The sequence below is a fragment of the Primulina tabacum genome, chromosome 18, assembly GCF_025594145.1.
Source record: "Primulina tabacum isolate GXHZ01 chromosome 18, ASM2559414v2, whole genome shotgun sequence".
Lineage (NCBI taxonomy): Eukaryota > Viridiplantae > Streptophyta > Magnoliopsida > Lamiales > Gesneriaceae > Primulina > Primulina tabacum.
Window position 1 is genome coordinate 17,358,898 of NC_134567.1, and position 72,089 is coordinate 17,430,986.

Sequence of the window (72,089 nt, forward strand, 5' to 3'; positions counted from 1 at the left end):
AATAAATTGCCTCTCACAGTAAAAAAAAAATTATTATTTATCTTCAAATTGCTTGTCTACGCAGTATAAGTGGGTCGATCACAATTGTTCACAAGTTGAAACTTGATTGTTTGGTACACAACTACAAAGCTTGAGCACCTTGAGAGAACTCTCGAATTCGAGTGACATTACTTGAGTGCGAGTGAATTTCTTGGAGTGAACACTGTGTATTTGTTGTGAGCAAAAAAAAAAAAAATTGAGAGAGAAGACGAGTGAATTTATTTGGAGTGATCGTGAGCATTTGGGTGAGGATTATTTTGTTTCTACTAACGTTTTCTTGCAGGTACAAATTTTAAATTAAATGGAGAGGGAGGTAGGAGATAGTTCGAACCCGGGGTTGTCTAAGGTTCAAATGGAGGCGTTGTTTGGGCATTTTAGTAGGATGATGACGACCCAAATGTAGTCGTTACATGAAAGGTTGGATAAGCTTGAAGTTGGTACTAGTGGGGGTAAGGTTAAGTCTAAAGATTTGGGTAGAGGAGAAGAAGAGGAGGAATATGATTTGAGAGGAGACGAGGAGAGTCAAAATGAAAATTGGGGTAGGAATGGAAGAGGTAGAGGATTCGGTAGAGGTAGAAGAGAAGCCGTACGGGGTAGGTATGATGGGAGTAGGGAAGATGGTAACATGGGTAGCATTAAGATGAAAATTCCATCGTTCCATGGGAAGTCTGACCCGGAGGCGTACTTAGAGTGGGAAAAGAGGATAGAGTTTGTGTTTGAGTGTCACCACTACTCCGAACAAAAGAAGGTGAGGTTGGCGGTGGTGGAATTCTTGGATTATGCTCTCATTTGGTGGGATCAACTAGTGACCACTAGAAGGAGGTATAATGAGAGACCTATTGAATCTTGAGATGAGATGAAAAGGGTCATGAGGAAAAGGTTTGTGCCCAATCACTACTATAGGGAGATGTTTAAGAGGTTACAAACTTTGAGGGAAGGGTTGAAGAGTGTTGAGGACTACTATAAGGAGATGGAGGTAGTCATGATTAGGGCAAATATTGAGGAGGATAGTGAGGCGACCATGGCTCGTTTTCTTTGTGGTTTGAACAGGGAAATTCAAGATCAAGTGGAGCTTCGGCACTACTTGGATCTAGACGAGATGGTGCAAATGGCCATAAAGGTGGAGCAACAACTCAAAAGGCGTGGAGTTGGCCGCACCAATCAAACAGGGGGTTCATCATCTTCTTGGAGGTCAAATGTAGTGAAGCGTGAGGAGAGTAAAGTGGTGGCCAAGCCCAAATTTGAAACCAAACCAGAGGCGCCTAAACAAGGAGTGCAAGGTAAATCTGAAACTCCTCTTACTCGTTCTAGAGATACTAGATGTTTAGGTGTCAAGGGTTAGGACATATTGCTAGTGAGTGCCCTAATAAAAGAGTGATGATTTTGAATGAATATGGTGAGTATGAGTCTCAAAGTGAGGGGGAAGACGATGATGATGAGATGCCTGCGTTAGAGGATCCCGATGAGGGATATGAGGCGGTTGTAGGTGAAGCCACTAGTGACTAGGCGTTCATGGGTGCCCAAGTCAAGGAGGAGGAGATTAACCAAAGGGAAAACTTGTTCCATACTAGGTGTTTTGTAAATCAAAAGGTTTGCTATTAATCATAAATGGGGGGAGTTGTACCAATGTGGCTGGTAGTGAGATGGTGGAAAAATTGGGTTTACCTACATTAAAGCATCCCCAACCATATAGGCTTCAATGGTTGAACGATTTTGCGGAGGTGAAGGTGAACAAACAAGTGTTGGTGTCTTTTTCTATTGGAAAGTATGTGGATGAGGTTTTGTGTGATGTGGTACCCATGCATGCATGTCATATCTTGTTGGGTAGACCTTGGCAATATGATAGGCGGGTGACACATGATGGGTACAAGAATAGGTATTCATTTATGATGAAGAAAGATTCCATTGTTTTACTTCCATTGTCCCCAAAGCAAGTGTTGGAGGACCATTTGAAAAAAAAAAGAGAGATGAGGCCGAAAAAAAGAGTGAACTAAAAAGTGAGATGGCCTTTGAAAACAAAAATGAGATGGCTGAAGAAAAAGAGTGCTAAAAAGAGTGAGATAGCCATACAAAAGAAAAATGAGAGGGAAGAAAAAGAGAGGAAAGAGGCCAAAAAGAAATCATATATGGCCCAAAAAAGTGAGTTGAAACACTTGTTGCACACACATGAACCACTTGTGTTGATTCTTTATAAAGAGATCCTCTTTAACACAAGTGATATAGCCGGTTCCCTTCCGAGCATTGTTATTTCACTATTGCAGGAATTTGATGATATATTTCCGGAGGAGCTACCTCAAGGACTACCGCCTTTGAGGGGGATTGAACACCAAATTGATTTGGTGCCCGGGAGTGCATTGCCAAATCGTCCAGCTTATAGGAGCAATCCGGAGGAGACGAAGGAGCTTCAACGGCAGGTAAGTGAGTTGTTAGATAGGGGTTTTGTGCGTGAGTCCATGTCACCTTGTGCGGTACCTGTTTTATTAGTTCCTAAGAAAGATGGCTCATGGCGTATGTGTGTAGATTGTAGGGCAATCAATAACATAACCATTAAGTATAGGCATCCCATACCTAGGCTAGATGATATGTTAGATGAATTGCATGGTGCTTGTATCTTTAGAAAAATTGATTTGAAGAGTGGTTATCACCAAATTAGGATGAGAGAAGGTGATGAGTGGAAAACGGTTTTTAAAACCAAGTATGGGTTATATGAGTGGATGGTCATGCCTTTTGGCTTGACTAACGCTCCTAGCACTTTTATGAGGTTAATGAACCATGTCTTGCGTGCATACATAGGAAAATTTGTTGTTGTTTACTTTGATGATATCCTAGTATATAGCAAAGACTTGGATGAGCATGTTAATCACTTGAGACTTGTGTTAATCACACTAAGGGCTGAAAATCTATATGCTAACTTAAAGAAATGTGATTTTTGTACAAGCAAACTTGTCTTTCTTGATTTTGTGGTAAGCTCACAGGGGATACAAGTGGATGAAGACAAGGTAAGTGCTATTCGAGATTGGCCATCGCCTACTACTGTTGGTCAAGTCCAAAGTTTTCATAGACTTGCAAGCTTCTATAGGAGGTTTGTAAAGGATTTTAGCACACTTGACGGCGGTAATTAAGAAGACCGTTCCATTCTATTGGGGCGAGGAGCAAGAGAAGGTCTTTTAATCTTATTAAGCACAAATTGATTAATGCTCCTTTACTTGTTTTACCTGATTTTTCTAACACTTTTGAAATTGAATGTGATGCGTCAGGTGTAGGTATTGGCGGAGTTTTGATGCAAGGGGGACGGCCAGTGGCGTACTTTAGCGAGAAGCTCAATGGAGCAGCCTTGAACTACCCCACGTATGATAAGGAGTTCTACGCACTTGTGAGGACTCTAGAGACGTGGCAGCACTACTTGAGGCCTAAGGAGTTTATGATTCACACGGATCTTGAGTCTCTCTTAAGCACCTTAAGGGGCAGCAGAAGTTGAACAAGCGGCACGCCAAGTGGGTGGCATTCATTGAAACATTTCCCTACATCATCAAGTACAAGCAAGGTAAGGAAAATGTAGTGGCCGACGCACTATCACGGAGGTATGTACTAATCTCTACTTTGGAGTCTAAAGTTTTGGGATTTGAGCATGTGAAGGAATTATATGTGCTAGATGAGGATTTTAAGAATGAATTTGAAATATGTATGCAAGGTCCACATGACAAGTTTTATTTGCATCATGGTTTCTTGTTTAAGGAAGATAGGTTGTGCATCCCTAGATCATCCATTCGTGAATTACTTGTTAGGGAGGCACATGGGGGTGGCTTAATGGGGCATTTTGGTGTGGCTAAAACTTTAAGTGCATTGCATGAACATTTCTATTGGCCACACATGAAACGTGACGTTGAGCGTGTTTGTGATAAGTGTATTACTTGTAGGCAAGCTAAATCTAAAACACAACCACATGGCTTGTATACACCACTTCCCGTCCCTAGTGAACCTTGGGTTGATATTTCTATGGACTTTGTTTTGGGGTTGCCTAGGACAAAGAAGGGGAGAGATTCTATATTTGTTGTTGTGGATATGTTTTCTAAGATGGCACATTTTATTGCTTGTCACAAAACTGATGATGCATCTCACATTGCGGACCTATTCTTTAGAGAAGTCGTTAGGTTGCATGGCATGCCTAGGACTATTGTTTCTAATCGCGATGTTAAATTCTTGAGTTACTTTTGGAAGACGTTATGGGCTAAACTTGGCACAAAATTGTTGTTTTCTACTACATGTCATCCTCAAACGGATGGACAAACTGAAGTTGTCAATAGAACTTCAGGAACACTTTTGCGTGCTATTCTTAAAAAAAACTTAAAGAATTGGGAAGATTGTTTGCCATTTGTTGAGTTTGCGTATAATTGTTGCATGCATTCAACTACGAATTATTCGCCATTTGAGATTGTTTATGGTTTTAATCCTTGGACTTCCGTTGGATTTGATGTCTTTACCTGTGAGTGAAAGGTTAAACATGGATGACAAAAAGAAAGCTTAATTTGTTAGGGGTTTGCATGAAAAGGTCAAGGCCAATATTGAAAAGAAGAATGAGCAAAATGCCAAGCAAGCCAACAAGGAAAAAAAGAAAGTGATATTTGAGAAGGGAGATTGGGTGTGGTTACACATGAGGAAGGAGAGGTTCCCCGAGAAGAGACGTTCAAAGCTATTACCTAGGGGCGATGGACCATTTCAAGTCCTTGAGAGGATCAATGACAATGCCTACAAACTCGATCTACCAGGTGAGTATAACGTGAGTTCTACTTTTAATGTTAGTGATTTGTCGTTGTTTGATGTAGGTGACGAGCTGGATTTGAGGAGAAATCCTTTTCAAGAAAGGGAGGATGATGCGAGCACGGATGGTCAGGCGCCAAGGAAAGCATGGGACCCTTCGGAGTTGCCGGAGGGACCAATCACGAGGGGACGATTGAAGAAGTTCAAGGAAGCGTTGCACGGACTTATGAGCAATGAAGAAGGACTTACAAGCAAGGAGCAGAGTGCTGAAGGGTTTGTGGTGCATGGGGTTGAGTTCAGAAGGCATAGGAACACCATTCAAGTGATGAACGAAGAAAAGTGGCAGAATGCTTCGCGCCCGAGCGGTAAGAAACTACCGCACGAGCGCCAGATGGACTGTCCAAGACGTGTTTTCCAGAACACCCGGCGCCCGAGCGGCAACATTCTACCGCCCGAGTGCGAATAGTGCAGAGCCCTTGGTGCTCGAGCGGTAATATTCTACCGCCCGAGCGCGAACCAGTTCCGGAAAAATCCTAGTTTCCTAGTTAGAGTTTTGATTATTTTGGTAACTAGATTTGCAATCTTTTTCTAATATGTAGACATATTTGCACGAAATTTTAAACACTTTTCAGATTATCATTGATATTTTATCAAAGTTTAGAGTTTTCTCTCAAACTTTTCAAAGCTTCGCTTTGTTATTCAAAAATCAAACTTATCAAAGTTTTTAACTTTGTGGCGTTTGTCGATCGTGCTTGTGCGGATTGTCGTCGACTTGTTCTTCGAAGGTTCGTTTTAATTTCGGTTGTTTATTTCGTGATTATTGTTGCTAGACTTTTCATAGTTTAGAGGTGAAAATCACAACACACACACTTGATTCAAAAGATCAGGACAACAACGATTCTTTGTTCGTTATTGAATTGAGGGCGCGATTCGATTTTAATGGTGTTTGCTATTCGTCGTACAAAGATTCACATCAAGTTGAGTCTAGTTAGAGTCAGCTCGACCAGTTAGCCAGCACAGAGATCAAGTCCAAAGGCAAATTAGCTGATCTTCTGGAAAAAGAAACTCAAAATCTTTGCAACTTTCAAAGCATTCAAGGCGACTAGTTGTTAGTATATTTAGTTCTATTATGTGTAAATTAACTGATGTTTGATGTTTTTAAAAGTCTGCTAGTGAAGTAGCAATTTCCCTTACATTGGTTTTTATGCGAAGATGTACAATACAAGGGAAGCTTATTTGATTAAATAAACATCTTGTTCATTCGTTTAGCCTTTACATAACTGAACTGCTATTTTAAGATTTGTTGCCTAAAAGTGCTTGATTGATACCAAAACTTCATTAATAGCGTAAATGATGATATTTTTGAAGGAGAATTTTTCATTCAGTTTCTGAGGTGAGTTTTGTTTAGAAATATCCCTCGAACTGAAAAACTGTTTTCAAATTATTTCATTCAGTTGTTCAGGGGGAGGATTTCTTTTTGTTATTCCTCGAACTGAAAAACTTTTCTTTAAAAATACTTTTCTTTATTTCTTTGATTCTCTTTTGGGAGAACTTCTTTTAGCTTTAATTGCTCAACTTTTGTGATCATCAAAAAGGGAGAGAATGTTGGAACATTTCATGTTCGACATCTTAATTTTGATGTTAACAAAACTTGTTTGTTTGTTTTTAATAATCTATCTTAGTGCGCAGATAGCTGAAACTGAAATAATAAGTTACGAGCCAAAACTGAAGCTGTCGAAGACGCCAACTGAAAGCATCAACTGATCAATCAAACTGAATTAGTTCTACTGATGAGTCGTAAATGAGTTCAACTGAATGTTCAGTATGTTCAGTTGATAGGTAGATTCAGCAGGTGAAGCTGATGCGAATCCTCGTACGAATGAAAGGCAAGCACGAATATATAAATCGCACCCTCAATTCAATAACAAACAAGGAACGATTATTTTGTCCCGATCTTTTGAAACAAGTAACGATTTTGTGATATTCACCTCTAAGCGATTATAACTTAGCAACAAATATCAACGATAAAACAATTGAATTTCAAACGAACCTTCAATGAACTTGTTTTGCAATCCTGCGAATAACAATCGACAAACGCCACAAAGATGCAATCTTTGATAAGTTTGATTTTGATAAACACAAAGCACAAGCTTTGCAAATTGAGAGAAAACTCAAGAACTTGTATCTATCATTCATCATAATTCGTTCATGGTCTGATACACTGAATATATATTCAATAAAGTATGAAAAAGTAGTGTAAAAATGTTTAATTATGATAACAAGCAAATTTGACACGGAAGTTGACAAAAGACCGCGGGTGCGCTGCAGACTGGACCGCGGGTGCGGTGCCGCTTCGGCGAAGTCCGGATGCAAAGGACCGCGGGTGCGGTCCTTTTAGGAGCGCGGGTGCCCTCGCCTTCTGACCGCGGGTGCGGTATAGCTTCGGCAATATTATCTTAAATTTGATTATTATGGACCGCGGGTGTAGTCCCTGAACTGGCGCGTGTGCGCTGTACCTTCGGCAATTGCACTTGAATAACATTCCAAAAACCTCCAATATTATTCTCATGATTCTCAACCTCCTCTAATTTAGACATCCAACTTGTAGGACTTCCTTGATAGCTCATCATGAGTCCTTGAAGTGCATCTTTAAACTTCTTGCTTCGTCCCCTCGTTATAGGTCCTTCGGGCAACTCCAACGACTCTCATGCTTTCTTTGGTGCTTGATCAACCACATTTGCATCATTCTCCCTTTCTTGAAAAGGATTTGTCCTCAAATCTTGATCATCTCCTACATCAAACAACGAAAGATCACTAACATTAAAGTAGAGCTGACATTATACTCACCTGATAGGTCTAATTTGTAGGCATTGTCGTTGATCTTTTCAAGCACTTGAAATGATTCGTCACCCCTAGGTAAGAGTTTTGAACGTCGCTTTTCTGGAAATTTTTCCTTCCTTAAGTGCAACAACACCCAATTTCCCTTTTCAAAAACCATCTTTTTCCTTCCCTTGTTGGCTTGCTTCGTGTATTGTAAATTCTTCTTCTCGATGTTATCCTTGACCTTCTCATGCAAACTTCTAACGAATTCAGCTTTCTTCTTGCCATCCGTATTCAACCTTTCACTCACAGGTAAAGACCTCAAATCCAACGGAGTCAAAGGATTAAAACCATATACAATTTCAAATGGTGAATAATTCGTAGTAGAATGCATACTACGATTATAAGCAAACTCAACAAATGGTAAACAATCCTCCCAATTCTTTAAGTTGTTTTTAAGAATAGCAAGCAAAAGTGTTCCTAAAGTTCTATTGACAACTTCAGTTTGCCCATCCGTTTGAGGATGACATTTAGTAGAAAACAACAATTTTGTGCCAAATTAAGCCCATAACGTTTTCCAAAAATAACTCAAGAATTTAACATCACGATACGAAACAATAGTCCTAGGCATGTCATGCAAAAACCTAACGACTTCTCTAAAGAATAGATCCGCAATGTGAGATGCATCATCAGTTTTGTGACAAGCAATAAAATGAGCCATCTTAGAAAATCTATCCACAACAACAAATATAGAATCCCTCCCCTTCTTTGTCTTAGGCAACCCCAAAACAAAGTCCATAGAAATATCAACCCAAGGTTCATTAGGGGCGGGAAGTGGTGTATACAAGCCATGTTGTTGTGTTTTAGATTTAGCTTGTCTACAAGTAATGTACTTATCACAAACAGGCTCAACGTCACGTTTCATGTGTGGCCAATAGAAATGTTCATGCAATGCACTTAAAGTTTTAGCCACACCAAAATGCCCCATTAAGCCACCCCCATGTGCCTCCCTAACAAGTAATTCACGAATGGATGATCTAGGGACGCACAACCTATCTACTTTAAACAAGAAACCATGATGCAAATAAAATTTGTCATGTGGAGCATGCATACATTTTTCAAATACATTCTTAAAATCCTCATCTAGCACATATAATTCCTTCACATGCTCAAACCCCAAAACTTTAGACTCCAAAGTAGAGATTAGTACATACCTCCGTGATAATGCGTCAGCCACTACATTTTCCTTACCTTGTTTGTACTTGATGATGTAGGGAAATGTACCTATGAATGCAACCCACTTGGCATGCCGCTTGTTCAACTTCTGCTTGCCCCTTAAGGTGCTTAAGAGACTCATGATCCGTGTGAATCACAAACTCTTTAGGCCTCAAGTAGTGTTGCCACACCTCCAAAGTCCTCACAAGCGCGTACAACTCTTGTCATACGTTGGATAGTTCAGCGCTGCTCCATTGAGTTTCTCACTAAAATACGCCACTGGTCGTCCTCCTTGCATCAAAACACCACCAATACCTACACCTGAAGCATCACATTCAATTTCAAAAGTATTAGAAAAATCAGGCAAAACAAGTAATGGCGCATTAATTAACTTTTGTTTAATAATATAAAAGACTTCTCTTGTTCTTCTTAATCACCGCCGTCATCGATGCCGCCAGTGTGCTAAAATCTTTTACAAACCTCCTATAGAAGCTTGCAAGACCATGAAAGCTTCGAACTTGACCAAAAGAAGCAGGCGTTGGCCAATCTCGAATAGCACTTACCTTGTCCTCATCCACTTGTATCCCCTGCGAACTTACCACAAAACCAAGGAAGACAAGTTTGCTTGTACAAAAATCACATTTCTTTAAATTAGCATATAAATTTTCAGCCCTTAGTGTGATTAGCACAAGTCTCAAGTGATTAACATGCTCATCCAAGTCTTTGCTATATACTAGGATATCATCAAAGTAAACAACAACAAATTTTCCTATGTATGCACGCAAGACATGGTTCATTAACCTCATAAAAGTTCTAGGAGCGTTAGTTAAGCCAAAAGGCATGACCATCCACTCATATAACCCGTACTTGGTTTTAAAAGCCGTTTTCCACTCATCACCTTCCCTCATCCTAATTTGGTGATAACCACTTTTCAATTCAATCTTGCTAAAAATACAAGCACCATGCAATTCATCTAACATATCATCTAGTCTAGGTATGAGATGCCTATATTTGATGGTTATATTATTGATTGCCCTACAATCTACACACATACGCCATGAGCCATCTTTCTTAGGAACTAATAAAACTGGTACAGCACAAGGAGACATGGACTCACGCACGAAACCCCGATCTAATAATTCACTTACCTGCCGTTGAAGCTCCTTGGTCTCCTCCGGATTACTTATGTACGCTGGACGATTTGGTAATGCACTTCCGGGCACAAAATCAATTTGGTGCTCAATCCCCCTCAATGGTGGTATTCCTTAAGGTAGCTCCTCCGGAAATATATCATCAAACTCCTGCAAAAGGAAAACAACAATGCTCGGAAGATTTCCAGCTATATCACTTGTGTTAAAGAGAATCTCTTTGTAAAGAATCAACACAAGTGTATCATGTGTGTGCAACAATTGTTTCATGTCACTCTTTTGGACCATATATATTTTCTTTTTGGTTTCTTTCCTCTCATTTTCTTTTTCCTCATTTTTCTTTTGTATGGCTATCTCAATTTTTTTATCACTTTTGTTTTTAGCCATTTCATTTTTCTTTTCAAAGGCCATCTCACTTTTTAATTCACTCTTTCTTTCGGCCTCATCTCTCTTCTTTTTTTTCAGTTGGTCCTCCAACACTTGTTTTGGGGACAAAGGAAGTAAAACAATGGGTTCTTTCTAGAGTACAAAAGAATATTTATTTCTAAACCCATCATGTGTCACTTGCCTATAATATTGCCATGGTCTTCCTAACAAAATATGACAAGCATGCATTGGTACCACATCACACAATACCTCATCAACATACTTCCCAATCGAAAACGCAACCAAAACTTGTTTGTTCACCTTCACTTCAGCACAGTCGTTCAACCACTGTAGCCTATATGGTTGAGGCTAGTTTCAAAGTAGGCAAGTTCAATTTTTCAACCATCTCAAGACTAGCAACATTGATACAACTTCCTCCATCTATAATAACGTTGCAAACTTTTCCACTGACAAAACATCTAGTATGGAACAAGTTTTCCCGCCGATTCGTCTCCTCTTCTTTGACTTGGGCACTCATGATACGCCTAGTCACTAATGCCTCACCCACAACTGCATCATATCCCTCATCAGGATCCTATAATGTAGGCATCTCATCTTCATCCTCTCCATCATCTCCCTCACTATGAGATTCATACTCCCCATAATTATTCAACACCATCACCCTTTTATTGGGACATTGGCTAGCAATATGTCCAAATCCTTGACACCTAAAACATTTAATATCTCTAGAACGATTAATAGGAGTTTCAGGTTTACCTTGCATTCCCTGCTTAGGCGCCTCCTGTTTAATGTCAACTTTGGGCTTGACCACTACCTTGCTTTCTTCACGTTTAACAACGTTGGAACGTGATGCGATCATGGTAGCGTTGCAGGGACTTATGATCAATCAAGGAGGGCTCACGGGCAAGGAACAAAGTGCCGGCAGGTCCGTGTCCTATACACTTGAGGAAGAGAAATCCCGAGCCTACACGGACCCGAGTGCGGACCTGTACACGGGGTCCGTGTCCTTTGTTTGCTGGAGAATATTTTTGGCCGAGTGTACACGGACCCGTACCCGGAGGCCTACACGGGGTCCGTGTCCTATGATTAGCTGCGAATATTTGCGAAGATTTGGTGCAGATTTTGTTACCTAGTTATCTTTTTGTTATCTTTTGATTTGGTATCAATATATAGACGAATTTTATCATTGTAGAAAATACTTTTGAGTCATTAATTGAGTTTTATATAAAACTTCTTTGAGAATTCTCTCAAAAACAAGCTTAAGTTTCGTTATAACTTTTGCGTCGTATCAAATCAAACTTATCAAAAGATTTATCTTTTGTGGCGTTTGTCAATCGAATATCACGAGGGTTGCCAAGGACGGGTTCTTTGGAGGTTCTCTCGAACGAGATTGTTTCTATCGTTGATGAATTGTTGCTAGACCGCGTGATCTAGAGGCGATTGTCACATCTATCAATTACTTGTTTCAAAGATCGGGAAAAATCAAAGATCTCGTGGGCGGGATCGTATCATTTGGTATCAGAGCTCAAGGTTTTTGATTCAAGCAAGCGTATCCATTCAATTCTTCGTAGGATTTTCAATACCGATTTTCGTGTAGCGATTTCTACGGATTTGTTGAATTCAAAAAAAATAAAAATAAAAATCGCGAATTATTGTTCATTCGCCGGAGTTACTGTTCATCGGAAGTACTGTTCAATCGGAAATTACTGTTCATATCCAAAATTACAGTTCATCGCCAGATTTACTGTTCGCGGCACTCTTCATCCGCCGAGATACTGTTCATCGTCGCCGAAATTGTTCATCTGGCGGAGTTACTGTTCATCCGCCGAAATTATTCACGAAACTGTTCACGCCGGAATTACTGTTCATCCACCGGAGTTACTGTTCACTCGAAAAAAAAATTGGAATTTTAGCGCTTATATTTCAGCGTTAAGTTTGTCCTTGTCATTTAGTCACATTCTAGTCAATTTCCAGAGTTGCTTGATCTTGTGTGGTCTAAGTGAGTCGAATTTCAAGCGTCACAGGATTGATCTCATAAGTTTGATACGTGGAAGCCACGAGACTTAAGCGCCCCCTTGAGAATTCTCACTTGAGTGAACATATTTGAGTGGAGTGAATTTTCATTGGAGTGACTTGTGAGGTTTTGTGGTGAGGAAACTTTATTCTTTTATTGTTCTATACTAACCTTTTCTTGCAGGTATAATGGTTGACGATCTTCAATTTCAAAAAATGTTAAGGGGGATTGATAGAATATGTGAGAAGGAGCTTAAGCCTTTACATGAAATGTTGGATAGGCTTGAGGGTAGTGCTAATGAGAAGAGACGAGGTAGTAGATTTGGTGGGGATAGAGCATTGCATTTGGATCGTGATGATAGGAGGTGCAAATCGAGTGGTAGGCAGGGAATTGACTCGTGGAAGGAGTTCTTGACATCCGCACGAAGGTCGAGTGAAGAGTAAGAAGGTCAAGACTAGACCGAAGTTGGTTTTGAAGCATGGGTATCAAGGTACATCTAAAATTTCAAATGTTAGTACTTATGATATTCAATGTATTTGGTGTCTAGAGTTTGGACATGATATTATCCAATGTACAAAGGAGGAGGTGAATGTACTGGAGTCTAGAGTCAAATGTGAATCTAACGATGCAGTCGAATGTGGAGTTGAAGTGAGCATTGATGTTGAACCTAAAGTGGAGGTTGAGAGAATTGAGGAGGTTGGTACTCCACTGATTTCTGACTTGAGCATAGAGTGTTGTGCTATGGAGGGTGAATTCTTAGATGGTGGATTTGCTTCAAATGTGTGTGCTATGGAAGAGAAAGAAGAAAGTAGTAATAACTTGTTGCACGCATGTTAGGATTCATCATGTACCTTTATTGATCCATCTATTTCAGTTGTAATTACTGATGATCAACTGCAATTTAATTGTGAGAGTGAAAAAGAATTTAAAATGGCCGAAAGAATGAGTGATCAAAAGAGTGAGATGGCCATAGAAAGAAAAGAAAAAGAAAAAGAGGCCAAAGAAAAAGAAAAAGAAAAGAAAAATAATTTTAAGGCCCAAAAGAGTGAGCATGAGAGTGATTTAATTTTGTATAACTATTAACCCCTTGCTTTAAACTGACTTGATCAGTCCGAGTATCCATCAGTTCAGTTATCACCATAACTGAACTGAAACATGCGAGAACTGATCCACCTTATCTTCAGTTAATTAGTTACACAAGATTAAAAGCTTTAATCGATCAGTTTTCTTAACGAAGGATTATTTCGAGTGTTTTTCGCTTGGTTCTATACCTAACTCGATCTAATTCATCGATGTACACATTCTTACAACACGAGCTATTGCAGCACTTGGAGAATATTTTGTTTGAAGCACCTCAAGGTGCTCTACAAACGATCCTTCAATTGGTATCAGAGCTAGTTGTTCTAAGAAGCATATTTGAAAACTGATATTTTAAAACATAATTTAAAATGTTATCTAAAATGGATTTCAAAATCCTCTTAAATATTTTATTCGTTTTTCATGAGAAGAGAGAAGGTTCTTAGCTCTGTAACTAAAATCGTAGCTACTTCTCTCGACTCATTAACGTTGTTGTATTAAGTAGCTTGCAGGCCTTTGAGTTCAGTTGACAGCAGTTCAACTAAACTGCTCTTAAGAAAAAAAAATTTCAATTGCAAGCCTACCAGTTCAACTGATCAATAGATGAAACCCAACTACCAGCTGAAACTTATGAGTTAAGTGGAGCTTAATCATCAGTAGTGCCGCCGCTCAATTGCCATATCAGATCAAATATAGATGATCAATGCGGTTCAGCACCAGTTGTGATGCGAGCACGGATGGTCAGGCGCCAAGGAAAGCATGGGACCCTTTGGAGTTGCCGGAGGGACCAATCACGAGGGGACGATTGAAGAAGTTCAAGGAGGTGTTGCACGGACTTATGAGCAATGAAGAAGGACTTACAAGCAAGGAGAAGAGTGCTGAAGGGTTTGTGGTGCATGGGGTTGAGTTCGGAAGGCATAGGAACACCATTCAAGTGATGAACGAAGAAAAGTGGCAGAATGCTTCGCGCCCGAGAGGTAAAAAACTACCGACCGAGCGCCAGAGCGGTAAAAAACTACACCCGCCGCCCGAGCGGCAACATTCTACCGCCCGAGCGCGAATAGTGCAGAGCCCTTGGCGCTCGAGTGGTAATATTCTACCGCCCGAGCGCGAACCAGTTCCGGAAAAATCCTAGTTTCCTAGTTAGAGTTTTGATTATTTTGGTAACTAGATTTGCAATCTTTTTCTAATATGTAGACATATTTGCACGAAATTTTAAACACTTTTCAGATTATCATTGATATTTTATCAAAGTTTAGAGTTTTCTCTCAAACTTTTCAAAGCTTCGCTTTGTTATTCAAAAATCAAACTTATCAAAGTTTTTAACTTTATGGCGTTTGTCGATCGTGCTTGTGCGGATTGTCGTCGACTTGTTCTTCGAAGGTTCGTTATAATTTCGGTTGTTTATTTCGTGATTATTGTTGCTAGACTTTTCATAGTTTCGAGTGACATTACTTGAGTGCGAGTGAATTTCTTGGAGTGAACGGTGTGTATTTGTTGTGAGCAAAAAAAAAAAAAAAATTGAGAGAAAAGAGGAGTGAATTTCTTTGGAGTGATCGTGAGCATTTGGGTGAGGATTATTTTGTTTCTACTAAAGTTTTCTTGCAGGTACAAATTTGAAATTAATTGGAGAGGGAGGTAGGAGATAGTTCGAACCTGGGGTTGTCTAAGGTTCAAGTGGAGGCGTTGTTTGGGCATTTTAGTAGGATGATGACGACCCAAATGGAGTCGTTACATGAAAGGTTGGATAAGCTTGAAGTTGGTACAAGTGGGGGTAAGGTTAAGTCTAAAGATTTGGGTAGAGGAGTAGAAGAGGAGGAATATGATTTCAGAGGAGACGAGGAGAGTCAAAATGAAAATTGGGGTAGGAATGGAAGAGGTAGAGGATTCGGTAGAGGTAGAAGAGAAGCCGTACGGGGTAGGTATGATGGGAGTAGGGAAGATGGTAACATGGGTAGCATTAAGATGAAAATTCCATCGTTCCATGGGAAGTCTGACCCGGAGGCGTACTTAGAGTGGGAAAAGAGGGTAGAGTTTGTGTTTGAGTGTCACCACTACTCCGAACAAAAGAAGGTGAGGTTGGCGGTGGTGGAATTCTTGGATTATGCTCTCATTTGGTGGGATCAACTAGTGACCACTAGAAGGAGGTATAATGAGAGACCTATTGAATCTTGGGATGAGATGAAGAGGGTCATGAGGAAAAGGTTTGTGCCCAATCACTACCATAGGGAGATGTTTAAGAGGTTACAAACTTTGAGGGAAGGGTTGAAGAGTGTTGAGGACTACTATAAGGAGATGGAGGTAGTCATATTAGGGCAAATATTGAGGAGGATAGTGAGGCGACCATGGCTCGTTTTCTTTGTGGTTTGAACAGGGAAATTCAAGATCAAGTGGAGCTTCGGCACTACTTGGATCTAGACGAGATAGTGCAAATGGCCATAAAGGTGGAGCAACAACTCAAAAGGCGTGGAGTTGGCCGCACCAATCAAACAGGGGGTTCATCATCTTCTTGGAGGTCAAATGTAGTGAAGCGTGAGGAGAGTAAAGTGGTGGCCAAGCCCAAATTTGAAACCAAACCAGAGGCGCCTAAACAAGGAGTGCAAGGTAAATCTGAAACTCCTCTTACTCGTTCTAGAGATACTAGATGTTTTAGGTGTCAAGGGTTAGGACATATTGCTAGTGAGTGCCCTAATAAAAGAGTGATGATTTTGAATGAATATGGTGAGTATGAGTCTCAAAGTGAGGGGAAAGACGATGATGATGAGATGCCTGCGTTAGAGGATCCCGATGAGGGATATGAGGCGGTTGTAGGTGAAGCACTAGTGACTAGTCGTATCATGAGTGCCCAAGTCAAGGAGGAGGAGATTAACCAAAGGGAAAACTTGTTCCATACTAGGTGTTTTGTAAATCAAAAGGTTTGCAATTTAATCATAGATGGGGGGAGTTGTACCAATGTGGCTGGTAGTGAGATGGTGGAAAAATTGGGTTTACCTACATTAAAGCATCCCCAACCATATAGGCTTCAATGGTTGAACGATTTTGCGGAGGTGAAGGTGAACAAACAAGTGTTGGTGTCTTTTTCTATTGGGAAGTATGTGGATGAGGTTTTGTGTGATGTGGTACCCATGCATGCATGTCATATCTTGTTGGGTAGACCTTGGCAATATGATAGACGGGTGACACATGATGGGTACAAGAATAGGTATTCATTTATGATGAAGAAGGATTCCATTGTTTTACTTCCATTGTCCCCAAAGCAAGTGTTGGAGGACCATTTGAAAAAAAAGAAGAGAGATGAGGCCGAAAAAAAGAGTGAACTAAAAAGTGAGATGGCCTTTGAAAACAAAAATGAGATGGCTGAAAAAAAAAGAGTGATAAAAAGAGTGAGATAGCCATACAAAAGAAAAATGAGAGGGAAGAAAAAGAGAGGAAAGAGGCCAAAAAGAAATCATATATGGCCCAAAAAAGTGAGTTGAAACACTTGTTGCACACACATGAACCACTTGTGTTGATTCTTTATAAAGAGATCCTCTTTAACACAAGTGATATAGCCGGTTCCCTTCCGAGCATTGTTATTTCACTATTGCAGGAATTTGATGATATATTTCCGGAGGAGCTACCTCAAGGACTACCGCCTTTGAGGGGGATTGAACACCAAATTGATTTGGTGCCCGGGAGTGCATTGCCAAATCGTCCAGCTTATAGGAGCAATCCGGAGGAGACGAAGGAGCTTCAACGGCAGGTAAGTGAGTTGTTAGATAGGGGTTTTGTGCGTGAGTCCATGTCACCTTGTGCGGTATCTGTTTTATTAGTTCCTAAGAAAGATGGCTCATGGCGTATGTGTGTAGATTGTAGGGCAATCAATAACATAACCATTAAGTATAGGCATCCCATACCTAGGCTAGATGATATGTTAGATGAATTGCATGGTGCTTGTATCTTTAGCAAAATTGATTTGAAGAGTGGTTATCACCAAATTAGGATGAGAGAAGGTGATGAGTGGAAAACGGCTTTTAAAACCAAGTATGGGTTATATGAGTGGATGGTCATGCCTTTTGGCTTGACTAACGCTCCTAGCACTTTTATGAGGTTAATGAACCATGTCTTGCGTGCATACATAGGAAAATTTGTTGTTGTTTACTTTGATGATATCCTAGTATATAGCAAAGACTTGGATGAGCATGTTAATCACTTGAGACTTGTGTTAATCACACTAAGGGCTGAAAATCTATATGCTAACTTAAAGAAATGTGATTTTTGTACAAGCAAACTTGTCTTTCTTGGTTTTGTGGTAAGCTCACAGGGGATACAAGTGGATGAAGACAAGGTAAGTGCTATTCGAGATTGGCCATCGCCTACTACTGTTGGTCAAGTCCGAAGTTTTCATAGACTTGCAAGCTTCTATAGGAGGTTTGTAAAGGATTTTAGCACACTTGCAGCACCGATGACGGCGGTAATTAAGAAGAACGTTCCATTCTATTGGGGCGAGGAGCAAGAGAGGTCTTTTAATCTTATTAAGCACAAATTGATTAATGCTCCTTTACTTGTTTTACCTGATTTTTCTAACACTTTTGAAATTAAATGTGATGCGTCAGGTGTAGGTATTGGCGGAGTTTTGATGCAAGGGGGACGGCCAGTGGCGTACTTTAGCGAGAAGCTCAATGGAGCAGCCTTGAACTACCCCACGTATGATAAGGAGTTCTACGCACTTGTGATGTGAAGGACCTAAAACTCCTTTCTTGAAAATTTGCGAAAAATTAAAATTTTTCTTTTTTTTTTAAAAGAACTTAAATGGCCTCATTCATAAAATCACTGGTGAATCAAGTTCAATATTTCAAAATATTGCAGCGGAAGAAAATTAAAGTTTTGCCAACAACAACGATTTAAAAATATCCAACGACTGATGAAATTGTTTGCGGAAAAAAAAATAACAACTGCTGCTCTGAGGTCCTCGGGTGCCACTACTGCCGACCCAAGCTGGCTCACTGGTCCCCACCCTCGGCCCTGGCCTCATCAGTACCTACAACAATCAAGTCTAGTGAGCCTAAAGACTCAGCATGCATATATCGCAGGTAACGAGTAAAAATCTGAATTTAAAATATGCATGAGTTAACATATCCTGTCCTGAGGCATACTGAAAATAATCTGTACTGAGCAATTATAATACGTGCATAACTGAACTGGAAATCACTGTAAAAATATTTGCTCCTTGGAGCCTGTACTGAAATATCTGGTAAAATTTTCTGTTGAGATTATGTTTTACGCCTATGGCCACTGCACTAAGCTGAACTGATCGGTAACTGGCTACCGGGGAGGCTGAAACTGAACTGAGCTGGCCGGTCACTGGTGACCGGGTGGTACCATACTGAACTGATCGGTCACTGGCGACCGTATAAAATAACACTCCCACATAGTGAATGAACCACAAGCCATATCGCATAAATCTCAAAAATAATCATTTTCTATTTAATGCACGTAAAATAATTAACTGGCATAATGAAAATGTCCCGTAATTTTACCAACTGGATTGGATTGGATCGTTCCCAGGCTCGCTGCAACCTAACTGTGCCATGAAAAATATGCAATAGCTTAAACTTGACCAACTACGCAATTTACGTTCAAAAGATGCGACTATGACGCCTAATGACTTCGCATTTAATCATGACTCCGAGCCAACCCGAACCGACACTGAACCAACGTATGGTCATGATTAAAATACGCTGAAAAATCATAAAATAATGTTCCTAAAATGATAGGGTCGAAATCTAGGTGGAATGGAGGCCAAAACACGAAACGCTCTTTCGAGAGTCAACTTGGCACATTGCACCATAAATTCTCGTACGACCTCAAAAATGATCCAAATGACAAACGGTCAAAAACATGACCTTCTTAACTCAATGAGGCACTGTCCAGTCCAATGCCATGGGCTAAAAGCCAACCAAGAACTCGAACGAGCCTCTGAACCGACACAGCAACTTGCTGTAATTTCCAGCAGCTGCGCAACTACAAGACTTGCGTTGGTTTCGAGACTATCGGCCATTAGGGGAGTGAACCACCAACCAGAGACTCTTACCAACATCCCAAGGAATGATTTGAACCATGGCTAAGGGCCCTATGCCAGCCACAATCCGCATCACACCATAACTCAACCGAAGGGTCCAACCGAGAGCAACGTGCATGCGTGTGTAGTGTTTTGTTTAGATCGATGTCTTGCGTCGTTCCAGTGGCCATTTGATTGACCATGGCACGATCTAGACATCTAGGAGCATGATATGAACCGTGGCTAAGGGCCATAGGCCAACCAAGATCCATACCAAGCAACCAAAAGAAACGAACCAAAAGCTGTCCAACCGAAGTAGCCGAAGGGGTATAGGGGCTGTTGTGATGTTTTTATTAAAAACCGATGAACCATGGACCAAGCCACAAAAAGGGCAACTTAATCACGTCTTAGGCTTGCTAGGGAAGTGATCCAACCATGGCTATAGGCCCTTGGGGCAGCCAAGATCAGATCCTTCCTCCATGACAAGAAACTGAATTTTCGAACAACATTTTCTGCACCTATGGGGACTTGCTGTCATTCTGAATTTCCAGCAAGCATGGGGCTGGTTTGAATGGACCAACATGGTCCTAATGCATCCTACTACATGTATACAAGCCGTCTTGGGAGCCTGGAGTCGATCCAATACCTGAAACTCACAAAACAAAAGAAACCGTGAAGCTTGCCAAGGAAATCGAAAATTCTGCATGTGTGGTTTCAAAATGTTTTGACATGGATCTCGATTTTTACTTGAATAAACATGATCATGTACTGAAAAATAAATGATAATATGACTTGATTGAGGTTTGAAAGAAATCTAGACATGCCTGGTTTCGTTTCGAAAGAAAACGAAAAGAAGAGACGAGACGGCGCGGAGGAGACGGAGTGGCTTGCTTCTCTACCTTTCTTGCTCTCGATTTTTTTCTCCCTTTCTCCCTAGCTGTTATTCACGTTTTTTCTACTGAAAAGGGGTCTTATTTTCGGTGGAGGTGGAGGGGGAGTGATGGTTATGAAGGTGAGGAGAAGGGTGCACAATAATAGGATCATATCAAGACCAAGTCTTCCCAAATTTGAATTTTGAATTTTGAATTGCTATCAAATGATCTCTTGGGTGATTCTAGACTATAGTGGCCGATTTTATCATGCCAAACAAGGGTTAGGATAGTGGTCTAGTATTAATTAATTAAGGTGGAAAAATAGCTAAAAGAATTAGCATGCTAATCAACCAAGAATGGGTCAAAGGTGAGTTGGCAAGTCCTAGTTTGTTCTTCTAGGGGTGTGGCCGAAAATGCATGATAAATGGTAGGGGGAAAATTGATTATCTAGTAATTTAATAACCCTTAAAAGCCTTACTAATCCTTTAATTAATTTAGTGAACTAACCCCTTAATTAAGTAACTTAAATGAGCTCATTTCTTAATCACCTCCAATAATTAAATTAAAATCCTCAACTAACTTAAATAATTCCTTAAACTTCTTTTTAACTTAAATGAACTTATTTGCTAGCTAAATTAACTTCTGGAAATATTTCTCAAATCTTAAATTCTATCTCAAAACTCCAACTCCAGTCCGGCCTCACTGAAATAACTGAAATGCTAAAAATCAAACTACTGAACTGAAATAATGAATAATTAACTTCAAATATATGCATTTAAAATAATTATGCAATGAAGTCAATTAAATTTAAAAATCTAGAATTATGCATGGCTTATACGTCTACTGATTTAAGGGTTCTACAATCCTTCCCCCCTTAAATAAATTTCGTCCTCGAAATTAGAACTCACCGAATAACTCAAGGTATCGACTTCTCATCTCCGGCTCAGACTCCCACGTAGCTTCCTCCTCTGAATGGTTGAGCCATTTGACTTTGACTCGCTTAACCAACTTGTTCCGAAGTTTCTTCTCCTGTCTGTCTAAGATCTGCATGGGTCTCTCCTCATAAGATAAGTTCGGAGTAAGCTGCAACGGCTCGAAATTCAGCACATGCGAAGGATTTGCCATATACTTCCTCAGCATGGAGACGTGAAAGACAATGTGTACTCCGGCCAGATTTGGCGGAAGAGCCACACGATACGCTAGCGTCCCAACTCTGTCGAGGATCTCAAACGGTCCAATGAATCTCGGACTGAGCTTCCCTTTCTTGCCAAATCTCATGACACCCTTCATAGGTGCCACTTTCACGAAAACATGATCGCCCACTGCAAACTCTAAGTCTCTCCTCCGCTGATCGGCATAACTCTTCTGTCGGCTCTGGGCAGTCCTCATCCTATCACGGATCTTGACTACTACATCTGCTGCCTGCTGAACAATCTCTGGACCCAACTCTGCTCTCTCTCCTACTTCATCCCAATGAACAGGAGATCTACACTTGCGGCCATACAGCGCCTCATACGGAGCCATACCTATAGACGACTGGAAACTGTTGTTATAGGTGAACTCTACCAATGGTAAGTTCGACTCCCAACTCCCAGAGAAATCAATGACGCAAGCACGGAGAAGATCCTCTAAGATCTGAATAACTCGCTCCGACTGTCCATCTGTCTGCGGATAGGAAAGCTGTGCTAAACAGCAACTTCGTACCCATAGTCGAATGCAAACTCTTCCAAAACGAGGAAGTGAATCTGGGATCTCTGTCGGATACGATAGAAACTGGAATACCGTGGAGTCGGACTATCTCTCGGATATACAGCTCTGCATACTGAACCATGGTGAAAGTCGTCTTAATAGGCAAGAAGTGCGCTGATTTGGTAAGACGATCTACAATCACCCAGATAGCATTCGATCCTCTGGCTGACCTCGGCAATCCGGTCACAAAGTCCATGGTAACATTCTCCCACTTCCACTCGGGAATAGGAAGAGGCTTGAGCAAACCTGCTGGTCTCTGATGCTCGGCCTTCACTAACTGGCAAGTCAGGCACTCGGATACAAAACGCCTGATGTCCTTCTTCATTCCTGGCCACCAATACAATAGCTGCAGATCTTTGGTCATCTTCGTACTCCCAGGGTGAATGGAGTACGGGGACGTATGGGCCTCTGATAAGATGTCTGCTCGGATAGAATCACTGCTAGGAACCCATATCCTATCTCGGTATCTCACAATACCGTCGCTGACTGAATACAAAACACTGCCCTTGGCTTCATCTCTCTTCTTCCACTGTGCCAACTGCTCATCTGCTGCCTGACCGCTGCGAATACGGTCAATAAGAGAGGACTGGATAGTCAAGGTAGATAAACGAGGAACTCTACCTCGAGGATAAGTCTCAAGATCAAACCTCTGCATCTCAATCTGAAGAGGTTTCTGCATCGTCAAATGAGCCATCACTGCGACTTTCCTGCTCAAAGCATCCGCAACTACATTAGCTTTACCCGGGTGGTAGCTAATGTCACAATCGTAGTCTTTCACAAGCTCCAACCAACGCCTCTGACGCATGTTCAGCTCCTTCTGCGTAAAGAAATACTTGAGGCTCTTATGGTCGGTAAAGATCTGACACTTCTCTCCATACAGATAGTGCCTCCAAATCTTCAAAGCAAAAACTACGGCCGCTAACTCCAGATCATGGGTAGGGTAATTCTTCTCGTGGATTTTCAGCTGTCGAGAAGCATACGCTATCACTCTCCCATGCTGCATCAAAACTGCACCTAAACCAAGCTTCGAAGCATCGGTATAAAGGACAAACTCACCAGATCCTGACGGTACAGCCAAAACGGGTGCTGAGATAAGAGCTTGCTTCAAAGTATCGAAGCTCTTCTGACACTCCTCGCTCCACACAAACTTTACATTTTTCTTGGTCAGTGCTGTGAGTGGAACGGCAATGGATGAGAATCCCTGAATGAACTTCCTGTAATATCCTGCTAGCCCAAGGAAACTGCGGATCTCGGATGCATTCTGAGGCACAACCCAATCTCTGACTGCTACAACTTTTGCGGGGTCTACCTCAATACCACTGCTAGAAACAATGTGGCCCAAGAACGCCACCTTCTCTAACCAGAATTCGCACTTACTGAACTTTGCGAATAATTTGTGCTTCTGCAATGTCTGCAACACTGTGGTCAGATGCCTGCTGTGCTCCTCCCGATTCTTGGAGTAGACGAGAATGTCATCTATGAACACTATCACAAACTGGTCGAGGTACGGCTGAAATACGCGATTCATGAGATCCATGAAGATCGCTGGCGCATTCGTCAGACCGAACGGCATCACAAGGAACTCGTAGTGACCATAACGAGTCCTGAAAGCTGTCTTCGAAACATCAGCACCTCTCACCCTCAACTGGTGATAACCAGAACGCAGATCTATCTTGGAGAAAATCGAAGCCTCCCTGCAACTGGTCAAACAGATCCTCAATCCTCGGCAGTGGGTATTTATTCTTCACTGTAACCCTATTCAACTCCCGGTAGTCAATGCAAAGCCTCATCGTGCCATCCTTCTTTTTCACGAATAAGACTGGCGCGCCCCATGGAGAAAAGCTCGGGCGAATGAACTCCTTGTCGAGAAGTTCCTGGATCTGCTTCTTAAGCTCTGCCATCTCTGTCGGTGCTAGTCGGTACGGCGCTTTGGATAACGGAGCCGTACCTGGCATAAGCTCAATGGAAAACTCCACCTCTCTCTCTGGTGGCATACCAGAGACGTCTTCGGGAAAAACGTCTAAGAAATCTCTGACAACCGGAACATCTGAGGCTGACTGGCTGGGTTCCTCGGGGATAGATAAAAAGGTTGCTAGAAATGCCCGACACCCTCTATGCATGAGCTTCCTAGCCTGAACATAAGGAATAATGCGCGGTAAAGAAAAGTACCTGTCCGGCTCAAATAAGAACTGCTCCATTCCAGGCGGTCGGACAAGAACGGATCTCCGCTGGAAGTCTATCAACACTCTGTTCCTCAATAGCCAGTCCATCCCTAGGATGATGTCAAATTCCGGCATCGGTAGCACAATCAGATCCGCAAAAACAAGATTACCGTGCAGCTCAAGGTCTATATCTTGGATAACATTGGTAGCTGCCATCTCCTCGCCTGACGGCAACACTACTGAAAAGGCTGTATCTAGCCCAATGGTCTGGATCTTGAGAAAGTTTGCAAAGATCTCCGAAATAAACGAGTGAGTGGCCCCTGAATCTATCAAGGCCTTGGTAGCGGAACCAGATATAAAATTCTCCTTGAAAGAGCGGAGCTCTAAGTTGAATCCCACTACAAGATCTAAACTTATAGACATGCAAAGGTCTAGGTTCCTCTAGCTTAATTCCTCTGAAATAAATCTGAGTAGAGCATGCAATCCTATAACAGTTCTAAGTTCAAAATCTAAATCCCGATTCCCAAAATGCTGAAATTCGAAGAATAACTTAAAGTTTAAAGGTACCTGTCAACAACATAGTCTCCGGGTTGGTTTCCGCGGCATGGAGAGCAAAAACTCTGCCTTGGGTAGGCAGATTCCTCTGAGTACACAGCAGCAACATGTGGTCTGGACTGCCACACTTAAAACACTTTCCTGAGCCAGCCATACATGCTCCAGGATGGCGACGTGAGCACCTGGGACAGACTGGGTGCTCCTGAGTCCTCGGGGCTGGGCGTCCCCGCTGCTGCTGCTGCTGCTGCTGGCCTCGGTTCCTGGGCGGTCCATGAAAAGGCCTCTTATTCTGCTGCTGATGCTGATGAGGAGGAGGGCGGTGCGGTGCCTGGACTGGGCGCTTGCCCTGGCGATCCCTCTCGATATCCCGCAGATCCTGCTCTGCGGCTAAGGCCTTGGAGACGGCAACCTCATAAGTAGCAGGGTCAGATACCCTAACATCCCGGCGCAAGATCGGCCGTAAACCCACTAGGAAGTGCATCAGCTTGGCTCTGGCATCATTCGCTATCAAGCGCACAAAGTGACAGCCCCTCTCGAACTTACGGATGAACTCCGTAACCGACATATCCCCCTGTCTCAGCAGGCTCATGAACTCGGTGGTCAGCCTGGTGCGAACCTCCTCAGCAAAATACTTGGAGTAGAAAACCTCCGTAAAGCGGGTCCAAGAAAGTGTAGCCAATGTCAGGGCTACCGAAGCTCCTTCCCACCATAAGCGGGCGTCTCCAGTGAACAGGTAGGTGGCACATCGGACTCGGTCTGCGTCCTCCAGCTCCATAAAATCGAAGATAACCTCGAGGGATTTGATCCATCCCTCGGTAACCATGGGGTCAGATGCCCCAGAGAACTCCTTCGGGCGCATCTTCATGAATCGCTCATACACAGCCTCGGGCCTTGTCGGCCTGGCTGCGGCTGCGGCTACGGCTGCGGCATTGCCCCCCGCAAACTGTGCGAAGAACTGTGCCATCCCAGCTAACATCTGGGCACTCATGTCCGGTGGGGGCGGTGGAGGAGGTGGTAGGTCTCCCTCTGGTCTACGCTCTTCCCTGTCCTCTCGGCGAGGCTCTACCTCTCTGTTGCGCTCTAAAATGCGTCTAGGGGGCATACTGTTCCAACATAACCCATACGTAACTAACATGCATAATTCCATAATTTATTTTAAATGGACACTGAAGTACTGAAAATCTGGAAGCATGCTGACAAAATAATTCATGCTTTAACTTAAATGCTGAACAAAATGCTGAACTTAAAAACTTACAGACCAAAGGCGTGGCTTCGTGAGCTTCTCGCAGGTCAGTAGTAGTGAAACCCTATACAGAACCACCGCTCTGATACCAACTGTGAAGGACCTAAAACTCCTTTCTTGAAAATTTGCGAAAAATTAAAATTTTTCTTTTTTTTTTAAAAGAACTTAAATGGCCTCATTCATAAAATCACTGGTGAATCAAGTTCAATATTTCAAAATATTGCAGCGGAAGAAAATTAAAGTTTTGCCAACAACAACGATTTAAAAATATCCAACGACTGATGAAATTGTTTGCGGAAAAAAAATAACAACTGCTGCTCTGAGGTCTTCGGGTGCCACTACTGCCGACCCAAGCTGGCTCACTGGTCCCCAGCCTCGGCCCTGGCCTCATCAGTACCTACAACAATCAAGTCTAGTGAGCCTAAAGACTCATCATGCATATATCGCAGGTAACGAGTAAAAATCTGAATTTAAAATATGCATGAGTTAACATATCCTGTCCTGAGGCATACTGAAAATAATCTGTACTGAGCAATTATAATACGTGCATAACTGAACTGGAAATCACTGTAAAAATATTTGCTCCTTGGAGCCTGTACTGAAATATCTGGTAAAATTTTCTGTTGAGATTATGTTTTACGCCTGTGGCCACTGCACTAAGCTGAACTGATCGGTAACTGGCTACCGGAGAGGCTGAAACTGAACTGAGCTGGCCGGTCACTGGTGACCGGGTGGTACCATACTGAACTGATCGGTCACTGGCGACCGTATAAAATAACACTCCCACATAGTGAATGAACCACAAGCCATATCGCATAAATCTCAAAAATAATCATTTTCTATTTAATGCACGTAAAATAATTAACTGGCATAATGAAAATGTCCCGTAATTTTACCAACTGGATTGGATTGGATCGTTCCCAGGCTCGCTGCAACCTAACTGTGCCATGAAAAATATGCAATAGCTTAAACTTGACCAACTACGCAATTTACGTTCAAAAGATGCGACTATGACGCCTAATGACTTCGCATTTAATCATGACTCCGAGCCAACCCGAACCGACACTGAACCAACATATGGTCATGATTAAAATATGCTGAAAAATCATAAAATAATGTTCCTAAAATGATAGGGTCGAAATCTAGGTGGAATGGAGGCAAAAACACGAAACGCTCTTTCGAGAGTCAACTTGGCACATTGCACCGTAAATTCTCGTACGACCTCAAAAATGATCCAAATGACGAACGGTCAAAACATGACCTTCCTAACTCAATGAGGCACTGTCCAGTCCAAGGCCATGGGCTAAAAGCCAACCAAGAACTCGAACGAGCCTCTGAACCGACACAGCAACTTGCTGTAATTTCCAGCAGCTGCGCAACTACAAGACTTGCGTTGGTTTCGAGACTATCGGCCATTAGGGGAGTGAACCACCGACCAGAGACTCTTACCAACATCCCAAGGAATGATTTGAACCATGGATAAGGGCCCTAGGCCAGCCACAATCCGCATGACACCATAACTCAACTGAAGGGTCCAACCGAGAGCAACGTGCATGCGTGTGTAGTGTTTTGTTTAGATCGATGTCTTGCGTCGTTCCAGTGGCCATTTGATTGACTATGGCACAATCTAGACATCTAGGAGCATGATATGAACCACGGCTAAGGGCCATAGGCCAACCAAGATCCATACCAAGCAACCAAAAGAAACGAACCAAAAGCTGTCCAACCGAAGTAGCCGAAGGGGTATAGGGGCTGTTGTGATGTTTTTATTAAAAACCGATGAACCATGGACCAAGCCACCAAAAGGACAACTTAGTCACGTCTTAGACTTGCTAGGGAAGTGATCCAACCATGGCTATAGGCCCTTGGGGCAGCCAAGATCAGATCCTTCCTCCATGACAAGAAACTGAATTTTCGAACAACATTTTCTGCACCTATGGGGACTTGCTGTCATTCTGAATTTCCAGCAAGCATGGGGCTGGTTTGAATGGACCAACATGGTCCTAATGCATCCTACTACATGTATACAAGCCTGTCTTGGGAGCCTGGAGTCGATCCAATACCTGAAACTCACAAAACAAAAGAAACCGTGAAGCTTGCCAAGGAAATCGAAAATTCTGCATGTGTGGTTTCAAAATGTTTTGACATGGATCTCGATTTTTACTTGAATAAACATGATCATGTACTGAAAAATAAATGATAATATGACTTGATTGAGGTTTGAAAGAAATCTAGACATGCCTGGTTTCGTTTCGAAAGAAAACGAAAAGAAGAGACGAGACGGCGCGGAGGAGACGGAGTGGCTTGCTTCTCTACCTTTCTTGCTCTCAATTTTTTTCTCCCTTTCTCCCTAGCTGTTATTCACGTTTTTTCTACTGAAAAGGGGTCTTATTTTCGGTGGAGGTGGAGGGGGAGTGATGGTTATGAAGGTGAGGAGAAGGGTGCACAATAATAGGATCATATCAAGACCAAGTCTTCCCAAATTTGAATTTTGAATTTTGAATTGCTATCAAATGATCTCTTGGGTGATTCTAGACTATAGTGGCCGATTTTATCATGCCAAACAAGGGTTAGGATAGTGGTCTAGTATTAATTAATTAAGGTGGAAAAATAGCTAAAAGAATTAGCATGCTAATCAACCAAGAATGGGTCAAAGGTGAGTTGGCAAGTCCTAGTTTGTTCTTCTAGGGGTGTGGCCGAAAATGCATGATAAATGGTAGGGGGAAAATTGATTATCTAGTAATTTAATAACCCTTAAAAGCCTTATTAATCCTTTAATTAATTTAGTGAACTAACCCCTTAATTAAGTAACTTAAATGAGCTCATTTCTTAATCACCTCCAATAATTAAATTAAAATCCTCAACTAACTTAAATAATTCCTTAAACTTCTTTTTAACTTAAATGAACTTACTTGCTAGCTAAATTAACTTCTGGAAATATTTCTCAAATCTTAAATTCTATCTCAAAACTCCAACTCCAGTCCGGCCTCACTGAAATAACTGAAATGCTAAAAATCAAACTACTGAACTGAAATAATGAATAATTAACTTCAAATAAATGCATTTAAAATAATTATGCAATGAAGTCAATTAAATTTAAAAATCTAGAATTATGCATGGCTTATACGTCTACTGATTTACGGGTTCTACATGTGAGGACTCTAGAGACGTGGCAGCACTACTTGAGGCCTAAGGAGTTTATGATTCACACGGATCTTGAGTCTCTCTTAAGCACCTTAAGGGGCAGCAGAAGTTGAACAAGCGGCACGCCAAGTGGGTGGCATTCATTGAAACATTTCCTTACATCATCAAGTACAAGCAAGGTAAGGAAAATGTAGTGGCCGACGCACTATCACGGAGGTATGTACTAATCTCTACTTTGGAGTCTAAAGTTTTGGGATTTGAGCATGTGAAGGAATTATATGTGCTAGATGAGAATTTTAAGAATGAATTTGAAATATGTATGCAAGGTCCACATGACAAGTTTTATTTGCATCATGGTTTCTTGTTTAAGGAAGATAGGTTGTGCATCCCTAGATCATCCATTCGTGAATTACTTGTTAGGGAAGCGCATGGGGGTGGCCTAATGGGACATTTTGGTGTGGCTAAAACTTTAAGTGCATTGCATGAACATTTCTATTGGCCACACATGAAATGTGACATTAAGCGTGTTTGTGATAAGTGTATTACTTGTAGGCAAGCTAAATCTAAAACACAACCACATGGCTTGTATACACCACTTCCCGTCCCTAGTGAACCTTGGGTTGATATTTCTATGGATTTTGTTTTGGGGTTGCCTAGGACAAAGAAGGGGAGGGATTCTATATTTGTTGTTGTGGATAGGTTTTCTAAGATGCACATTTTATTGCTTGTCACAAAACTGATGATGCATCTCACATTGCGGACCTATTCTTTAGAGAAGTCTTTAGGTTGCATGGCATGCCTAGGAAGGACTATTGTTTCTGATCGCGATGTTAAATTCTTGAGTTACTTTTGGAAGACGTTATGTGCTAAACTTGGCACAAAATTTTTATTTTCTACTACATGTCATCCTCAAACGGATGGACAAACTGAAGTTGTCAATAGAACTTTAGGAACACTTTTACGTGCTATTCTTAAAAAGAACTTAAAGAATTGGGAAGATTGTTTTCCATTTGTTGAGTTTGCGTATAATCGTTGCATGCATTCAACTACGAATTATTCGCCATTTGAGATTGTTTATGGTTTTAATCCTTTGACTCCGTTGGATTTGATGTCTTTACCTGTGAGTGAAAGGTTAAACATGGATGGAAAAAAGAAAGCTGAATTTGTTAGGGGTTTGCATGAAAAGGTCAAGGCCAATATTGAAAAGAAGAATGAGCAAAATGCCAAGCAAGCCAACAAGAGAAAGAAGAAAGTGATATTTGAGAAGGGAGATTGGGTGTGGTTACACTTGAGGAAGGAGAGGTTCCTCGAGAAGAGACGTTCAAAGCTATTACCTAGGGGCGATGGACCATTTCAAGTCCTTGAAAGGATCAATGACAATGCCTACAAACTCGATCTACCAGGTGAGTATAACGTGAGTTCTACTTTTAATGTTAGTGACTTGTCGTTGTTTGATGTAGGTGACGAGCTGGATTTGAGGACAAATCCTTTTCAAGAAGGGGAGAATGATGCGAGCACGGATGGTCAAGCGCCAAGGAAAGCATGGGACCCTTTAGAGTTGCCGGAGGGACCAATCACGAGGGGACGATTGAAGAAGTTCAAGGAAGCGTTGCACGGACTTATGAGCAATGAAGAAGGACTTACAAGCAAGGAGCAGAGCGCCGAAGGGTTTGTGGTGCATGGGGTTGAGTTCGGAAGGCATAGGAACAACATTCAAGTGATGAACGAAGAAAAGTGGCAGAATGCTTCGCGCCCGAGCGGTAAAAAACTACCGCCCGAGCGCCAGATGGACTGTCCAAGACGTGATTTCCAGAACACCCGACGCCCGAGCGGCAACATTCTGCCGCCCGAGCACGAATAGTGCAGAGCCCTTGGCGCTCGAGCGGTAATATTCTACCGCCCAAGCGCAAACCAGTTCCGAAAAAATACTAGTTTCCTAGTTAGAGTTTTGATTATTTTGGTAACTAGATTTGCAATCTTTTTCTAATATGTAGACATATTTGCACGAAATTTTAAACACTTTTCAGATTATCATTGATATTTTATCAAAGTTTAGAGTTTTCTCTCAAACTTTTCAAAGCTTCGCTTTGTTATTCAAAAATCAAACTTATCAAAGTTTTTAACTTTGTGGCGTTTGTCGATCGTGCTTGTGCGGATTGTCGTCGACTTGTTCTTCGAAGGTTCGTTATAATTTCGGTTGTTTATTTCGTGATTATTGTTGCTAGACTTTTCATAGTTTAGAGGTGAAAATCACAACACACACATTTGATTCAAAATATCGAGACAACAACGATTCTTTGTTCGTTATTGAATTGAGGGCGCGATTCGATTTTAACCGTGTTTGCTATTCGTCGTACAAAGATTCACATCAAGTTGAGTCTAGTTTGAGTCAGCTCGACCAGTTAGCCAGCACAGAGATCAAGTCCAAAGGCAAATTAGCTGATCTTCTGGAAAAAAAACTCAAAATCTTTGCAACTTTCAAAGCATTCAAGGCGACCAATTGTTAGTATATTCAGTTCTATTATGTGTAAATTAACTGATGTTTGATGTTATTTAAAGTCTGCTAGTGAAGTAGCAATTTCCCTTACATTGGTTTTTATGCGCAGATGTACAATACAAGGGACGCTTATTTGATTAAATAAACATCTTGTTCATTCGGTTAGCCTTTACATAACTGAACTGCTATTTTAAGATTTGTTGCCTAAAAGTGCTTGATTGATACCAAAACTTCATTAATAGCGTAAATGATGATATTTTCGAAGGAGAATTTTTCATTCAGTTTCTGAGACATGTTTTGTTTAGAAATATCCCTCGAACTGAAAAAATTTTCTTTAAAAATACTTTTCTTTATTTCTTTGATTCTCTTTTGGGAGAACTTCTTTTAGCTTTAATTGCTCAACTTTTGTGATCATCAAAAAGGAGGAGAATGTTGGAACATTTAATGTTCGGCATCTTAATTTTGATGTTAACAAAACTTGTTTGTTTGTTTTTAATAATCTATCCTAGTGCGCAGATAGCTGAAACTGAAATAATAAGTTACGAGCCAAAACTGAAGCTGTCGAAGACGCCAACTGAAAGCATCAACTGATCAATCAAACTGAATTAGTTCTACTGATGAGTCGTAAATGAGTTCAACTGAATGTTCAGTATGTTCAGTTGATAGGTGGATTCAGCAGGAGAAGCTGATACGAATCCTCGTACGAATGAAAGGCAAGCACGAATATATAAATCGCACCCTCAATTCAATAACAAACAAGGAACGATTATTTTGTCCCGATCTTTTGAAACAAGTAACGATTTTGTGATATTCACCTCTAAGCGATTATAACTTAGCAACAAATATCAACGATAAAATAATTGAATTTCAAACGAACCTTCAAAGAACTTGTTTTGACAATCCGTGCGAAGAACAATCGACAAACGCCACAAAGATGCAATCTTTGATAAGTTTGATTTTGATAAACACAAAGCACAAGCTTTGCAAATTGAGAGAAAACTCAAGACCTTTTATCTATCATTCATCATAATTCGTTCATGGTCTGAAACACTGAATATATATTCAATAAAGTATTAAAAAGTAGTGTAAAAAAGCTTAATTATGATAACAAGCAAATTTGACACGGAAGTTGACAAAAGCCGCGGGTGCGCTGCAGACTGGACCGCGGGTGCGGTGCCGCTTCGGCGAAGTTCGGATGCAAAGGACCGCGGGTGCGGTCCTTTTAGGAGCGCGGGTGCACTCGCCTTCTGACCGCGCGTGCGGTATAGCTTCGGCAATATTCTCTTAAATTTGATTATTATGGACCGCGGGTGCAGTCCCTGAACTGGCGCGTGTGCGCTGTACCTTCGGCAATTGCACTTGAATAACATTCCAAAAACCTCCAATATTATTCTCATGATTCTCAACCTCCTCTAATTTAGACATCCAACTTGTAGGACTTCCTTGATAGCTCATCATGAGTCCTTGAAGTGCATCTTTAAACTTCTTGCTTCGTCCCCTCGTTATAGGTCCTTCGGGCAACTCCAACGACTCTCATGCTTTCTTTGGTGCTTGATCAACCACATTTGCATCATTCTCCTTTTCTTGAAAAGGATTTGTCCATAAATCTTGATCATCTCCTACATCAAACAACGAAAGATCACTAACATTAAAGTAGAGCTGACATTATACTCACCTGGTAGGTCTAATTTGTAGGCATTGTCGTTGATCTTTTCAAGCACTTGAAATGGTTCGTCACCCCTAGGTAAGAGTTTTGAACGTCGCTTTTACTGGAAATTTTTCCTTCCTTAAGTGCAACCACACCCAATCTCCCTTTTCAAAAACCATCTTTTTCCTTCCCTTGTTGGCTTGCTTCGTGTATTGTAAATTCTTCTTCTCGATGTTATCCTTGACCTTCTCATGCAAACGTCTAACGAATTCAGCTTTCTTCTTGCCATCCATATTCAACCTTTCACTCACAGGTAAAGACATCAAATCCAACGGAGTCAAAGGATTAAAACCATATACAATTTCAAATGGTGAATAATTCGTAGTAGAATGCACACTACGATTATAAGCAAACTCAACAAATGATAAACAATCCTCCCAATTCTTTAAGTTTTATTTAAGAATAGCACGCAAAAGTGTTCCTAAAATTCTATTGACAACTTCAGTTTGCCCATCCGTTTGAGGATGACATGTAGTAGAAAACAACAATTTTGTGCCAAGTTGAGCCCATAACGTTTTCCAAAAATAACTCAAGAATTTAACATCACGGTCCGAAACAATAGTCCTAGGCATGCCATGCAACCTAACGACTTCTCTAAAGAATAGATCCGCAATGTGAGATGCATCATCAGTTTTGTGACAAGCAATAAAATGAGTCATCTTAGAAAATCTATCCACAACAACAAATATAGAATCTCTCCCCTTCTTTGTCCTAGGCAACCCCAAAACAAAGTCCATAGAATTATCAACCCAAGGTTCATTAGGGACGGGAATTGGTGTATACAAGCCATGTGGTTGTGTATTAGATTTAGCTTGTCTACAAGTAATGCACTTATCACAAACACGCTCAACGTCACGTTTCATGTGTGGCCAATAGAAATGTTCATGCAATGCACTTAAAGTTTTAGCCACACCAAAATGCCCCATTAAGCCACTCCCATGTGCCTCCCTAACAAGTAATTCACGAATGGATGATCTAGGGACGCACAACCTCTCTTTATTAAACAAGAAACCATGATGCAAATAAAATTTGTCGTGTGGACCATGCATACATGTTTCAAATACATTCTTAAAATCCTCATCTAGCACATATAATTCCTTCACATGCTCAAACCCCAAAACTTTAGACTCCAAAGTAGAGATTAGTACATACCTCCGTGATAATGCGTCAGCCACTACATTTTCCTTACCTTGCTATGTACTTGATGATGTAGGGAAATGTACCTATGAATACAACCCACTTGGCATGCCGCTTGTTCAACTTCTGCTGCCCCTTAAGGTGCTTAAGAGACTCATGATCCGTGTGAATCACAAACTCTTTAGGCCTCAAGTAGTGTTGCCACACCTCCAAAGTCCTCACAAGCGCGTACAACTCCTTGTCATACGTTGGATAGTTCAGCGCTTCTCCATTGAGTTTCTCACTAAAATACGCCACTGGTCGTCCTCCTTGCATCAAAACACCACCAATACCTACACCTGAAACATCACATTCAATTTCAAAAGTATTAGAAAAATCAGGCAAAACAAGTAAAGGCGCATTAATTAACTTTTGTTTAATAATATTAAAAGACTTCTCTTGCTCTTCGCCATAATGGAATGGAACGTTCTTCTTAATCACCGCCGTCATCGGTGCCGCCAGTGTGCTAAAATCTTTTACAAACCTCCTATAGAAGCTTGCAAGACCATGAAAGCTTCGAACTTGACCAACAGAAGCAGGCGTTGGCCAATCTCGAATAGCACTTACCTTGTCCTCATCCACTTGTATCCCCTGCGAACTTACCACAAAACCAAGGAAGACAAGTTTGCTTGTACAAAAATCACATTTCTTTAAATTAGCATATAAATTTTCAGCCCTTAGTGTGATTAGCACAAGTCTCAAGTGATTAACATACTCATCCAAGTCTTTGCTATATACTAGGATATCATCAAAGTAAACAACAACAAATTTTCCTATGTATGCACGCAAGACATGGTTCATTAACCTCATAAAAGTGCTAGGAGCGTTAGTTAAGCCAAAAGGCATGACCATCCACTAATATAACCCATACTTGGTTTTAAAAGCCGTTTTCCACTCATCACCTTCCCTCATCCTAATTTGGTGATAAACACTTTTCAAGTCAATCTTGCTAAAAATACAAGCACCATGAAATTCATCTAACATATCATCTAGTCTAGGTATGGGATGCCTATATTTGATGGTTATATTATTGATTGCCCTACAATCTACACACATACGCCATGAGCCATCTTTCTTAAGAACTAATAAAACAGGTACAGCACAAGGAGACATGGACTCACGCACGAAACCCCTATCTAATAATTCACTTACCTGCCGTTGAAGCTCCTTGGTCTCCTCCGGATTGCTTCTATACGCTGGACGATTTAGTAATGCACTTCCGGGCACAAAATCAATTTGGTGCTCAATCCTCCTCAATGATGGTATTCCTTGAGGTAGCTCCTCCGGAAATATATCATCAAAGTCCTGCAAAAGGGAAACAACAATGCTCGGAAGATTTTCGGCTATATCACTTGTGTTAAAGAGAATCTCTTTGTAAAGAATCAACACAAGTGTATCATGTGTGTGCAACAATTGTTTCATGTCACGCTTTTGGACCATATATATTTTCTTTTTGGTCTCTTTCCTCTCATTTTCTTTTTCCTCGTTTTTCTTTTGTATGGCTATCTCAATTTTTTTATCACTTTTGTTTTTAGCCATTTCATTTTTCTTTTCAAAGGTCATCTCACTTTTTAATTCACTCTTTCTTTCGGCCTCATCTCTCTTCTTTTTTTTCAATTGGTCCTCCAACACTTGTTATGGGGACAAAGGAAGTAAAACAATGGGTTTTTTCTTGAGTACAAAAGAATATTTATTTCTAAACCCATCATGTGTCACTTGCCTATCATATTGCCATGGTCTTACTAACAAAATATGACAAGCATGCATTGGTACCACATCACACAATACCTCATCAACATACTTCCCAATCGAAAACGCAACCAAAACTTGTTTGTTCACCTTCACTTCAGCACAGTCGTTCAACCACTTGTAGCCTATATGGTTGAGAATGTTTCAAAGTAGGCAAGCTCAATTTTTCAACCATCTCAAGACTAGCAACATTGGTACAACTTCCTCCATCTATAATAACGTTGCAAACTTTGCCACTGACAAAACATCTAGTATGGAACAAATTTTCCCGCTGATTCGTATCCTCTTCTTTGACTTGGGCACTCATGATACGCCTAGTCACTAATGCCTCACCCACAACTGCTTCATATCCCTCATCAGGATCCTCTAATGCAGGCATCTCATCTTCATCCTCTCCATCCTCTCCCTCACTATGAGATTCATACTCCCCATAATTATTCAACACCATCACCCTTTTATTGGGACATTGGCTAGCAATATGTCCAACTCCTTGACACCTAAAACATTTAATATCTCTAGAACGATTAATAGGAGTTTCAGGTTTACCTTGCATTCCCTGCTTAGGCGCCTCCTGTTTAATGTCAACTTTGGGCTTGACCACTACCTTGCTTTCTTCACGTTTAACAACGTTGGAACGTGATGCGATCATGGTAGCGTTGCAGGGACTTATTATCAATCAAGGAGGGCTCACGGGCAAGGAGCAAAGTGCCGAAAGGTTCGTGATGCATGGGAGTGAGTTCGGAAGCCAAAGGATTATCATTCAAGCATTGTTAGAGACGACCGAGACTACGCGGACGTGTACACGGACCTGCACACGGGGTCCGTGTCCTATACACTTGAGGAAGAGAAATCCCGAGCCTACACGGACCCGAGCACGGACCTGTACACGAGGTCCGTGTCCTTTGTTTGTTGGAGAATATTTTTGGCCGAGTGTACACGGACCCGTACCCGGAGGCCTACAAGGGGTCGGTGTCCTATGATTAGCTGCGAATATTTGCGAAGATTTGGTGCAGATTTTGTTACCTAGTTATCTTTTTGTTATCTTTGGATTTGGTATCAATATATAGACGAATTTTATCATTGTAGAAAACACTTTTGAGTCATTAATTGAGTTTTATATAAAACTTTTCATTGAGAATTCTCTAAAAAACAAGCTTAATTTTCGTCGGAGATCCTGATACATCTTGGTGCTACCTGGATGTATCGAGTATGGCGCGGTATGAGCCTCTGTCAAAACATCCCGTCGAATGTCATCACCACTGGGAACACATATCCGACCTCTAAACGTTAACAAATCATCAGTGTTCATCGCAAACTCTGTGTTTCCTTTCTCATTGGCTATAGATCGCAATTTCATCAACTGATTGTCATTAGGTTGCTCCCATCGTATCCTATCTGTCAATGTAGGTCGAATAACCAAAGCTGAAAATCTAGCGATGGTCCCTTGCTCTACCATAGCGATCTCGCTCCTCTGAAGATCCAATAGCAACGGCTTCTGAATCAATGAGCTCAAAGAAGAAACTGACTTGCGGCTCAAAGCATCTGCAACAACGTTTGCTTTACCTGGGTGGTAGCTAATGGTCACATCATAATCTTTAACAAGTTCTAACCACCTCCTCTGCCGCATATGGAGTTCCTTCTGAGAGAATAGATATTTCAAGCTCTTATGGTCTGTGAAAACTTCACATTTCTTGCCATACAGATAATGCCTCCATATTTTCAATGCAAAGACCACTGCAAACTCAAGATCGTGGGTGGGATAATTCTTTTCTTAATCCTTTAACTGGCGAGAAGCATAAGCGATTACTTTCCCACGCTGCATCAGTACAGCTCCAAGTCCCATCTTTGACGCATCAGTGTAAACAATAAAATCTTCAGTACCACACGGAAGTGCTAGGATAGGGGCTGATGTCAATTTGTCTTTCAACACTTGAAATCCGTGTTGGCAATTGTTTGTCCACTCAAACTTCACCGCTTTCCTCGTCAGATTGGTTAATGGCAGGGCTATTTTTGAAAAATTGGCAATAAAAGGTCGATAATAACCTGCCAAACCAAGAAAACTACGCACCTCGGAGACTGTCGTAGGAATAGGCCATTTCTTAATAGCTTCAATCTTCATGGGATCCACTGCAATGCCTTTTCTCGAGACGATATGGCCCAGAAATGATACTTGCTCTAACCAGAAATCACACTTTTTCAACTTTGCTTATAACTGCTGTTCCCTTAATATAACTGCAATACAGTTCTGAGATGCTCGACATGAAGTTCCCGAGTCTTGGAATAAATCAGGATATCGTCAATGAAAACGATAACAAAGCTATCCAGATATGTCTTGAAGACCCGGTTCATTAGGTCCATGAAGACAGACGGAGCGTTCGTCAACCCAAATGACATGACTAAGAACTCATAATGGCCGTACCTGGTTCTGAATGCAGTTTTAGGGACGTCGGCTTCCCTAACTTTCAGCTGAAAATAACCAGAACGCAGGTCGATCTTTGAAAACACCTGTCGCTCCCTGTAGCTGATCAAAGAGATCACCAATCCTCGGCAATGGATATTTATTCTTGATCGTGGCTTTGTTGATCTCTCTGTAATCAATGCACAACCGCAAAGATCCATATTTCTTTTTGACAAATAAAACCGGAGCTCCCCACGGAGAAGAACTCGGTCGAATAAAACCTTTGTCTAATAGATCTTGCAACTGATTCTTCAGTTCCTTCATTTCAGTCGGGGCCATTCGGTAAGGAGCTTTTGAAATCGAAGCAGTACCTGGAACCAAGTCAATCACGAACTCAACTTCACGGTCATGTGGCAATCCAGGCACATCATCCGCAAATACGTCAGGAAAATCCCGAACTATCTCAATCTCATTCAACTCAATCTTCATCTCAGTATTCAAATCTATCACAGCAGCTAAAAACCCATGACACAATTTTGATAACATTTCATGAGCTTTGAGACAAGAAATATAAGGAGTGTCAAGCGAAATACCTGAACTCTGGAAAATCCCGCTATCATCAACTTCTGCAGGAAATCGCACTGTTTTAGCCACGCAGTCAATAACGGCACGATATGACGATAGCCAGTCCATTCCCAAAATAACATCAAACGCCACCGTGGGAATAATAATAAGATCAGCAAAATAGATTTTCTCATTTACTTGCACTGTACAACCTTTAAGAATACTAGAAGGCCATAATTCGTCTCCCGACGGCAACAAAATACTATAGTGGAGGGGTTCAAAAGACGGAACAACATTCAAAGAGCCCAAGAAAATTTCTGACATAAAGGAATGCGTAGCACCAGTGTCAATCAATGTAATAGCGGCCTTGCCTGAAATTAAGATAGTATCTGATATAACAGAAGAATCAGGATTTGCGCCTTCTTTGGTCATAGTGAAGATTCTGCCTTGAACTCTATCTTTCCCTTTCTCACCTTTCACTGTACAATTTTCGATAACATGTCCAACACCTCCACAACGAAAGCATCGATTACTTCCAACCAAGCACTCACCTATATGCATTTTGCCACATTTTGGACATACAGGTCGATCATATGTAGGCGGTGGCATAGGAGCTTTGGATCGATGCTCCTCTTTTTCTTTGCCTCTGAACTTGCCCTTACCTTTCCATCCGGATCCTTGGCCTTTAGTAGAAAAATCTTGGCGCTTCAATTGTCTTTCTCTTTCAATTTCCTTCTCGTCCTGCTCGGCCATCCTTGCTTTTTCAACAATCTCTTTATATGAAGCAGCTTTAGACATTCGAACGTCTCTTTTAATTTCAGCCCAGACACCTCTAAGAAAATGCTCGCCCTTTTCGATGTCATTGCTGGCCAGATATGGGGCAAACTGACACCCCTCTTCGAATTTGAGAATATACTCTTGCATTGACATATTTCCTTGCTTCAGTTCTAAAAATTCCTTCACTTTCTGACTTCGAACATCTCGAGGAAAATATTTGTCGTAGAATAAATCTTTAAACTTCTGCCACTTGAGTGCCGAGACATTAACTGGTATCTTGGTGGCGTCCCACCAAGTCCTCGCCGTCTTGGTCAGTAGAAAAATGGCACAACTAACTCGATCTATATCTTGAAACTGAAGATAATCATATATGGCCTCCACAGCTTTGACCCATTCCAAGGCGACCATGTGATCAGTGCTACCATCAAATTCTGGTGGCTTCATCTTACGAAATCTTTCGAATGCGCCTTCACTACTGGGCTCGGGCCTCACTTGCTCTCTCTCTCTCTCTCGCCCTGCATTCTGCATTTGCAAGAGCTGCTGGATTTGCTCGCCGTGTACTTTGGCCTGTTCTTTCAGTAACTTGCTAAATTCACCAACCACTCTAGATGATGCACTATCCTCCCCTTCTGGTGCTTTACGCTTAGGCAGCATGATCCTATGATAAATATTAATTTAAAACCATTTCCATACATAACATATCATAATTATTGAGGCTACACATCCATATTATATCAAATGATGCAGGTACATACATACCGAATTGTCGACAGCAGAGAAAGTCATATGCCAAATCATTGTTCCGAAAATCTCGGCTCTGATACCACTAAATGTAACACTCGTGACTAAGATGCATAATTAGTGCGGAAGCTTTAAAATATAATTGGAAAAAATGTGTTAATCTAAAAAAATTTGGGCAGCATCTCCCCGTAAATATGACATGCTACCTGCCTCAAACAACACATAATACACATGCAAAAGATTTTCATATACATCAGATACCAGTGTGTAAAGTATCTACACATCTTGCCAAAACCAAAGCGCAAAACAAGATTTTCAATGTTTTTCCAAACTAGCCAAAAGCTTGATAATAACAAAATAACGTCCATTCAAAATCTCCAAGGTTTGGCATATTCCGTTCTCTCGCTTCGACAACTCAGGGATGATCAGTCTTTCTTACCTGTGCCTGCATCACATGAACATAACTGGAATGAGATAAAACTCAGCAAATGGAATCAATACTAACAAGATACATATATATCATTTTATTGTAAAACATAAAAGGGATAGCCTCAATTTTATTTTCTTGAAAACATTAACCATCTCATTTTATAAACAGTCGAATCATCATTAATATCATCCGTCAAAAATCATAATACAACAATACATAGGGATGATATTCATTTCATTGATTAACTGAAGAATTGATAGTTCTTATAAGATAGTTCATTCATTGCTAACCCTCTTCGTAAAAAAGAATCTTATAGGAGGGACACGTACCTCTGCATTAAAATGCATCTCATAAGAAAGCACATGTTTTCATCGTTAACTGGCCAATTACATTGCGGACTTAGAATTGCCAAAGGCAACACCGCTACTATCACTATCAATCCAATCATTCAATCATATAAAACTTCATTCAAGCATTTTATCAAACACATTAGAGGCATCTTGAAAAGTTTAACTCCTTTCATTCAAAATGCATATAATTGCACTACCATTTATACATATTTACATATATATATATATATCATGAATGGAATTTGAAAGGATTTAACATCATAAAGTCATCAAAACACATACATATAGGATCATGTGATGCATTGAAGAAATGATTCCACTTACTACAGTTGGAGCACTTGCTTTCCTAAATCTTGATGGTGATCCTACAATAATAAACCCAATAACTAACCATCAACACCAAAATAACAACATTAGATGATCATTTAATCCAATACAACAATCACAACCATCATGCCCTAACTTCTCCATCTTCATTAACTCAAGAACAAGAAGAAAAAACACTTACCTTTGCCCCTCACACTAAAAAGATGAAGTTCCAACTCCGGATTGAAGACTAATTGCTTGATTGAATAAGATAAGAAGATGATGATGAGGAACCCTAGCTAAGAATCGATGGAGAAGAAAATGATGAGAAGGGAAATGAGAAAAATGAGAGTCTCAACCGATTTTATACCTTAAAACACCCAAAACACGCTTTTGTACTGTACTGGGCGCTCGGGCGGTCATACATTACCGCCCTAGGGCGGAAGTTTCTGCCCGAAACACAAAATTTCAGAACCAGTGGCGCTCGGGCGGTAGTTTCTTACCGCTCGGGCGCCGCTCTGCGCACAGCCTCCTCAAAGATTGCCTCCGAAACGCCTCTTCCCATCATAATTTGGAAAAATGGTAAACTACAAAGTTGTAGCTCTATGTCTTGGCTTGCTTCTCCAATTGGCGACATGTCATTTGAAGGTCTGAGTAAAAAGTTATGCTTAGTCTACCAACATGTGTCACTGGAGGAACGACGATACACACGACACACTTCGGGGCGCTTTTGGCTAGTCTTACACAATGATTTGGACCAAACTCAAAAAAAGAAAGTTATAGCCTTATGTCTTATCTTTCTAATGAAAGTGGCCTCACATCATTTGGATCAATATACAAAACATTATGCTAAAAACCACAATTACTGCCACAGTTTCTTACCGTTTTAGCACTTCTATTACTTATTTGGCTAAATATCAACTTTCTATGCTACCCATACATTCTCGGTTTCATTCTAAATCATTCAATACCATTCATATCACATCTTGAAACCATAAACCATCACCATTACATCACATATCTCCGAACGATTATCATAATAAACCATAAGAGGAATAATGACCATACTTAATCATAATCATTACCTTACATCATATGCATACGAATGTCTGGGCGTCACATAATCATTATTAATGTCAAATATAACAATTAAGAAAAGTGGGACTAAATTATTTTCTTTTTTTAATTATAAATGCGGAAACGTAACAGTAATCTGTCTTATATACATGTCAAAATCAAAGTACAATTTAGGTACTACATGTTTCTATCTCAACTAGGTTCAATGACAATACATCCAGTGCTGAATCCTATTCTGATTCTGGGCCCGGATGTGGGGACCCGGATGCTAATCATGTTCTTAATCATCATTGGGACTAATTAATCATTATAATAAACAGGGTCTATTTTTTTTTTAATGCGGAACGTAATGGATTCAACTTCATATACATATCAGTATAAAAGTACAAATCTGGTACTATATATATAATCATTCAAACTAGGGTTTAACAACTAGGTATCACGTGTCCGAACCCTATCTATAGCAACATCAAAGTCCGTGGTCTCCACTCTAATCATGATCTCTCGTCATCTCCTCGACCCTGATCCTGTCCCACCTGTTGTCATGCACACATACAAACACGACAACAGTCGGATAATTCCGGTGAGAATATAATCTCAGTATAAATCAATGAACATGCAATCATATAATCAATATAAAGAATGAAGCAGTTATCAGATATATATCAAAGTCTGAAACATAATTAATATCAAACTATTCATCACACTCGTGACTCCACGACTCAGACTAGACTCAATCCTAGTCTAGGGATCCCGGTTTCCAGACGTTAGCGTTCCTATATCGAATTCAGTAATAGAATAAACTCCAATTCTATTCAATCGATATAACCAAACATCTGGTGTCTTGACCTATCCGTCACAGACTGTAGCACTATCGTCAATTCACTATCTTATGACATCGTGCAATGTGCCCGTGGCGATCCCACCATTATCAGGCACTTCTGTCACAAGATAAATCGTCTAATACTCGTCTAATACTCGTCTAATACTCGTCTAATACATGCTTCCTATAAATCAATAGAACAGCATATAAAATCAAATCAAGGCATATAACAACAATAAGTATGTGATTTAGGGAAACTCAAGTATATCCTACTTGAGTCCATCTCCTAATACCACATTGACTTATACATTTCGTTTGTAGTCTCGGTCTGAAGCAATATCAGTTCTGAACTCAAGACTGTCTCTGTAAATCTGAAACGATATATCGAGAATAATAATATGAATCTTCCATTCTCAATTCAATACTGAATCTGATCAATTTGACTCTAATTCAAAATCAACGGCATAACGGCACAATCCCGATATCTGCGTCAATACAATATCAACATATATCAATTACAAATCATAATCCATATCCGCTACAATCTGTAATCAATCAATAATCCAAATATGTTCAATTTCAATCGATAAAATCAAAAAATCATAACAATTCCAAAATCAACTTGTTCTTCGATTTGACTTCGATTCTACGATATCTAGTATTCCCAGAATACATAATAATGATCAAATAATAATTCCTCCAATATCATAATTTTTGAATCATGATAAAACATAGTAATACTTACGTCCTTTTGAAGCTATTGACGAGAGGATCACAGAACTGTGCTCGGATCGAAAATCTGAAGGCCGGATCTTTCAAAATCACAATTCTAGTATATAAAGAACTTGAAGGGATTCTATGGAAATTTTGCTCGGTTGTTGCTGTTGAAAGTAAGAAAGAATGAAAGCAATTATATATCCAATTACATGGTGGAGACAAGTGTCCCACTCAATCCATAATTGCAATTTAGCCCCTGAACTCTTCACTATTTGCAATTTGGTCCTCAATAACTCTTTTTAATTCCATTTCAATCCTAATTAATTACAAAACCATGGAATCTAATTCATCATTCCAAAATTCGTAAATTAAATAATTTCGGATTAAAATGATATAATCTCGGGCCTTACAATTCTCCCCCTCTGAGACATGATTTCGTCCTCGAAATCTCAAGCAATATATCACAGGCAATCAAATCAGAAATAACAGAAACTGAAATAGGTAACTCACATCAGTGGAATAATTCTGGGAATTTCTGTCTCATATCTGATTCAGTCTCCCAAGTAGCTTCTTCAATGCCGTGACGACTCCATTGAATTTTCATAAGTGGAATAGTCTTCGTTCTGAGTTGTTTTTCTTTACGATCCAGAATCTGAATCGGTTTCTCAACATAACTCAGACTTTCATCAACTTCGGCCTCGTCTGGCTGAATAATATGAGAATCATCAGGGAGATACTTCCGTAACATAGATACATGAAAGACATCATGTATTCCAGATAAAGAAGGCGGTAATGCGAGTCGATATGCACGATCTCCTATCTTCTCGAGAATCTGGTACGGCCCAATATATCGTAGAGATAGCTTCCCTTTCTTGCCAAATCTGACAACTCCTCTGAAAGGTGAAATCTTTAAAAATACTCGATCTCCTGCCTCAAATACCAACGGTCTACGTTGAACATTGGCATATTTGGCTTGTCTGTCTTGAGCTGTCTTCATTCTCTTCTGAATCAGCTTCACTTTTTCTGTCATATCTCTAATCATATCAGGTCCAAACTCAGGTACCTCAGAGATATCCTCCCAATACAGAGGGGATTTGCACTTCTTACCGTACACAATACTTCAAACGGAGCTATCTCAATACTCGTCTGATAGCTGTTATTGTACGAAAACTCACAAAGTGGCAATGCATCTTGCCAACTAGTGCTAAAATCAAGCATTACAGCTCTTAGCATATCTTTCAGTGTCTGGATAGTCCACTCTGACTGTCCGTCGGTCTGTGGATGATATGCGGTACTCAGATGTAACTTCGTAGCTAGAGCCTGCTGCAAACTCTGCCAAAAGTATGAAGTAAACCGAGGATCACGGTCTGATACAATCGACTTTGGTACTCCGTGCAATCTGACCACTTCTCTGCCATAGATTTCTGCCATTTGGTCATATCTGCACGTCATCTGATACGGAATGAAGCATGATGATTTGGTCAATCTGTCAATCACGACTCAAATTGCATCACAACCTCTGAAGGAACGTGGTAACTGCGTCACGAAGTCCATGGAAATGTGATCCCATTTCTATTCAGGAATCGATAAACTCTGCAACAATCCTCCCGGTTTCTTCTTTCAGCCTTCACCTGTTGGCGATTCAGACATTTCAATACAGACTTTGTCATATCTAAGCTGATCTGTTTCTACCAAAATCGGTCTTTTCAATTTATCATACATTTTCCTACCATCAGGATAAATGCTAAATCAATTACTGTACATATCTGACACTACCTGTTGTTTCAAATCCGAAACATATGGCACAATAAATCAGTAGTTCATATACAATTCAGTATCACATACCTGATATTCTGATCGATGCCCTGCTCTGACTATCGATATCGAGTTCTGTACATTCTGATCAACTTCCTGAACGGCTTTAATTCTCAAAATCAGTTCTGATTCGGCTTACACAATATCAAGTCTCAACTGTTTACAATCTGTCTCAAATACCGATTCAGAAAAATAACAATTCTCAATCAGATTCAACACAACAGTCATATACAATAGCCTGCAAACTCATGCAACTGCAAATATCTGACACAGTCGTTAATCTCGGCCAACTGATCACGGCCTCACTGTACTCAAATCAACAGATATTGTGGGGACCCGAACTTATTCAATTCTTAATCGCTTTCTGGGAATAATTAATCAATTAAAATGAACAGAGTCTAAAATTCGCATTTACAAGATCACTATTCAGATCTAAGTACAAGTCCTGTATTGCAGACATTGAGAAAAGAGAGATTGTATGCCAAACTGTCCAAGTGTGAATTCTTGATGCAAATGTGGTTAATCAAGCACCAAAAAAAGCATGGGAGTCGTTGGAGTTGCCCGAAGGACCTATAACGAGAGGACGAAGCAAGAAGTTTAAAGATGCATTTCAAGGACTCATGATGAGCTATCAAGGAAGTCCTACAAGTTGGATGTCTAAATTAGAAGAGGTTGAGAATCATGGGAATAATATTGGAGGTTTTTGGAATGTTATTCAAGTGCAATTGCCGAAGGTACAGCGCACCCGCGCCAGTTCAGGGACTGCACCCACGGTCCATAATAATCAAATTTAAGAGAATATTGCCGAAGCTATACAGCACCCGCAGTCCGAAGGCGAGCGCACCCGCGGTCCTTTACATCCGAACTTCGCCGAAGCGGCACCGCACCCGCGGTCCAGTATGCAGCGCACCCGCAGGTCTATTGTCAACTTCCGTGTCAAAAGTTGCTAGTTATCTTCTTTAATGCTTTCTACACTACTTTTTATGGGTTTTATTAATTATATAATGCATTGTAATGACCAAAAACGAAATAATTATTGAAGATTGATATCAAATACATTGAGTTCTCTCAATTTTCAAAGCTTTTAGCTTTGTTCTTCACAAGAAGAAAAAACAAATCAAACTTATCGAAGATTTTTCATCTTTGTGGCGTTTGTCGATTGTTCTTCGCACGGATTGTCAAAACAAGTTATTTGAAGGTTCGTTTGAAATTCAATTGTTTTATCATTGATATTTGTTGCTAAGTTATAATCGCTTAGAGGTGAATATCACAAAATCGTTATTTGTTTCAAAAGATCGGGACAAAATAATCGTTCCTTGTTTGTTATTGAATTGAGGGTGCGATTTATATATTCGTGCTTGCCTTTCATTCGTACGAGGATTCGTATCATTTGGTATCAGAGCTTTGGCTCATTGAATTCAAGTAAGTGTCGTTGTTGTTATTTTTTCAGATCTGTCTCAAATTTCATTCTGTTTTCAGATCTGTGGTATCCTTTTGTTTCTATTGTCATATCTACCAAAAACAAAAATAAAAATTTGTTCTGTTTCAAGTTTTGTGTTATCCTTTGTTCTATTTTAAGATCTGCGTTATTTTATCATCTTTTGATAATCCAGAATTCCCGAAAAAAATTTGTTCTGTCGTTCTTGTTTTTGTGCAATCCATGTGAAACAGTTGCAAGTGTTCACAAGTTGAATCTTGTTAGTTTGATAAAAAAAAAATAATATATATATAAAGATTGAGCACACCTTTGAGAGAACTATCAAATTTTAGTGAAAATAAAAAAACATTTGAGTGCGAGTGTTATTTCTTTGGAGTGATCGTGAGAATTTGGGTGAGGAAAATCTTTTATTTCTACTAACATTTTATTGCAGGTAATAAATCTGAAATTAAAATGGAGAGGGAAGTAGGAGAGAGTTCGAACCAAGGGTTATCTAAGGTTCAAATGGAGGCGTTATTTGGGCATTTTAGTAGAATGTTGAGGGCCGAGTTGGATCCTTTATATGAGAGGTTGGATAGGCTTGAAGTTAGTACGAGTGAAAATAAATCTAAGCCTAAAGGTTTGGGTAGAGTGGATGAAGAAGAGAATGATTATGATTTGGAAGGAGAAGAGGAGAGCCAAAACGAGAATTGGGGTAGAAGCGGAAGAGGTAGAGGATTTGGTAGGGGAAGAAGAGAAGCCTTACGTGGTAGGTACGATGATCGGAATAAGGAAGATAATAACATAGGTAGCATTAAGATGAAAATTCCGTCGTTCCGGTAAGTCGGATCCAGAGGCTTATTTAGAATGGTTAAAGCGAGTTGAATTTGTGTTTGATTGTCACCATTATTCCGAACAAAAGAAGGTTAGGTTGGCCGTGGTTGAATTTGTTGATTATGCACTTATTTGGTGGGATCAATTAGTGACCACTAAGAGAATATGCAATGAGAGGCCTCTAGAAACTTGGGCGGAGATGAAAAGCGCAATGAGGAAGAGGTTTGTACCAAATCACTACTATAGAGAAATTTTTAAAAAGTTACAAACTTTGAGACAAGGTGTGAAGAGTGTTGAAGACTACTATAAAGAATTGAAGTAGTCATGATTAGAGCAAACATAGACGAGGATAGTGAGGCTACTATGGCTCGTTTTCTGTGTGGTTTGAACAGGGAAATTCAAGACCAAGTGGAGCTTAGACATTACTTGGATCTAGATGAAATGGTGCAAATGGCGATAAAAGTGGAGCAACAACTCAAGAGGAGAGGAGTTGGTCGTACCACACAAACTTGGATCACATCAACACCTTGGCGTTCCAACGTTGTTAAACGTGAAGAAAGCAAGGTATTGGTCAAGCCCAAAGTTGACATTAAACAGGAGGCGCCTAAGCAGGGAATGCAAGGTAAACCTGAAACTCCTATTAATCGTTCTAGAGATATTAAATGTTTTAGGTGTCAAGGAATTGGACATATTGCTAGCCAATGTCCCAATAAAAGGGTGATGGTGTTGAATAATTATGGGGAGTATGAATCTCATAGTGAGGGAGATGATGGAGAGGATGAAGATGAGATGCCTGCATTAGAGGATCCTGATGAGGGATATGAAGCAGTTGTCGGTGAGGCATTAGTGACTAGCCGTATCATGAGTGCCCAAGTCAAAGAAGAGGAGACGAATCAGCGGGAAAACTTGTTCCATACTAGATGTTTTGTCAGTGGCAAAGTTTGCAACGTTATTATAGATGGAGGAAGTTGTACCAATGTTGCTAGTCTTGAGATGGTTGAAAAATTGAGCTTGCCTACTTTGAAACATCCTCAACCATATAGGATACAGTGGTTGAACGACTGTGCTGAAGTGAAGGTGAACAAACAAGTTTTGGTTGCATTTTCGATTGGGAAGTATGTTGATGAGGTATTGTGTGATGTGGTACCAATGCATGCTTGTCATATTTTGTTAGGAAGACCATGGCAATATGATAGACAAGTGACACATGATGGGTTTAGAAATAAATATTCTTTTGTACTCAAGAAAGAACCCATTGTTTTACTTCCTTTGTCCCCAAAACAAGTGTTGGAGGACCAATTGAAAAAAAAGAAGAGAGATGAGGCCGAAAGAAAGAGTGAATTAAAAAGTGAGATGGCCTTTGAAAAGAAAAATGAAATGGCTAAAAACAAAAGTGATAAAAAAATTGAGATAGCCATACAAAAGAAAAATGAGGAAAAAGAAAATGAGAGGAAAGAGACCAAAAAAAAAATATATATGGTCCAAAAGAGTGACATGAAACAATTGCTGTACACACATGATACACTTGTGTTGATTCTTTACAAAGAGATTCTCTTTAACACAAGTGCTATAGCCGAAATCTTCCGAGCATTGTTGTTTCCCTTTTGCAGGACTTTGATGATATATTTCCGGAGGAGCTACCTCAAGGAATACCACCATTGAGGGGAATTGAGCACCAAATTGATTTGTGCCTGGAAGTGCATTACCAAATCGTCCAGCGTATAGAAGCAATCCGGAGGAGACCAAGGAGCTTCAACGGCAGGTAAGTGAATTATTAGATAGGGGTTTCGTGCGTGAGTCCATGTCTCCTTGTGCTGTACCTGTTTTATTAGTTCCTAAGAACGATGGCTCATGGCGTATGTGTGTAGATTGTAGGGCAATCAATAACATAACCATTAAGTATAGGCATCCCATACCTAGACTAGATGATATGTTAGATGAATTGCATGGTGCTTGTATTTTTAGAAGGATTGACTTGAAAAGTGGTTATCACCAAATTAGGATGAGGGAAGGTGATGAGTGGAAAACGGCTTTTAAAACCAAGTACGGGTTATATGAGTGGATGGTCATGCCTTTTGGCTTAACTAACGCTCCTAGCACTTTTATGAGGTTAATGAACCATGTCTTGCGTGCATACATAGGAAAATTTGTTGTTGTTTACTTTGATGATATCCTAGTATACAGCAAAGACTTGGATGAGCATGTTAATCACTTGAAACTTGTGCTAATCACACTAAGGGCTGAAAATTTATATGCTAATTTAAAGAAATGTGATTTTTGTACAAGCAAACTTGTCTTCCTTGGTTTTGTGGTAAGTTCGCAGGGGATACAAGTAGATGAGGACAAGGTAAGTGCTATTCGAGATTGGCCAACGCCTGCTTCTGTTGGTCAAGTTCGAAGCTTTCATGGTCTTGCAAGCTTCTATAGGAGGTTTGTAAAAGATTTTAGCACACTGGCGGCACCGATGATGGCGGTGATTAAGAAGAACGTTCCATTCCATTGGGGCGAGGAGCAAGAGAAGTCTTTTAATATTATTAAACAAAAATTAATTACTGCACCTTTATTTATTTTGCCTGATTTTTCTAATACTTTTGAAATTGAATGTGATACTTCAGGTGTAGGTATTGGTGGTGTTTTGATGCAAGGAGGACGACCAGTTGCGTACTTTAGTGAGAAACTCAATGGAGCAGCGCTGAACTATCCAACGTATGCCAAGGAGTTGTACGCGCTTGTGAGGACTTTGGAGGTGTGGCAACACTACTTGAGGCCTAAAGAGTTTGTGATTCACACGGATCATGAGTCTCTTAAGTACCTTAAGGGGCAGCAGAAGTTGAACAAGGGGCATGCTAAGTGGGTGGCATTCATAGGTACATTTCCCTACATAATCAAATACAAACAAGGTAAGGATAATGTAGTGGCTGATGCACTATCACGGAGGTACGTATTAATCTCTACCTTGGAGTCGAAAATCTTGGGATTTGAACATATGAAAGAGTTGTATTTGTTAGATGAGGATTTTAAGGAGATATTTGAAACATGTATGCATGGTCCACATGACAAATTTTATTTGCATAATGAGTTTTTATTTAGAGAAGATAGATTGTGCATTCCTAAGTCATCAATTCGTGAATTACTTGTGAGGGAGGCACATGGTGGTGTGGCTAAATCTTTGAGTTGTTTGCATGAGCATTTTTATTGGCCACACATGAAAAGTGACGTTGAGCGTGTTTGTGATAAGTGCATTACTTGTAGACAAGCTAAATCTAAAACAAAACCACATGGCTTGTATACACCACTTCCCGTCCCTAGTGAACCTTGGGTTGATATTTCTATGAACTTTGTTTTGGGGTTGCCTAGGACAAAGAAGGGGAGGGATTCTATATTTGTTGTTGTGGATAGATTTTCTAAGATGGCTCATTTTATTGCTTGTCACAAAACTGATGATGCATCTCACATTGCGGATCTATTCTTTAGAGAATTCGTTAGGTTGCATGGCAGGCCTAGGACTATTGTTTCGGACCGTGATGTTAAATTCTTGAGTTATTTTTGGAAAACGTTATGGCCTAAACTTGGCACAAAATTGTTGTTTTCTACTACATGTCATCCTCAAACGGATGGGCAAACTGAAGTTGTCAATAGAACTATAGGAACACTTTTGCGTGCTATTCTTAAAAAGAACTTAAAGAATTGGGAGGATTGTTTACCATTTGTTGAGTTTGTTTATAATCGTAGTGTGCATTCTACTACGAATTATTCACCATTTGAAATTGTATATGGTTTTAATCCTTTGACTCCGTTGGATTTGATGTCTTTACCTGTGAGTGAAAGGTTGAATATGGATGGCAAAAAGAAAGCTGAATTCGTTAGAAGTTTGCATGAGAAGGTCAAGGATAACATCGAGAAGAAGAATTTACAATACACGAAGCAAGCCAACAAGGGAAGGAAAAAGATGGTTTTTTAAAAGGGAGATTGGGTGTGGTTGCACTTAAGGAAGGAAAGATTTCCAGAAAAGCGACGTTCAAAACTCTTACCTAGGGGTGACGGACCATTTCAAGTGCTTGAAAAGATCAACGACAATGCCTACAAATTAGACCTACCAGGTGAGTATAATGTCAGCTCTAACGAATTCAGCTTTCGTTGACCTTCTCATGCAAACTTCTAACGAATTCAGCTTTCGTTGTTTGATGTAAGAGATGATCAAGATTTGAGGACAAATCCTTTTCAAGAAGGGGAGAATGATGCAAATATTGTTGATCAAGCACCAAAGAAAGCATGGGAGTCGTTGGAGTTGCCCGAAGGACCTATAACGAGAGGACGAAGCAAGAAGTTTAAAGATGCACTTCAAGGACTCATGATGAGCTATCAAAGAAGTCCTACAAGTTAGATGTCTAAATTAGAGGAGGTTGAGAATCATGAGAATAATATTGGAGGTTTTTGGAATGTTATTCAAGTGCAATTGCCGAAGGTACAGCGCACCCGCGCCAGTTCAGGGACTGCACCCGCGGTCCATAATAATCAAATTTAAGAGAATATTGCCGAAGCTATACCGCACCCGCGGTCCGAAGGCGAGCGCACCCGCGCTCCTAAAAGGACCGTACCCGCGGTTCTTTTACATCCGAACTTCGCCGAAGCGGCACCGCACCCGCGGTCCAGTATGCAGCGCACCCGCGGTCTATTGTCAACTTCCGTGTCAAAGTTGCTAGTTATCTTCTTTAATGCTTTCTACAATACTTTTTATGGGTTTTATTAATTATATAATGCATTGTAATGACCAAAAACGAAATAATTATTGAAGATTGATATCAAATACATTGAGTTCTCTCAATTTTCAAAGCTTTTAGCTTTGTTCTTCACAAGAAGAAAAACAAATCAAACTTATCAAAGATTTTTCATATTTGTGGCGTTTGTCGATTGTTCTTCGCACGGATTGTCAAAACAAGTTATTTGAAGGTTCATTTGAAATTCAATTGTTTTATCGTTGATATTTGTTGCTAAGTTATAATCGCTTAGAGGTGAATATCACAAAATCGTTACTTGTTTCAAAAGATCGGGACAAAATAATCATTCCTTGTTTGTTATTGAATTGAGGGTGAGATTTATATATTCGTGCTTGCCTTTCATTCGTACGAGGATTCGTATCAATTCTGGTTGAGACAGGTTGTCTTCTTGGGTCATATCATATCTGGTGATGGTATTTCTGTGGATCCGAGTAAAGCTGAAGCTGTGATCAGTTGGCCGAGACCGACTACGGTGCCTGAGATACGCAGTTTCATGGGTCTAGCAGGGTACTACAAACGATTCATCAAAGATTTCTCTAGTATTGCGAAGCCGATTACCCAGTTGACATAGAAGAATGCACCATTTGTGTGGTCTGAGGATTGCGAGTCTAGCTTCCTAGAGTTGAAGAAGAGGCTGACCAGTGCACCTGTTTTGATGATTCCTTCAGGTACGGGCGATTTCATTGTATATTGTGATGCATTCCACAGAAGGGCTAGGATGTGTTCTTATGCAGCGAGGTCATGTAATCGCATATGCCTCTAGACAGCTGAAGCCACATGAGACCCGATACCCAATTCATGATCTTGAATTGGCGGCTATCGTATTTGCATTGAAGATCTGGCGTCATTATCTCTATGGCGAGAAGTTTGAAATTTACTTTGACCATAAAAGCCTGACGTATCTGTTTTCTCAGTCAGAGTTGAACATGAAGCAGCGTAGATGGCTTGATCTACTTAAGATTTTGATTGCGAGATCAATTACTATCCTGGAAAGTCAAATGCAGCAGCGGACGCCTTGAGTCGAAAGGTATGTTCCTTATCATTATCGACGATAGGTGTTTCAAATATAATTGAAGATTGTTGCTTGTCGGGTTGAACATTTGATACAGCTAGTAGACCTCTACGACTTTCTTCGATTGAAGTTGAACCACATTTGATTATGCGAATCAAAGAAGCAGCAGAGAACTGATCAGAATATTCAGAAGTCGATTCAGATGGTCAGATCAGGACATCAGTCAGAATATCAGGTACATGATTATGTTCTGTACGTGAATAACCGTCTTGTAGTGCCAGATGTACCAGAATTGAAACAACAGATTATGTCAGAAGCGCACTGTAGTCGGTTCAATATTCATCCTGGTGGCAGGAAGATGTACAACGATCTAAAGACACAGTTCTGGTGGAAACAGATGAAGTCAGACATTGCCGAATTTGTGTCTAAGTGTTTAAATTGCCAACAGGTGAAGGCTGAGAGAAAGAAGCCCGGAGGTTTACTTCAGAGTTTGTCTATTCCAGAATGGAAATGGGATCACATTTCCATGCATTTCGTGACGAAGTTACCTCGATCATCCCGAGGCTGCGATGCGATTTGGGTCATTATTGACAGATTAACCAAATCAGCGTGTTTTATTCCATACAGAATGACATACCGACACGATCAGATGGCTGAGATATATGTCAGAGAGGTAGTCAGATTGCATGGTGTGCCGAAGTCTATCGTATCAGATCGTGATCCACGATTCACTTCTCACTTTTGGCACCGTCTGCAGCAGGCTTTAGGTACGACACTGCACCTGAGCACTGCTTATCATCCCCAGACAGACAGACAGTCAGAGCGGACTATCCAGACTTTAGAGGACATGTTGAGAGCTGTAGTGCTAGACTTTGGCACTAGTTGGCAAGATTCACTACCGTTGTGTGAATTTTCATACAACAACAGCTATCAAACGAGCATAGAGATGGCACCGTTTGAAGCTTTGTATGGCAAGAAGTGCAGATCTCCTCTATATTGGGATGATATCTCTGAGGCACCAGAACTTGGCCTGATATGATTCGTGATATGACTGAGAAAGTGAAGATAATCCAGAAAAGAATGAAGACGGCACAGGATAGACAGGCCAAGTATGCCAATATCAGATGTAGACCGTTAGTATTTGAACAGGGAGACAGAGTATTCTTGAAGATTTCACCTTTCCGATCGTTGTCAGATTTGGCAAACGCGGGAAGTTGTCTCCTAGATACATCGGTCCATATGAGATTCTTGAAAAGATTGGCGATCGAGCATATCGATTGGCTCTTCCTCCTTCTCTATCCGGGATACATGACGTTTTTCATGTATCAATGTTGCGAAAATATATGCCTGATGATTCTCAGTATCATTCGGCCTGACGAAGCTGAGCTGGATCAGACGTTGAGTTATGTTGAACAATCGATACAGATTCTTGATCGGAAAGAAAAACAGCTTAGAACGACGACTATTCCGTTAGTGAAAGTCCAGTGGAGTCGTCATGGCATCGAAGAAGCGACTTGGAAGACAGAAGCAGATATGAGAAAGAAACATCCCGAACTATTTACATGATGTAAGTAATTCTTCAGTTTTGATTATATTACTTTTTATGTATGATTCGATAGATTGCCTGCAATTTCGAGGACGAAATCATTTCTTAGAGGGGGAGAAATGTAAGGCTTGAGATTATTAGTCTTCATTGATGTGATACTCGGAAGATATGAGTATGCATGACATGCAACGGAAAGTATTAAGTGAGATGAGATGAGGAAATATTCAAAAGAGGACAGAACAGATGGCGCACGTGCGCGAATAAATGCGCGCACATGCGCGACAATTCCAGAAGCATCGGCGCACATGCGCGAGATAAGGCGCGCATATGCGCGACACGTCTAGAGACATTGGCGCACATGCGCGAGATAAGGCGCGCATATGCGTGACACCTCCAGAAGCTTTGGCGCATATGCGCGAGATGAAGCGCGCATATGCGCGAGGTGTTAAGATTTGCATTGCCGAGACCAGTAGGTCTCGCGCATATGCGTGGGTGATGTCGCGCATATGCGCGAAACGTGTTGCTTGAAAATGATAACACTTGTCCTTGCCATGCAATATAAGGGATATGTGTCTTCTTTCCTTCCCATTTCAGCTGAGGAATACCGAGAAGCTCCAGAGAAATTCCTCAAAGCTTCAACTCTTTTAGGACTTTGATTTTACAAGATTCAATCATCCAAACGTTAATCCGATTTCGGTTTTGAGCTCCTCTCTTCAAGGGCTACAAGAGGATGTAAGTTTCATTAAATTCCTGCATGATTTGAGATATTGTGATTGGGGAAATTGTGAATTACACTAGATTATGTGTTCTTGTGAAGTTGGTGATCGTATACTCGTAGTCGGATCGAAGAAATATTATTGTATGCAATTATTATGATTTTCAGCATGTCTTGAATTGGAAATATGGAGGTTTCAGAATTGATATGAGTTTATAATGTATAGAGTATGAGCGATATGAGATGATGATATTGATTCTTGTTGTGTGAGTTGATCGGTATTTAAATAATACGTCGTTATGCCGTCCAAAATGTACCGAGAATGAATATTGTTACGTACATGTGTGGATTGAATAGAATGTTGATCTTGTATCTATTGAACATTACCATTTCAGATTCATTGTGCCTCACTTCGACTTCGAGACCTCGGTATCAATAAAAGTTCAACAAGAAAGGTATAATTCATGTTTTGTTTGGGGAAGACACAACTCAAATGAGATTCAATTTGAGTTTCCCAACCAAATCACATACTAGAATTGTTGTCTATCTTTTGATATGAACTTGATTTGTTTATAGATTTATATTCAAATCTCTTGATATGATGATGTCTTATTTATAGATTTATATTCAAGCCTTTGAGATAGGAGAGTCATTGGCAGACTTGCCAAACTAGACATTTAGTGGTATCGACGCTTCGGATCAGATTCACTCCGATTGTAGACATTCGATACAGACAGGACCAAAGTCTAGGAATAAGACGTACAGTTACTCCGATTGGGAGGGTAGGTAACAGATAGTGACGTCTTATTCACACCGGGATCCCTAGAGTAGAGTCGAGTCGAGTCAAGACATGATTTGATTTGAATTGCATGTTGATATAGATTGGTTTCATAGACCATGGAGCCCATTGTTATTGCTTTCACGCATGATTTACGATTATTTATTAGCATGCATACATGTTTTATAGTGGGATGTATTCTCACCGGAGTTTCCGGCTGTTGTTATGTCTGCATGTGTGCATAACAACAGGTGGGGCAGGATTTGGGTCACGACAGAGATGAGATCGAGATAGCGTGGTGACTACGGGCGCAGAAGATCACTAGTAGTTTGTACATTTGATATGTAATGTATTTAATTACTGGTTTGTAGAATATGTATAAAACAAGACATGTATATTATGTTTGTGTAATAAAATAAATACAGACCTTGTGCTTGTTTATAGACATTCGAATTAATGTTAAAAAGCAAAATTTTGACTCACATTTTTTAATAAAGATCCGATTAATCCCGAAAAGAATTGAGTTAGAGCCCGGGTCCCCACACTGTAAATCTGAAACGATATATCGAGAATAATAATATCAATCTTCCATTCTCCATTCAATACTGAATCTGATGTATTTGACTCTAATTCAAAATCAACGGCATAACAGCACAATCCCGATATCTTCGTCAATACAATATCAACATATATCAATTACAAATCATAACCCATATCCGCTACAATCTGTAATCAATCAATAATCCAAATCTGTTCAATTTCAATCGATAAAATCAGAAAATCATAACAATTCCAAAATCAACTTGTTCTTTCGATTTGACTTCGATTCTACGATGTCTAGTATTCCCAGAACACATAATAATGATCAAATAATAATTCCTCCAATATCATAATTTTTGAATCATGATAAAACATAATAATACTTACGTCCTTTTGAAGCTATTGACGAGAGGATCACAGAACTGTGCTCGGATAGAAAATCTGAAGGCCGGATCTTTCAAATCACAATTCTAGTATATAAAGAACTTGAAGAGATTCTATGGAAATTTTGCTCGGTTGTTGCTGTTGAAAGTATGAAAGAATGAAAGCAATTATATATCCAATTACATGGTGGAGACAAGTGTCCCACTCAATCCATAATTGCAATTTAGCCCCTGAACTCTTCACTATTTGCAATTTGGTCCTTAATGACTCTTTTTAATTCCATTTCAATCCTAATTAATTACAAAACCATGGAATCTAATTCATCATCCCAAAATTCGTAAATTAAATAATTTCGGATTAAAATGATATAATCTCGGGCCTTACACCGGATCTCCACGCTAACTATAATCTCTCATCCTCTTTCTGATCCTGATCATGTCCCACCTGTTCTCATACACACATACAAACAAAACAACAGCCGGATAACTCCGGTGAGAATTACATTCCCAGTATAAATCATGTAAACATGCATTTCATATGAACAGATATAACAGCATGAAACAGATATTCATAACATGTCTCAAAATCAGAAACATGAATCAATACAAACTCTATATCACACTTTATGACTCTTCGACTCTGACTCGACTCATCCTAATCTAGGGATCCCGATCTGAATAAGAACATACACCCACCTACACTCCCGATCGGGGTGGTGGTACGTTCTCATTCACGGACTTTGGCCCTTTCCGTATCGAATCTCAGCGATAGAAGCTGCTCTACTCCCCAACATATCGATACGACCAAATGTCCGGCGTCTTGGCGACTCAGCCACAGACTAGGCACATCCGCCCTTGGCATATCTGCCAATCATCTATGCATATCAGGCCCTAGCATATCCTGCCAAACCTCTGTGACAATGTGCAATGGCCCAGTGACGATTCCATCACTATCTGATACCTCTGTCACGAGATCAATCGTCTACGACTAGGCGCATCCCCTATGACTCAATACATAAATCAATAGACCCAAGATATCAATCTCATTCAATTGCAAATATTAATGCAATAAGGTAAAGTATGTGATTTTGGGAAACTCAAGTCGAATCTAACTCGAGTTGTGCAATCCCGCATCAACATCAATTTATACCTTTCGTTTCATTCTGTCGATCTGGCTCTGTCGAAGTTTCGAAGTCGAAGCTATCAATGTCACTCAATCTGAAATGACGTATCGAGAAATACAATATCAATATGCAACTCAATTTAAAATCTGTTCTGATCAATATCAAGTCAAGACATACTCTGATCAATGTCAATGATACAACGATACAATCTCAATCAATACTGAATCTGATCAATACCAATCTACTGATGTTTCGACGGCATAATAATACAATCTCGATAACCCCGTCAATCTCAACATAACAGATATAATATCACAACTCATAATCGATATCAATACACTCATAATCTCAATGAATAACATATCGTAATATCAAATCTGCGCAATCTCAATCATATCACTTCCGAAAATCTTAACAATTACATACACAGTCTGTTCTTCGATCTGACTTCAATTATATACTGATCAGTATATCCAGAACACATAATATCAGTCAAATCACAATTTCCCCAATATCATAATCTCAAATGATATCAGACTTCAATAAAACTTACGTACTGTTGTAGCTATCGTCGCTAGGAACTCGGTACTGAGCTCGGATTCAAAATCTAACGGACGGATCGTTCGCAATTCAAATTCTAGCATCAAGAACTTTGCAATTCTCCCTAGCCTATTTCCCGTTTCCTTTCTGCCGATTTGAAGGAATGAAGTTTATATATATATATATATATATATATATACATGCATGTAAGGCAAGTGGCTTAATGTGCATACTGCACGTCTCGCGCATATGCGCGACCACCGTCGGTGCATATGCGCGACACCTTCGAGTCTCGGCGCTTCTCTTTTCGACAGCTCGCTCATATGCGCGCCATCCTTCCGCGCATATGCGCGAGGTTCTCTGGAAATGGGGTCTTAGCTTCTGCACAACTCGCGCATATGCGCCGACCACTTCTCCCGCATATGCGTGAGGTCTTCTGCCACTATCGCACATGTGCGCGCATTCAAGCCGCGCATGTGCGCCCAACTCTCTAGACTCGGCACTCACCTCGTGCACACCTCGCACATATTCCGTGTTTTCGTACGTCTTTCCTGTCTATTGCTGGTCTGATCCATTCCGCCTCAATCACATCAATCAATTATCACCAAATCATTTCAGATTACGGTAATCAAAATCTCGGGCCTTACATTTCTCCCCCCCTAAGATATGATTTCGTTCCCGAAATCACAAGAAATCAACTCGTATAACACAGGTAATCATATCAGATACCGAATCAGATACAAGAAGGAGATATACAGAAGTTAAGAAGAAAACTCACCTCAATGAAACAATTCTAGAATCTTTATCTAATCTCATATTCTGTCTTCCAAATAGCTTCCTTGATGCCCTAACCATTCCCTTGAACTTTCAACAACGGAATAGTCTTCATTCTGAATTATCTTTCTTCTATTGATTCTGATTCCCATCTGGAATAATAATTCAAGAAGTATAATGTCATAATACAACTCGAAGTAACTTTAATAGAATCAATCTCAGAATATTGGCTATACAATATCCGTATATACCAATCCAGAGCTCATAGCAAGTCAATACCATTACTGGCTACCAAATCGGTTTACTCTAAATCAATTCAATATTCAAATTCTTGTTGCAATTATCAACAGTCGTCGTCTGACTTTGGCATATTTGGTTTGTCTATCTTGTGCTGCTTTCATTTTCTTCTGAATCAGGTCCAATCTCAGGTACCTCAGAGATACTATTCTAATGAATCAGGTAATCTGCACTTCTTGTCGTACCATACTTCAAACAATGTTATTTCAGTACTCGTTTAATAACAGTTGTTGTACGATAATTCTCACAATGACAATGAATCTTGTCAACTAATGCTAAAATCAAGCACTACAGCTCTAACTATCTCTTCCAGTATCTGGATAGTCCGCTCTGACTATCCCTCACTCTGTGGGTGATATATGGAAGAACCCGCTATACACTCTGCCAAACGTGTAAGGCAAACCAAAATCATGGTGTGATATAATCAACTCTCGGCACTCTGTGTGGGGACCCGAACGCCCATCATCTTCTTAATCATCTTTGGGATTTAATTATCAATTAAGATAAACAGGGTCTAAAAATTTTTCTTTAAAATGCGGAAGGTAATGGAATCAATCTATTATACATCTCAGTATAAAAGTACAATAATGTACAACAATTATTCAAACTAGTCTAAGGTTCAACTACTAAACTTCAAGTATTAAACCAAGTCGACAATAAGTCCGGAATCACCACTCTAACTCATCTTCTCTTATGATCTTCTTTACCCCGATCCTGTCCCACCTGTTGTCATGCACACATACAAAACAAGACAACAGCCGGATACTCCGGTGAGAATAAATCTCATTATAAAACATGTATACATGCATATACATAATATAAATCATAAAGCATATTATCATGCATAAAATTCATAGCAATAGGTTTCATAGTCTAGGAAACCAAATCAAAATAAGCATGCAGTAACAATGGATTCCATAATCTCTGGAATCAAAATAAAATAAGCATGCAACTCAATTCAATTCATATCTTGACTCGACTCGACTCTAACTCTAGGGATCCCGGTATGAATAAGACGTCACTGTCTGTCACCTACCCTCCCAATCGGGGTAACTGTACGTCTTATTCCTAGACTTCGGTCCTGTCTGTATCGAATGTCTACAATCGAATTGAATCTGATCCGAAGCGTCGATACCCCCGAACGTCTAGTTTGGCAAGTCTGCCAAATGACTCTCCTATGTCAAATGCTTGAATATAACTCTATAAACAAGGCATAATCATAATCAAATATAAATAATAAATCTAGTATGTGATTTAGGGAATCTCCAACCAAGTCTGATTCGAGTCGTATCTCCCGAATTCACATGAATTATACCTTTCTCTTCTCGGTCTGATGAAGACGAAGTCTTGTATTCCAATCTGTCCATAACCAGTCTGGCAATGACAATCGTATAAATGCAATATCAGTATATAATTCAATTCAAGACCTGTTCTGATGCGAACACGGATGGTCAGGCGCCAAGGAAAGCATGGGACCCTTTGGAGTTGCCGGAGGGACCAATCACGAGGGGACAATTGAAGAAGTTCAAGGAAGCGTTGCACGGACTTATGAGCAATGAAGAAGGTCTTACAAGCGAGGTGCAAAGTGCTGGAGGGTTTTTGATGCATGGGAGTGAGTTTGGAAGTCACAAGAACATTATTCAAGTGATAGATGAAGTTGAGTCCAGCAGCATCGGCGCCCGAGCGGTCAAATATTACCGCCCGAGCGCCATACTTACTGTCCGAGCGCGAACAGTCCAGAAGACCCCGCGCCCGAGCGGTAGAAATATCGCGCCCGAGCGCGCCTGCTGCGTGAAGAAAATTCATACTTTCCTATTTTAGAGTTTTTATTATCTTGGCAAGTAGATTTCATATCTTTTTGATTTGGTATCAATATATAGACGAATTTTATTGATTGAAAACAACTTTTGTTCATTACTGATTGAGTTTATAAAAACTTACTTTGAGAATTCTCTCAAAAACAAGCTTAAGTTTCGTTATAACTTTTGCGTTGTATCAAATCAAACTTATCAAAAGATTTATCTTTTGTGGCGTTTGTCAATCGAATATCACGAGGGTTGCCAAGGACGGGTTCTTTGGAGGTTCTCTGGACCGAGATTGTTTCTATCGTTGATGAATTGTTGCTAGACCGCGTGATCTAGAGGCGATTTTCACACCTATCAATTACTTGTTTCAAAGATCGGGAAAAATCAAAGATCTCGTGGGCGGGATCATATCATGTTCTGATCAATACTCAAATCGGTATATAATCTAATCTATATATGAACAAGGTACAATCTAATTCATATCAATGATATCATGATACAATCGAAATCATTACTGAATCTGATCAATATCAATCTACTGATGTTTCGACGGCATAACAATACTGTCACGATAACCCCGTCTATCTCAACATCACAGATATAATACCAGAATTCATAACCAGTATCAGTACAACTCATAATCTGAATAATAGCACAAATCAGATATAAAATCTCAACTAAATCAACTCTGAAATTCATAACAATTTCATAAACAGTCTATTCTTTAATCTGACTTCAGTTATACCATGTCTACTGTAGCAGAAACATCATATCTGATTCATATTCAATTCTGACAATATCATAAATTCAAATCATGTCTAAACGTAACAAAACTTACGTCCAGTTGTAGCCTGCATCGATAGGAACACAGTACTGAAGTCGGATTCACAATCGGACGGATGGATCTCCAAAATCTTTAATCACAAATTGGAATCCTTCCTCGGAGCCTTTTCTTGATTCCTCTCTGAATTGTGAAGAATGAATCGATTGTATATCTATATATATACTGCATGCAACACCAGGAAACGTGGCTTACTGCACGTCGCACCGCGGGTGCGCTCATTCAGTAACCGCGGGTGCGCTCAGTGTAAGGATATACATCAACTTTTCCGAAAGCTTCGACCGCGGGTGCGCTCAGTCCTGTAACGCGGGTGCGCTGACCTCACTGTAGCAGAACCGCGGGTGCGGTCTGTCTAGCACCGCGGGTGCGGTGTCACTTCCGTAATTAATCTCCAACTCTCTGTCCATCAACCGCGGGTGCTTCTCATGAGCTCAACCGCAGGTGCGGTCCTCATGAGCTCAACCGCATGCTACTGTAATTCTTCCACAATTCATGAGCTCAACCGCAGGTGCGGTTCTTTCCTTACGATGGGTGCGGTCTATTATTTCATGCACCACTTCATAATCTCATTTAGTGCTTCTCATTACATGTCATGCATACTCATATCTTCCGAATATCACATCAATGAAGATTAATAAATCTCGAGCCTTACATTTCTCCCCCTCTAAGAAATGATTTCGTCCTCGAAATCACAAGTAATCAATTCAGATATATCAGAAGAAATGTATACAGAGTTTAAATCAGAACTCATCTCAATGAATCCATTATGAAATCTTAATCTCATGACAAGTTCTGTCTTTCAAGTAATATTTCTAATGTTCCGTTGACTTTACTGTATATGCAACAGTAGAATATGCTTCGTTCTAAATTTTCTTCCTTTCACGGATCTCTGATTCCAGACTGGAGTAATCATTCAAGAAGCATAAAATCATAATACCACTCGAAATCATTTTAATCAATCGCAAAATACTGGCTATACAACATCCGTATATGCCAATCAACGGCTCACACCAACTTAATATCATCAGCTGTTATCAAATCTGTTTATCCCAGTCAAGGATATATTAAATCTTCGGCCCCAAATACCAATCGTCATCATCCGACGTCGGTATATTAAGTCTGTCTGGTCTGAGCTATCTTCATTTTCTTCTGAATTAGCTACATTTTCTTTGTCATATCTCTGACCGTATCAATTTTATCTCAGGTATCTCCGAGATGTTATTCTTATACCAAAGAAATATGCAGTACTCACTGTACAATGTCTTATCTGCAACTATCTCATTACTCTTCTGATGGCTATTATCATACTATAATTCATAGGATGTACAATATGTCATATTAACTAGTGCTAGCATCCAGCACTGCCACTCCCTGGATATCTTTCAATATCCGGATAGTACACTCTGGCTATCTGTCAGTCTGTGGATAATATATGAATGAGTTCATGGTGTATTCTGCCACAATTACAAACTCAATCAAAATCACAATCTGATATAGTCTAGTTCTACATTCTGATCAATCTGACCATTTCTTTGACCTCGATCTTTGTCATCTAGTCATGTTTGTACGTCATCTTGTACAAACTAATAGATATAGATTGAACAATATGTCAATCACAATCATATCATATCACAATCTGGAAAGTATTGCAGTGGTCTTATTACGAAATTCATCGAAATATACTTCCCATGTCTAGTCAAGAATATACAAATTCTGTAATAAATCTTCTGATCTCTATCTTTCTATCTTCATTTATTGGCGGTTCAGACATTTCAGTACAATTCTGCCAACATTTCAGCATAAATTCTGCCATAACTGATTTACTATGTCTATATCAAAACTATCTGTTCGAATTATCATATACTTTCTGTTACCGGAATGACTACTTAATCTATTTCTGTGCGCTTCTGACCCTATCTGTCATTTCCAATTCGAACTATTTGTTATAAACAATCAGTTAATGATATAAATTAAGGAAAAGTACCTACCTGGTATTCAGTTCTGACTATCGATATCAAATTCTGTTGTAAAATTCTGAAACATTTGGCATCACCAGATAATCATTCTCATACCGTAACAAAATCACATATCTGCCACTCTGATCGATGTTCTGTTCTGATTATCGAAATTAAGCTCTGAACATTCTTATTATATCTCTGATCTACTGAAGTTCTCGAATTCAACTCTGATTCGGTTTGAATAATCTATATCAAACATTGACTCAGAATAACAGTACTATCAAATCAGATTCATAATATCAATAATCTATACGGATCTAGTGAGTTTATTAAACTCATAAAACTGCAATTTCTGGCAATACTGTCAATTTTGACTAATCAATCATATCTTCATGTCGCTCAGATCAACTGCCATATATATCATTTGCAAATATAATATGCCCCCAAACAATATAAGCTGTCTCAAATACTGTTTTAGAACAATAACAATACTCAAGCAGATACAAAACAACAATCGTATACGATAATCTATCAATTCAGACCAAAAATAAATTTCTGACAATTCTGACATTTCTGAAATTTCTGATCTTTCTGATATCGGTATCATTCTCATTCACTGATCACAATCTCAACTGTGTCAAAATCAATCAGTATACTAACTTCAGATATCACATACTCTGAATACAATCTGTTTCAAGCAGGATTCTTATCTGAATAATTTCTGTATATAATAATCACAGTTCTCAGAGTATTCAATACAATCTTCAGATATTCGATTCAATCAATCAGATGCTACAAATATATCAAAATGTCATAGATACAACTAGCATGAAATCATCAGAATATCTCTGAACATACTGAAATATGCCACCGAGAAACATTAAATCAAATGTAACTTCTGGCCCGTACTCTTCTACTGATCTTTCAATTCTTTCACTTCATTCAGTGACATTCTGCACATTCAATATCATTCTGTACTGAGTTCTAATAAAACAAACAGTACTTGATCTCAATTCAATTCTGAAGTCTATCTTTCAATCAGAAGCAAATCCAAAATCTCATCTGGAAAATATCAGCAACTCATACATTATTGGCAAATCTGCCAATTCTAGGCTCGATTTCAGTACATCTACTGAATACATAAGGATACCATCTGCTCCTTTCTGTATCAATCGAGTCATAATCAATACAGATATCAAAGGAATTCTAGATCTAGAATCCTTATCGTGAAATCTCTACTCATCAGCCTTATCTGGTCTGAATCTTATACTCTCCTGACAAGAATCTATAATAGTTCTGTACTTGTTCAGCATATTAATATCAATAATGCGGTCAACTCAGAAATACAAGTACATCATAATCTAACTCGACCTCATTCTCTTCTTACTGTAGTATACCATATTTCACAGAAATCTCTGATATCAATCTTTCTTTTCCAACAAGTAAGGGAATCAATACTACAGTACAATCAGACTCAACAGATACAACGTATCTCAATGCAACTCAGTCAAAGATACCCGTAGGGAATGCATTAGTATATATCAATACCTATGCAATATAATCATAAAAGAACAGTACCTGCCACTCTATTATCAGGTGTGTCCGGTGTCTCTTCCTCGGTCTTCTGCTCCCTAAAATCTTCGGGAACTTCTCTGAGGACAAACTCTAGCAAGGTGTCCCGGCTGTCTACAAATATGGCAACTACCAGTCACTCCCTGGCATTGCTCTGTGGGATGTCTCCCTCCGCAAGTTCTGCAATATACTCCAGTATGACTTGGGCTGGAACTACTGGAGCTAGACGAACCACTCAGTCCGCTCCCCTAACTTCTTAAATGGCCTTTCCGCAAATCTTGCTTTCCACTCGTACTGCCGCGATCAAATCGGAGAGGGGATTGTTGTACCGGGAGTTGCATCGCACACACCCTTTTTAGTTGTCTAATCAGACTCGCCTCCGCTCTTTTCGCTTTACTCAAGGCATCAACAAAATGGTAAGGTCGCTGCATATTCATCAATGCAACTATCTCCGAGTTCAATCCTCTGATGAACTGATCCGCTACAGCTTCATCATTCCCAATTACATGAGGAGCAAAACGCAGTAGAGTAGAGAATTTAGCAACATATACTTCAATATTCAGTTGACCTTCTCTCAAATTCTCAAACTCTGCTTTCTTGTCCTCCCGGTACGAACCTGAGAAAAATCTTCGATAAAATTCAGTTCTGAATATTTCCCACTAAATCACTGTACCTCTCTGTTCTAGCATTCTTTTACTTGTAATCCACCAACTTCTTGCAGTCTCTCGTAACTGGTGGAATATCAGTTTAGTTCTCTGCTCATCTGAATAATCAAGTAAATCAAACAGTATTTCTATGTCATCAAACCAGTTCTCACAATCTTCAGACGTCTCGACACCACTCAGAATCGGCGGCTGAAATAACTGAAATTCTTCCAACTGTATTTCCATCTGAGTTTCTGATACATCTATCTGTTCAGTCGAAGTACTACCCCTTTCTGGAATTCTCCGTAGAGGTATATCTGCTTATCAAAGCATTAGTACTCAAATACTACAAATATATTCCAATCTTTCTCTGATCATATTACTGCTGATCATGAATCAGATCATGATTCATACTCAATAATACATACTACCAACTCAAATCAGATAATCAGGTAACCATGTATTTCAAAGCAGTAAAACATAATCTCATGCTAGCATACACAATGTAAATCAACATTAAAAGAAATCTAATGCTAGCAATCACATGCAAGGAAAGAAAACTCACTCTACCCTGCTCATTCTATTCTATCTCAGTCTACAGAACCTACGGCTCTGATACCACCTGTTGTGGGGACCCGGACGCCCATCATCATTCTTAATCATCTTTGGGATTTAATTATCAATTAAGATAAACAGGGTCTAAAAATTTTTCTTTAAAATGCGGAAGGTAATGGAATCAATCTATTATACATCTCAGTATAAAAGTACAATAATGTACAACAATTATTCAAACTAGTCTAAGGTTCAACTACTAAACTTCAAGTATTAAACCAAGTCGACAATAAGTCCGGAATCACCACTCTAACTCATCTTCTCTTATCATCTTCTTGACCCCGATCCTGTCCCACCTGTTGTCATGCACACATACAAAACAAGACAACAGTCGGATACTCCGGTGAGAATAAATTCCAGTATAAAACATGTATACATGCATATACACAATATAAATCATAAAGCATATTATCATGCATAAAATTCATAGCAATAGGTTTCATAGTCTAGGAAACCAAATCAAAATAAGCATGCAGTAACAATGGATTCCATAATCTCTGGAATCAAAATAAAATAAGCATGCAACTCAATTAAATTCATATCTTGACTCGACTCGACTCTAACTCTAGGGATCCCGGTGTGAATAAGACGTCACTGTCTGTCACCTACCCTCCCAATCGGGGTAACTGTACGTCTTATTCCTAGACTTCGGTCATGTCTGTATCGAATGTCTACAATCGGATTGAATCTGATCCGAAGCGTCGATACCCCCGAACGTCTAGTTTGGCAAGTCTGCCAAATGACTCTCCTATGTCAAATGCTTGAATATAACTCTATAAACAAGGCATAATCATAATCAAATATAAATAATAAATCTAGTATGTGATTTAGGGAAACTCCAACCAAGTCTGATTCGAGTCGTATCTCCCGAATTTCACATGAATTATACCTTTCTCTTCTCGGTCTGATGAAGACAAAGTCTCGTATGCCAATCTGTCCATAACCAGTCTGGCAATGACAATCGTATAAATGCAATATCAGTATATAATTCAATTCAAGACCTGTTCTGATGCGAACACGGATGGTCAGGCGCCAAGGAAAGCATGGGACCCTTTGGAGTTGCCGGAGGGACCAATCACGAGGGGACGATTGAAGAAGTTCAAGGAAGCGTTGCACGAACTTATGAGCAATGAAGAAGGTCTTACAAGCGAGGTGCAAAGTGCTGGAGGGTTTTTGATGCATGGGAGTGAGTTTGGAAGTCAAAAGAACATTATTCAAGTGATAGATGAAGTTGAGTCCAGCAGCATCAGTGCCCGAGCGGTCAAATATTACCGCCCGAGCGCCATACTTACTGTCCGAGCGCGAACAGTCCAGAAGACCCCGCGCCCGAGCGGTAGAAATATCGTGCCCGAGCGCGCCTGCTGCGTGAAGAAAATTCATACTTTCCTATTTTAGAGTTTTTATTATCTTGGCAAGTAGATTTCATATCTTTTTGATTTGGTATCAATATATAGACGAATTTTATTGATTGAAAACAACTTTTGTTCATTACTGATTGAGTTTATAAAAACTTTCTTTGAAAATTCTTTCAAAAACAAGCTTAACTTTCGTTATAAATTTTGCGTTGTATCAAATCAAACTTATCAAAAGATTTATCTTTTGTGGCGTTTGTCAATCGAATATCACGAGGGGTTGCCAAGGACGGGTTCTTTGGAGGTTCTCTGGAACGAGATTGTTTCTATCGTTGATGAATTGTTGCTAGACCGCATGATCTAGAGGCGATTTTCACACCTATCAATTACTTGTTTCAAAGATCGGGAAAAATCAAAGATCTCGTGGGCGGGATCATATCATGTTCTGATCAATACTCAAATCGGTATATAATCTAATCTATATATGTAACAAGGTACAATCTAATTCATATCAATGATATCATGATACAATCGAAATCATTACTGAATCTGATCAATATCAATCTACTGATATTTCGACGGCATAACAATACAGTCACGATAACCCCGTCTATCTCAAAATCACAGATATAATACAAGAATTCATAACCAGCATCAGTACAACTCATAATCTGAATAATAGCACAACTCTGATATAAAATCTCAACTAAATCAACTCTGAAATTCATAACAATTTCATAAACAGTCTATTCTTTAATCTTACTTCAGTTATACCATGTCTACTGTAGCAGAAACATCATATCTGATTCATATTCAATTCTGACAATATCATAAATTCAAATCATGTCTAAACGTAACAAAACTTACGTCCAGTTGTAGCCTGCATCGATAGGAACACAGTACTGAAGTCGGATTCACAATCGGACGGATGGATCTCCAAAATCTTCAATCACAAATTGGAATCCTTCCTCAGAGCCTTTTCTTGATTCCTCTCTGAATTGTGAAGAATGAATCGATTGTATATCTATATATATACTGCATGCAACACCAGGAAACGTGGCTTATTTTTCAAGCTGCACGTCGCACCGCTGGTGCGCTCATTCAGTAATCGCGGAGCGCTCAGTGTAAGGATATACTTCGACTTTTCCGAAAGCTTCGACCGCGGGTGCGCTCAGTCCTGTAACGCGGGTGCGCTGACCTCACTGTAGCAGAACCACGGGTGCGGTGTCACTTCCGTAATTAATCTCCAACTCTCTGTCCATCAACCGCGGGTGCGGTCTTGTTCGTAGCAGCGGGTGCGCTCATGCTACTGTAATTCTTCCACAATTCATGAGCTCAACCGCGGGTGCGGTCCTTTCCTTACCGCGGGTGCGGTCTATTATTTCATGCACCACTTCATAATCTCATTTAGTGCTTCTCATTACATGTCATGCATACTCATATCTTCCGAATATCACATCAATGAAGATTAATAAATCTCGAGCCTTACACTCTGTGTAATCTGATCACTTTTCTAACAGAAATCTCAGTAATCCAGTCATATCTTTACGTCTACATGTACGAAATAAAACTTGCAGACTTGATCAGTCTGTCATTCTTAACTCAAATCGATATTCAATCTCGGGAGTATTGCAGTAGCTTCATCACGATATCCCTGGAAATGTGATCTCATTTCCATTCAGGAGTCGATAAGCTATATAACCAATCTCTTGGTTTTATTCTTTCTGTCTTCATCTGTCGGCAATTCAGACATTTCAGTACAAATTCTGCCACATCTGATCTAATCTGTTTCTATCAAAACTGTCCTTTCAGACTATTATACATCTTTCTTTTACCAGAACGAATACTGAATCTACTATTGTGCGCTTCAGACAATATCTGTCGTTTAAAATCTGAAATATCTGGCATACTAAATAAATTATTCATATATAATACAGTATCACATACCTGATATTCAGATCGATACCCTGTTCCGACTATCGATAGCAAATTCTGAACATTCGGATCAACTTTCTGAGCCGCTTAAATTTTCAAAATCAGTTCTGATTCAGCCTGCACAATATACATTCTCCACGGTCTACTATCTATTTCAAACACGGATTTAGGACAACAGCAAAATTCAATCAGATTCGAAACATCACTCATCGATACTGATCTGCTAAACTCATAAAACTGTAATTTCTGACAATGCTATCGGTCTCAGCCAACTGATCACG

The 72,089-nt window shown here is 39.9% G+C and overlaps 2 protein-coding genes across 2 annotated transcripts; one reads left to right on the top strand and one right to left on the bottom strand.

The window, feature by feature from the left end:
* The first annotated feature begins 15,639 nt into the window (after window positions 1–15,639).
* On the top strand, window positions 15,640–38,059 carry LOC142532326 (uncharacterized). Its single transcript, XM_075638644.1, is given in 9 exon segments — window positions 15,640–15,763; window positions 15,766–16,757; window positions 16,895–17,200; window positions 17,279–18,174; window positions 29,237–29,300; window positions 29,303–29,913; window positions 30,277–30,626; window positions 30,684–30,891; window positions 38,056–38,059. Coding segments are annotated over 9 exon segments (3,555 nt in total).
* A 65-nt stretch (window positions 38,060–38,124) lies between these two features.
* LOC142532327 (uncharacterized) lies at window positions 38,125–40,746 on the bottom strand. Its single transcript, XM_075638645.1, has 3 exons — window positions 39,033–40,746; window positions 38,397–38,528; window positions 38,125–38,282 (listed from the first exon to the last, which is right to left on the bottom strand). The coding sequence occupies exons 1-3, from the start codon at window positions 40,744–40,746 to the stop codon at window positions 38,125–38,127; spliced, it is 2,004 nt and encodes a 667-aa protein (XP_075494760.1).
* Between the last annotated feature and the right edge of the window lie 31,343 nt (window positions 40,747–72,089).

Excerpts from the sequence above, each read along its gene's own strand:
- LOC142532327 (XM_075638645.1), bottom strand. The coding sequence starts at position 40,746 with ATGCTGCCTAAGCGTAAAGCACCAGAAGGGGAGGATAGTGCATCATCT. Across the intron at positions 38,529-39,032 it reads GCAAGATCTATTAGACAAAG|AGCAAGTATCATTTCTGGGC; the intron begins GTTTTATTCGAC and ends ATTTCTGGTTAG. Across the intron at positions 38,283-38,396 it reads TAGTTTTCTTGGTTTGGCAG|TGTTGAAAGACAAATTGACA; the intron begins GTTATTATCGAC and ends ACGGATTTCAAG.